We start from the raw sequence: 68645 nt of genomic DNA on the forward strand, positions 1-68645 counted from the left end.
TTACTTGTTTTGTATGTATCTTTTTGAAATATTTCAAATATACAGAAAAGCATGGAGAGCAATATAAGGCACCCCCAGATCTGATCATTAATTCACCATATTTTCTTTAGCTCTGTTTTCTCAAAGAAATACATGGTATCAGAATCAAAGGATACCCACCCTTCTATGCCCCCTCCCACCTCCACCCTGAAGCTGTGGTGGCCCCTTCCCATGTTCCCATGGCCTTTGTCTCAGCCTGGACGTCCCTATCATAATGGGAGTGTCCTGGGTGTGTTTTCTCTGTTACAACTCTGTATCAGGGTATAGTTTACAGCTCTGTATCAGAGTATAATTTACCAACAGGAGAGGGCACCAGCCATGACTGTACAGCCAGGTCCTGAGTGTACAGACATGAGGTCACCATGTCTAATTAGCACACAAAACTTTTCTGTAGGAAGGCTTCTCATCTCCTGCTGCACACCCACCCATCACCTTGGATGACTCCCATCCTGCCTACCCTCACCATTTAGTTAACTTTGGCTGTGAGGGGAACCCAAACCAGGAAGCATGAGGCTGCTGGCATCTGGATGCTCCAGAGCCCATCCACTGACTGCTGACAGTAGCACTAGTGAGTTACTCCTCACTTCGCGCGAATTCCATCCCAAATTCCTCTGATCGAAACCTGCCCCTGCGGGCCGGTATTTGGTGGTTTCACGGGGTGTTTTTACATTTTACAAACTGGCCGGGACTGCTTTGCACTTTTCTCCTCGTGGTTTCGCTGAGATTTATCTGGGCAGCAACCTCGGCCTCGCTCGCAGGCATCTTCTGAAGGTCGCCCCCAGGGGCCAGGCGCCCGGCGCCCTCCCGCCCCGGCGCCAGGCTGCCCGGCAGCTCCGGGGTTAAAGCGCCGGGATCGGCTAGGGGCGTCCGCAGAGAGCCCCCCAGCTTTCCCGAGGGCACCCCACCCCAGGGCTCAGCAGCCGCCGGCCCTTCGGAGAAGCGGGGACGTTTCGAAAGGCCCCGCCGCACCGTGGACCCCTCGGGGGCCCCTCGGAACACGGGAAGTTCGGGGAGGAAGCGCGCGCCGGCGGCCCGCGGGCCGGATGACTAAGTCTGGCCGCGCGCCCCGCCGCCGTTTGCCTTTTATGGCGGACTCGCGGGCAGCGGACGTGGCCGCCGGGGCCCACCGGCCGAGGGGCGGCAGGGGCCTGCGGGCACCCTCCCCCCAGGGCCACCCCGCCTCCCCACCCCCACCCGCAGCTGGCCAGGCCCAGCCTCGGGATTTACAGACGGGGAAACTGAGGCCCGGAGAGGGGCGGAGTCCTGCCAAGGTCACATCGCAGCCGTCGGAGTGGTGCCAGATGACACCCGAAGGCCCGGCTTCCCAACCCAGGGCCTGGACAGAGATGACGCACACTCCCCAGGGCGCGGAGCTGCGTTTATTGAGCACCCACTGTTTGCCTCCTGGCGTCCATGATTTGTCTGCCTCCCAGCAGTCCTTCGAGGGCGGGCTAGGGTCTGTGAACCACAGCCCCATGCGGGTTCCCCGCTTCCCTCTCACCTGGCCCCAGCTAAGTGCTGTACTTCACATTTTCACAAACTCCTGACAGGAAAATCGTCTCCCCACCCCCTGCCCCATTTAACAGAGGGGAAACTGAGGCTGGGAGCAAAAGGAACGTGCGCCCCAGGTCATGGGAGCGAAGTGGAAATGTTGGGGGCCTGTCTGGGACCGGGTACCCCAATCCTAGAGGTATCAAAATGCAGATACCACCGCCCCCCACAACCGCCACTAAATAAGATTCCTATGCATCTATGGGAGGCTGAGTTGCAGTGTGACCCTTGGGGCATGTTTGCGGTTTCCTGACGTTCTTCGGCGCCCCGCCCCCAGCCCTGCCTTGCTTTGAGCCTCAGTTTGTTCAAACGCAAAATGGGGCGAATGCAGGGCGCCTGGGGCTGGGGGTCGGTTCGAAGCAGGGGAACGTGGTCAAGGTGGTGGTCTCGGAGCCGGAAGGGGCGAGGCAGGGATTTAGAAAACCCGGGCACTGGGCTGCTCCCCCTCCCCACCCGGTCGGAGACGGCTCCCTGGGGGAAAGGGCAGGGAGGGGGGCGGCCCAGGCAAACAACATGGCCTGGCCTCTGGGGCCAGCGCCCCCTCCCCGGGCGCTCCCAAATCTCGCCTTTTATGGAGAGGAAGTTGGGCCAAGTGGGCCGGGCCGGCCGGAGGGGCGGGGTGGGGACCGGCCGGGGCCTGCAGGAGCTCCGGCTTGGCTGGGCCCGCGCTGGACACCCACTGGGGGCGCCTGGCTTATCTCCTCAAGGGCTGTGTGTCCCTGGGACGCGGGAGACTCCCAGCCACGTGAGCCGCTCTGGCCTGGGAGAGCCAGATAATGACCACCCCACCCCGCCCCAGCCCCTAGCTTGGGGAGGAGGCGGGGCTGAGCCGGCCCTGGCCCTGGGCTCCAACCGACCTGGGGTAGAAGACCTGCCTGGGGACGGGTCTGACCAGCTCACCTTGGACCCAACTACCTGAGTGTCCAAATGAGCCCTCCACCTTCTGATTTGTCGCAGACACTCCCGGCAACTTACAAGAGTCAGAACCTCTGTCCAGCAGCTCAGTATCTGAGCCCAGACTCCCAGCAGAAAAAGTCCTCCACCTTCAACAGGCACCCCCTCCAGCCCTGGCCACGAAAGCTATACATGCTCACAAGAGGGCCAGGATGCGCTGTGGGATGCTGAGATCAGTCTTCTACAGCATCCTGGTGGTCCAGAGTCCACCTGGGACCCTGGGAGGCTGGTCTGAGGCCACTGGGCTCCATTATACAGATGGGCACACTGAGGCCCAGAGACAGCAGAGCAGATCATGGCTGAAGTAGTGCAAAGGTTCAACTCTTCTGCCATGGGGCCATGTGAACCCCAGCCAGAGAGTTCTGGACATGGAGGATGCTGTCCCAGGTATGCCCAAAGAGAGTCCCCCTGAGTGGCCTATGACAAGGTGTGATTCTCCTGAGTGCCCCTAGAAATTCCCAGGTCTTTTTTTTTTTTTTTAAACATTTTTAAATTCCCAGGTCTTGAAGAGAGCTCGCAGGCCTAAGGAGCTGAGTGGCAGAAGGTGGGGCTGAGGCCAGGCCTGAGGGCTCTGGTCCGGTCCCTCAGCAAACACCCTGTGACACAGCAGTGTTGCTTCCCTCCTCTGGGGGTCAGCAAGACCTGGCCAGGGGTCCGGGCCCCGCTCTTCCTAAATGGGTGTGCTACAGAGTTCTCTTGGCTTGTACCAGATTCCTGCCCCCTGATCCTGGGCCTGGGGTGATGGTTCAGTGGAGGGTGGGGACAGGTGGAGACAGGTGGGGGACTATACTTGCAGATTCCTGAGCTGGAAGGCAGCACCACACCCAGTACAGCCTTGGGGAAAGGTGGCTGTCCTGATTAAGCCTAGATAATCCCTGCAAATGCCCTGGATGACAGGGAGAGGCCAGACTCCAGCCCCTGCACTTTGCCCTTTGCCTTCTGCTCACAGGGACCCTGGGAGTGGGCTAGGGCCAAGACAGAAGGCTTAGCTTATCAGCTGATCCATGAACATCATTATCCTCCCTACACCCTGCCACCCCCTCCCCTCAAACCAACCACAAGCAGGTGCCACTTGTGCACAGAGAGGCCGCTGGCCCCCAGTTCTTCCCTGGAAACAAGAACAGTAGTAACCACAGCCCAGAAGCTCTCTGGGTTTTTGTTTTTGTTTTTTAATTATTTTTCATCAAAGTATAGTTGATTATAGTGTTGTGTTAGTTTCTGGTGTATAGCATGACTCAACTATATATATTTTTTAAATACTCTTTTTCATTATAGGTTATTACAAGACATTGAATATAGATCCTTTTTTTTAAACTGAAGTATAGTCAGTTACAATGTGTTAATTTCTGGTGTACAGCATAATGTCCCAGTCATGCATATGTATACATATATTCATTTTTATATTCTTTTTCATTAAAAATTATTACAAGATACTGAATATAGTTCCCTGTGCTATACATTGGGGGGGTTGTTTTTTGTTTTGTGGGGGAGGTGATTAGGTTTATTTATTTATTTATTATTTTTTATTGAATGGAGGTGACTGGAGTTGAACCCAGGACCTCATGCATGCCACTGAGCTATACCCTCCCCACTAGAAGCTCTGGGTTTTTTGACCCCTCAGCTCAGACTCTGGTTTCATCCTTCCCGCAGCCCCATACAGTTTTCACTCGCATTTTATCGGTGAGAAGACTGAGGCCCTTCCAGGTAAAGGGACTTGCCCAGAGTCACAGAGATGGTGGGCAGCTATGCTCCTGCTGACCATCTTCCCCTAGCTGTGTGTGACCTTGGCCATGTCCCCTCACCCTGCTGAGCCTCACCTGGGTCGGGGAGCCATCAAAGGCCCCTGCCTCACAGAGCTGTTGATGGGGAGTGAGCAGGGCAGGGCTTGGCTTCTAGAGGCCCATGAAGGGCATGTAGGGACCGTTGATTTCAGCTGGGACCTCACTGCCTCACGTTGGACAGGTGAGCACTTCATCCAGGTGAGCGTGGCTCTGTATGAACATGAAGGAGCTGCATGTACCCCAGATCCCCGGCAGGTCCCCAACCTCAACTGTCAGCCTTGGTACTCACAACCCTAAAACAGTATAATGAGAGCTGCCCTTCCTGCCGCTTGGGGTTGCCATGACAAAATCAAATTACAGAACGTCAGAAAAGTGAAAGAGTATCACAAACACACAGGTTATTATTCTCTTAACTATTATGGCGATTATTCACAGAGCTCTAATATTTCTAATACGAACTTCTACATGGCCACAGGCAGAGAGAAATCTGCAATCTGAGGCTACAGAGTTTGTCTTAGAGCCTCCTGTGCCCTTTTATAATACAGAACCATCTGGTAAAACCCTAGACTTGGCCCTGCCCCTCTCCTGCTCCCACACCCTCTATAGCTCCCCAGCACCCCTGCCGACAAGACAAAGTCCCAGTTCCTGAACTTATGCTAGTCCTGAGAACACACCCGCCCCAGGCACCCGGGGTGCCAGCTAATCTCCAGACTTAGGAAGCACTTTCCCACCTCCTGACTGAGTTCCAAGACTACATTCTTGCTGTGTGGCCCTGTAGCCTGCTTTCCTTCTCTGGGCCAGGGCAGAGGCTGATGAGGAGAGGAAGGGGCACCTGACAGCTTTGGTGGAGAGAAGCACAGAGGCCCTGCAGCTGTCACCTGCAGCAGAGTTTCTAGTTCCTGGTTTCCAATAAGATTTTCGGTGGGTATGATGGTACCCTCGGGCTGGACCCCAGAAGCCGGCCCAGTAAACTCAAGTCTGTGGGGTGTCCAGCTTCCAGAAGGGCCTGTCTCTTGCCCTTATGGGCTTCAGAGCCCAAGCTTAACCCAGGTATGTGAGCCTAGCTCTGTGCCTGGCCACCTCAGTCTCCCCATCTGTATACTAGGGCCCAAGTTCAAGGCCCAGCACATTCCTCCCAAGGGTAAAGGACTCACAGCCCCCTCTGAACCATGCTAAGAGGGCTCCCTCCACCCCATGCCCACCCCAACCCCGCTCACCCAGTTGGGCTCTTTATCTGTTGGGGCCTCCATGTACTCTACTGAGGGTTGGCCAGAACAAAAATGGCGTTGAGCCCAGATCTCCGCACTGAGGTTTCTACAGACTCAATTCCCAAAGTGCTCAGCCACATTAGATGTTTGCAGTTCTCTCAGTATACCTTTCTGTCAAGCCCCCTCTAAATTGTCTCCTTTGTGAACTCCTATTCAAACTTCAAAGCCCAGCCAAAAATACCACTCCTATGGAGAGCCTTGCTTGATCCTCAGGCTGGGTTGCTCTCCTTCCAGATCAGCTCCTCACACATTCAGGATATCAGATAGTTGTTTTCCCTAGGGACCTCTGGAGAACAAGGTTGGAGTCTGACCCATGAGTGTTATCTGACATGAGGTGAGTCAGCTGCAGCCCAGAGACCTAAGGACTTCCTGTGATACCCACCCTCTCATACTCTCCTCCCACCAACATCCGCTGGAAGGTGTGAGCACTGAGCTGGCCCAACCTCTTCCTCCCTGGGCTTATTCCTCATCAACTTTGGCAGTCCCGGGACACCATTCCTGCCAAGGCTGTGCCCACACCCTCCTGGGACAGGATACTCACACCCTGAAGAGACAACACATCCATTCCTGTCACCTCTGCCTTTGTCCCTTCCGTAGAGAACTGGATCCATCCATCTTTCCTTTCTTCCTTCCTTCCTCCCTCCCTCCCTTCCTTCCTCTTTTTCCTTCCTTCCTTTTTTTTTCCTTCCTTCCTTCATTCTGCCAAATTGAAGCCAAAAACTTCACTAACTATACACAATGAAATGGGGATCCCACAACAATCAAAATCAATGTGGTCCCCCATGGAGGGTGGAGGGAGAGAGTAAATTTATAATCATGCAGGTACATCCAGTAATCCAGCCATCACGTGATGAGCATGACAAAGAGGTACAGGAGCCACAAAAACCTTGCCCTTGTCTAGAGGTCAGGGAGGGCTTCCTAGAAGAGGTGATGTTTACACAGAGCCCTCAAAGCTAAGCAGAGCTTAGAGAAGCAGAAAAGATGTGTGTGGGAAGAAGGGTTCATTACAGAGAAAACAGCAAGTGCAAAGGCCCTGAGGCAGGTGGGAGTTTGGTGCTCTAAGGACTAGAAGCCAGCGTGTCTGGAGCCAGAGGTGAGGCTGGTGGTGGTGGGGCCATGCTCCCAAACTACTTACCATCTCAGGAAAGTGCGTGCATCATTCGTATGCAGCTACATGAATGGCCACAAATTGAACAATCACAGGAACCCAGTACCCAGATCAGGAGACGTTCCCAGGTCCCAGAAGCCTCCCTCACGCCCTTTCTCGTCAGTACTCCCCCAGGGGCACCACTGTCCTGACCTCCGACGGCAGATTTGCTCCCCCAACCATCAACCCACGAACGCAGGATCGCAGAGAACTTGCTCTGGCCCATGAAGGTGCAGTGGTACCTCAGTGTGGTTCTCATTTGCATTTCCCAGGGGACCCGTGATCTTGAGCCTCTTTTTATCTTTCCTGGCGATGTGCAGATCCGGGTGGCCTCCTGTTTCTAGTGCCCCTTCAGGTCTTCTGCTTATTCCCTTCCCGCTTTTTTCTCTCTCTTTCTGGCTCAGATGCTGTCAGGAGTCGCTGGTGGAAGAACAATCCAGAAGGATGGGAAGGAGAAGGTGGCAGTGGCCAGCTCCCTCCTCCTCACTATCCACCCCTCCTGGGCCCTGCTGTGTTTGATGGGCACAGAGACCAGCAAGAGGCACACTGATGCACACACGGCGCACACTCACACACACGCACAGACACATGTACATGGAGCAGAGGGTCTTTTTTCCTGACACTTCCCTCCTCTGCCTCCTGGAGATGGCCCAGGATGCAGGGGACCAACTGAGAGATGGCTGGAGGGGGGCCAGTGAGCACCATCCCTAGTCCCCCATTGAAGCCCCTCCCTTCCTGCACCCCCACCCCCAGCAAGCCTGGCACAGAGCTGAGCTACCATGGCCTTCATGTCCTAAAGACACAGCGTGCCTGGCCCACATCACCAGCAGTGGCCGCTGCGGACTTGCTCTGGGCAGGCCCAGCTCTCGCGTCTCTCTCCGCTCACCTGTCCCTTCCCTAAGGCACTGCAGTGTAGGTGGGTGAGTTTGCCAAGGCCACCAACACACAACCAGCTCAGCTGTGTTCCCCAGTAGAGGTGACCAAGCTGGACACGTGTAACTTTCCACTCACTTCTGCTGTCCCACTGCCTACATGTCCGGGAACCAAGACGATCCCGCCTGGGCCCTGCCCTCCGGGGTACCCCCTCCCCAGCCTGCAGAGAGGAAGCAGCCAGGCCTTGGGGGCAACTGGGTGCAGACAGGAGGCCCCTGAGCCTGGCCAGTTGAGGGATCCAGAGTCTGTCGGATGGGGGTTGAGGCTGTGCAGGTCCGCAGGGCTGGGTGTGGCCAGACCTGGACCACCAGATGTGAGCTTCCACCCTGAAGGAGCTGTACAGCAGCTCAGCCCTCTTGGTCACATCCTTCCTGGTCTGGGGGAGCGGGCTCCTGCACTCATCCGGGACACACCAGCCTGGCTCGCTCCGCAGAAAATTCAATCTCATCCTTACCATCCTGGCAGCACACAAAATACACACCCCCAGCTCCCCAGGCCTGGGCTCTGGCTTGCCACATGTGCTGTGTGACACTGGGAGAGACTCAGCCCCTCTCTGGGCCTTGGTTCCCCCTTGGGTAAGTAGCAGGTGATGTCCAGCTTCCAGGCTGTGACAATCCCCTGAATGGCCCAGAAGGCCCACCCAGATGACACCATCCATACACCCTCTTGCTGACCGTGGTGGGCTCAGAGATGCCAGGTCACTTTCCAAGGACACACAGGGGTGAGTGATAGAACTGAATCCTACTTAACACAGGTCCTGAGGGTGGATCCCAGAAGGAAAGACCAGAGTCCCCAAAAGATGTGGTGCTGAGCAGACTGTTCTGTGTGACCTTGTGGCCCCAGGGGAGGATGTCACATTCTTTCCCGGGGAGCCCCACCTGCACAGAGGCTCCCTTCGCTCCGGCCTTGCTAAGCAGGCATGGCGCGCCTGGGCCAGGGCACAGCGGGGTTTACTGAGTCCTCCCTGGGTCTGGACTGACACCCCAGCCTCGCCCCTACCTGTCCTAGGTCACAGCTGTGGCCCCATGTGTCCCCAGATGCATCTGTGTGTCCCCATGCCATGGGTCTCAGCAGGCCAGGTGACATAATTAGACAGCCCAATGACTCCCTAGTGGGAGTAACTCTCTCCTGGGAAATGGAGGGAGTGGGGCCCCTCGAGGGAGGGGCAGCCCTGGTCTCTGTCCCCGGCCCCCAACAAAGGCCTGTTCTCCAGGGGAAACCCCTTCCCCACCTGACCTATCAGACCCCAGCCCATGAGTTCGGGGCCTTCTCTGGGCTCACAGAGAACCAAGTTCATCAAATCAGGACTGCGTCCCCAGTGGGCAGTGCAGGTCGGGGTAGGGGGTCCCCAGGTATCCCCAGCAGCTGGCACGGGGCCACATGCTGGGGAGACACAAGGAAGCTCAGGCCACAGGGCGGGCTGAGGTTCTGGGCCAGCCCAGGCCGTGGCTGAGATTTCTGGCCGAGGAGGGCCTGGTTATGCAGCTGCGTGACTGAGTCGATTGGGTTTCCACTTGGATGGGACCCAGGCCCCAGGCCAGAGGAGCCAGCACTGGCTGAGAAGTGCCCCAGGCCCCTGCAGGGAGCCCAACGCACTGGCTACTCTGAGCCTCAGTTTCCCCACCTAGAACATGGGGCTGTAGCAGGCCCTTTGAGGCTTGCAGTGGGCCTTGGCCCCGCACCCGGCCCTTGGACTCCCAGATTCCAGTACATTCTGGTAATAATGTGCTATAAACTGTGAGGCCGATTTGCCTGCTCTTGCTGGTCTCAGTTTGCCTGTCTGAGAAATGGGGGAGATGCCTGCTTGGCCATGGAGGTGCCGTGAGCTCTCTGTGTGGTGATGCAGGCTTGGCTTGGCCCTTCCTCTGGGACTCTGCCTTCCCTGTCCTCTCCTGGACGGGGCGGCCTGGCTGCGTCCCAAGGTGGGTGAGCCTGTGGCTGTGAGTCAGCCTCACCCCGCCCGCCGGCACTTTCCCAACAGCTCCCTTCCCACTTCCCTTCCCCTTTCACTTCCTCAGGCCCCTTCTGGAAGGGCCTCCCCTTGTGCCTCCACTCCCCCAGCTCCAGGGGCATTTCTGGCCCAGGCAGGCAAGTAGCAAGAATGAGGCCACCCATCTAGGAAGGGGTGGAGCCCCCAACACTGGCCGCGGCCCTGGGTGTCCAGCCCTGGGCCTGAGACTTGAGAGCCCTAGTCACTGACTGCTTCTGGCCCCCTGAGTGCCCAATGCCCCTGCCCCTTTCCGCGGCGCAGGGACGGAGGCCTGAGGCTCAAGGTCCCTTGGGCCTCCTGTCTGTGCTGTTCCCGTGTGGGCATTGTTTGCTAACACCCAGGAGCCTCCAGAACCCTGCGTGACCTGAACCTGAAGTTGCTGTGACCCTGCCCCGCTTGGTCCAACCTGTCTGGAGAACCAGAGGAGCCTGGCATCTGAGGGCTACCTTGGCCTCCAGGTGACTCGGAGCAGGTCACCACCCACTCTGGGTGGACTGATTGGACCCAGGTGGGGAGTGGACCTTAGAGACCTCCTGGGACCACAACTCAGGGGTGGTGAGGCTGAGGCCAGGATGCCCCCAGGGTCCCCACATCCCCCAGTCTGCCTGGGACGGCTGTCACCCTCTCAGCACTCAGGGTCTGGCTGGGCCACCTTGGAGTCCCATCCAGAGAAAGGGGGCACTAGCTCTCCCAGTAGAAGGGCTCAGGGTCAGAAGAAAGGGCTCAGCTGGTGTGTGTGCAGTGGGGGAAGCCCAGAAATACATCTATTTCTGAAAAGTGCAATCAAATAAGCGAGGCTGGGAACTTCCCGGGAGGGCCGGGTGTTTCTCTGGGTGCCCTGGGGGACAGAAAGAGTGAGGGTAGTTTTTAAGGATTTTTAAAAACTCTCCCAAGAAGTGTCAGAAGTTCCCAGTTTCTCCGGGGCAGGGATCCCCCTTGGGCTGATGACTCTGTCAGGGAGGAGGGGAGGCCCAGGGCGGGCTGAGGCGCTGGAGGCCGCCCAGTGACAGCCCTGGCAGAGACTCTGGCGAGAGGCTGGGTCAGGGTGGGGACCGAGGCCCTGGCTGGTGCCCAGGAGAGCACACAGGGCCCAGCCCTTCAGCTGGCTGGGCGCCTCCGCAGAGGGCCTTCCCTGACTCCTTCCTTTCCTCTGTTTTCCTTCTCGGACATCAGAACTTGCTCTCTCTTGCTCTCTTGTTGGAGGTCTGTCTCAGGGATCACACCTGCTTTACTCAGGGTATTGCTCAAAACAGTGTCTGATGCTCTTCCTCTCTGGAAGCACGCCTGGCTGGTTAGTGCTGGTGTGTGGGACATAGGAGCAGCATGATCCAGGAAGTTCAGCTCCTGCTGGTGCTCTTGCTGTGTGATCCTGGCTGGGTTGCTTCCCCTCTCTGAGCAGGAAAGCCACTGCTGTTATGGTTGAGAAGGGAGGAAATCATGGTGGGCTTCCTGGAGGGGGGCAGCCCAAAGAGCTGGCCCTGAAGGCTGAGGAAAAATTGGGCAGGTGGCAGAATTCCAGGTCCAGTCCCTCCTAGGACCTTAGGAATCTTGAGGTCCAGAATCTCCTCTTGAGACTATCCTAAGGGCAGGGGAAAAGGGCAGGGGAAAGAGTTGGCTGAGGGAGCAGGCTTGGGGCTCAGGAACTGTTGTTGTGTGACCAGGGCTAGTGGCTGTCCTCTCTGGGCCTCAGGAGATAAATGCTGAGGAGCGAGGTGGGACCCAGAGATTCAGACTTTGCCCCAGTCCCTGGGGACACGCCAGGGGACACTTTACCTGAGGAGGGGCAGTAAAAGGCTGCCAGGGGCCCTGCACCTAGAATCCTTCACACTGGATCCTTTTTCTAGTCCAGCCTCAGTTTCCTCATCTGTAAAAAGGGTATGTTTGCTGGATTGTTTCTCCTCATTCATCAGTTGCCCCTTGCTGGGCACCTACTGTGTGCAGGGTCTCTGTCCTCCTGCAACAGTCCAAACTCCCTTTCTCAGTCCCACCTCAGTTTCTTCTTCTGAAAAATGGGGCTTGGGGTCCCTGCGGGGCAGAGCAGCAGTGAGGCCAGGACACCCAGAGGTAGGAGGCTGGATGGCCAGTTTTGGAAGAAGGCAGGGAGTGGTCCTTTGGTATGGACTGTGAATGTCCCCTGGCCTGGAGGCCTTGCAGGGAGGGGAACCACAAGATTTAAAAAAAAAAAAAAAGCACCAGAAAGGCAAGGGCAGTCCCCATTGGCTGAGAGCTGGCTAAGGGCCCCGGGGGCTGTGTGCCTGCCCGGGTGACAGCTCTGAAAACTCCCTGCAAGGGAAAGAGAGTGGGGGAACCTGTTCACTTCCTCTCCCGCAGGTCTCCTCCCTCTTCCTCCAGCCACTCCACTTCCTCTTTTCCTCCTCCCGCTGGCTTTCTCTCTTCAGCTTCTCCCCTCCCCCCTAGGCTTGTGGCCCAGGCCCCCTCCCACCCTCCATCTTCCCAGGGTCCTTTCTCAGGGCTGAGGACAACCAGGCCACTTGTTCATACAACAGATCAGGGTCCTGGGGAGGGTACAGTGGGAGGAGGTGTATGCTGCAGATGCTAAAGGACTCCCCCCAGGGAGGGGCCTTCTGGGATGTGCCCTAAAGGATGCATAGGAGACCACCAGGCTGCTGCAGAGAGCCAGTGTATCCCAGCCTGAGGTCAGTTGGGCTGGTGCTCCTGCTGGCCCCTGGTTGAGGAGAGGTGAGGTGGCAGCTCAGGTCCTGCTTGGGGATCAGACTTGCTCTCCATCTCATGAAGCTGCCTGGAGTCCCCCATCCATGCCTTGCCCTGCAGCCCTGGTCCCAGTCTGCCCAGCATCCTACCAGTTTCAGTGAACAGCCAGAAGCAGCCCTCATCAACCAGCAGCAAAAAGGGCCACTCCCCCACCCTCACCCCAGTCCTTAATCACAGGGTTGGCAGGCCTCAAGGTGGCTGGCCAGACGCCCGTGACTGAGAGACACAAGGCCAGGGACAGGGCAGTCCAGCCCCCAGGAGGCAGGGAGTGGACAGGGGACTGGGAACATTCTCCCAGGCCTGGGGCGGTGCCGGGGGAGCTGCTGAGAGCATGTGGATCTGGGCGTGTGAGCTCTGCTATGCGCTGGGAGAATGTCACCCTTCCTACCTGGTTGTAGCCTCTGCAACCTTCAAAGTGCCCCGCCACTAGCCTCCTACAGTGGGCTGGACTAAGCTGCCTTGTCCCTGGCCAGATTCCACATCCATATATGGACTACTCCTTTGCTGGTTTCAACACACACTCAGTGAGCACCTACTATGTGTAGCAAAGCCCTGGGCCGACCTGGGGCACTGGAGAGAGACCTGCGGCGACAGGTCAGGGTCCCCACCTAGACCATCCTTCCCGACTTTCCTTTGTGTGAGCATTCAGCTTGTCACCACCTCTGAGAGGGTGTGTGCTCCTCCAGGCTGAGCCAAATGCCCCTCTCGGGTTCCATGGCCCCTGGGCTTCCTTCTGCCACACAGACCACTGTTGGCCACTATCTGGGTGCAGGCTCTACCTGCCAGACTGGAAACCACCCAGAACACTCCAGGGCACCCAGGTCTGGCCCAGTGTTTGATGGAGAGACCCAGGGCAGGAGCGGGTACATGAGAGGGTCTTCTCTGAGGGGAGCTGGGCTTCGGCTACTGTCCCAGCTGCCCCGCCCCCTTCACCCTAACTCCTCTCTGGCACATTGAGTGTCCTTCCTTGGTCCTTGATGGCCTCCAGATGGTCTTGGAGGTCAGTTCAGCTGTGGGGATGACAGACGACGGAGGTGGGCCCTAAGCCCCAGAGCTGTGCTGAGTGGCCCTGCCTGCCTGCGCCCAGCAGTGCTTGGCAGCTGCCTGGGTCACCGGCTAACGGCCCAGGCCAGGCCTTGGCTGGGTGTGACCAGGCAGCCCGACTCCATGGAACAGTTTTTCTGTTCTACAGAGCCCACCTCTCCCCAGGCCTGCAGCAAGGGAGGCTTGGAGCCCTCCTCACAGGGGACTTCCAGCCACTGGTCCCTGGGGCCTGCCCTATCCCTGGGGCCTGTAGTTGGAAGGCCCCTCTGCCTCCCCTACGCCACCCTGTAGCCCTCAGCCCCAGGTCTCTTAGTAGCAATGTGCTCCCTTAGCAGGCGGAGGAGAAGCCCCACTTAGCAAGCTCAAAACCCCGAGTCAGAGGCCCCCAAAGCAGACTTTCTGGGCAGTTGGCAAGGCGTGTGACCCTCTGACCCCTCCTTCCCCCTAACAGCTGCTTCTTAAGCATGCACCCACAGCTACCGGGACCCTGGCATCCGTGCTGACCCTTGCCCAATGGGGCGCTCACTGCACCGGGGCATCCACACCCGGAGGGTCCCGGGGTTGGGGGGACCCGGAGACAGGCAGGCCGGTGCAGGCCTGGTCATGAGGGCCCGTATCGAGCACTGCTCAGCGGGGCAGCAGCGGCGGCGGCAGCGGCGGCGGCGGCCCAAGGCGCGCCCCCCGCCCGCGGGCCCAGCACCCCAGGGCGGCCAACGCCAAAACTCTGTCCCTCCTCCTCTTCCTCAATCTCGCTCTCGCTCTCTTCCAGTCCATCTCCCCCCTCTTTTTTTTTTGTAAAAGGAGGGGAGAGGGGGTAAAAAAATGCTGCACTGTGCGGCGAGGCCGGTGAGTGAGCGGCGCGGGGCCAATCAGCGCTCGCCGTTTCGAAAGTTGCCTTTTATGGCTCGAGCGGCCGCGGCGGCGTCCTATAAAACCCAGCGGAGCGACGCGCAGCCACAGCCGCGACCGCGTCCACTCCGCCAGCACAGGCCTCTCTCCGCTCCGCCTTCGCCGCCGGTCTACACCACCACCAGGTAGGGCCCCGCGCCGGCCGTGCCCTGACCGGCCGCCGGACCCGCGCCTCCTCCGGGCAGGCAGCCCCGGCGCCCCGTGGACAGCCGCCGGGGTGCGGGGAGGGGACTCATGCGCTCCGCGCTCGGGGCCGGGGCTGTCCTCCCAGTGTGTTTCCGTCCGGGCCGGGGAGGCCTCGAATCTTTGTCGGAACGGGCGGGCAGCTCGCTTTGCCCGCGGGACCGCGGGGCAGCGGGGCAGGAGGGTGGGTGGGTGGGCGCGGTGGGGCAACTGAGCCGGGTGGGGGCTGGGGACACCGGGGCGCGTGCTTGTGCGCGTGCGCGCTAAGCCCAGGAGGCGAGGGCGGGGCGGTCGGCCGGAAGGGGTGGGGTCGCCGCGGTGCGAAAGCGCCTGCGCGCACTTCCCGCGCCGCCGGCTCCCGCGGGTGTGGCCGCCGCGCGCCCGCCGGGTGGCGCTTTTTGGGCGGGGCGGGGCCGGCGCCCGGTGGGGAGGGGGCGGAGGCCTGGCTTCCTGCCGCGCGCCGCGGGGCCGCCTCCAGCCAGCGTTTGCCTTTTATGGTAATAACGCGGCCGGCCGGCTTCCTTTGTCCCCAATCTCTGCGCGCGCCGGCGCCCCCTGGCGGCTCGAAGGCGCCGCGCGCCGGAAGTGAGTAGGGCGGGGGCGGCCGCGCCCGACCCCCGGCTCACTGCCCTGCTCTCCGCGCAGTTCGCCATGGATGACGATATTGCTGCGCTCGTGGTCGACAACGGCTCCGGCATGTGCAAGGCCGGCTTCGCAGGCGACGATGCTCCCCGGGCTGTCTTCCCCTCCATCGTGGGTCGCCCCCGGCATCAGGTAGGGCGTCAGCCTCGGGTCGGACTTGGTGGGTGGGGCCTGCTCTCTCGGGAGCAGGCAGACGGGGAGGGGAGGCCTTGGGCTTTCCGGGTGAGGGTCGGTGGGGCTGTGGGGTGATGAAGGCGCCTTGCCCTTCCTTCCGCAGGGCGTCATGGTGGGCATGGGCCAGAAGGACTCCTATGTGGGTGACGAGGCCCAGAGCAAGAGAGGCATCTTGACCCTCAAGTACCCCATTGAGCATGGCATCGTCACCAACTGGGACGACATGGAGAAGATCTGGCACCACACCTTCTACAATGAGCTGCGTGTGGCCCCCGAGGAGCACCCCGTGCTGCTGACTGAGGCCCCCCTGAACCCTAAGGCCAACCGTGAGAAGATGACCCAGGTCAGTGGCCCGCTGGCCTCACCTGGGTGGCCACCCCCTCCTTGTCTCTGCCACACCCTTTCTCACTTGTTCTTTCTTCTGCCGTTTTCCTAGGACTTTCTTCTCTGACCTGAGTCTTCTTTGGAACTCTGCAGGTTCTATTTGCTTTTCCACAGATGGAATCTTTTTTTCGTGTTTGCCTTTCTGACTAGGTTTAAAGCATAAAGTGCTGTGGGTGTAGGTACTAACACTGGCTTGTGTGACAAAGCCAACGAGGCTGCCATAAAGCGGTCTCAGTGTGTATTCAGTAGGTGCACAATACGTCTGGAGTGAATCCCTGTCCCGGGATCCCCAGCACACTTAGCCGTGTTCCTTGCACTCTCTGCATGTCCCCAGTCTGGCCTGAGTGCTCCTCCTGGCCTCTTTGAGTGTGACCTGGCCCATCTCCCTCCAGATCATGTTCGAGACCTTCAACACCCCAGCCATGTACGTGGCCATCCAGGCCGTGCTGTCCCTGTACGCCTCTGGCCGCACCACTGGCATCGTGATGGACTCCGGTGATGGGGTCACTCACACTGTGCCCATCTACGAGGGGTACGCCCTCCCCCACGCCATCCTGCGTCTGGACCTGGCTGGCCGGGACCTGACGGACTACCTCATGAAGATCCTCACGGAGCGTGGCTACAGCTTCACCACCACGGCCGAGCGGGAAATTGTGCGTGACATCAAGGAGAAGCTCTGCTACGTCGCCCTGGACTTCGAGCAGGAGATGGCCACTGCCGCCTCCAGCTCCTCCCTGGAGAAGAGCTACGAGCTGCCTGACGGTCAGGTCATCACCATCGGCAATGAGCGCTTCCGCTGCCCCGAGGCTCTCTTCCAGCCCTCCTTCCTGGGTGAGTGAGGAGGCCTCATGCCCGCCCCCCAGCGAGGGTCACCCTGTGGTCACGCTGGATGCTAAGTCTGATTTCTGTCTCCCCCCAGGCATGGAATCCTGTGGCATCCACGAGACTACCTTCAACTCCATCATGAAGTGTGACGTCGACATTCGCAAGGACCTCTACGCTAACACGGTGCTGTCCGGTGGGACCACCATGTACCCCGGCATCGCCGACAGGATGCAGAAGGAGATCACTGCCCTGGCCCCCAGCACGATGAAGATCAAGGTGAGTTCCAGCCTGAGCTGGCCTGGTCATGTGGCGGGTGAGATCCTACCTGGGTGCAGATGGACATTGAGGCAACCATGTTGGCGTGGGTCCCTCAGGTCCAGGGCTGTGACACCCGGAACCCTCACGCCAACTGTCCTCTTCTCTTCCCAGATCATCGCGCCCCCCGAGCGCAAGTACTCCGTGTGGATTGGCGGCTCCATCCTGGCCTCGCTGTCCACCTTCCAGCAGATGTGGATCAGCAAGCAGGAGTACGACGAGTCCGGCCCCTCCATCGTCCACCGCAAATGCTTCTAGGCGGACTTAGTTACGTTCCACCCTTTTCTTGACAAAACCTAACTTGCGCAGAAAACGAGATGAGATTGGCATGGCTTTATTTGGTGTTTTTTTTTTTTTTTGAATTTTTTTTGTTTTTGGCGCTTGACTCAGGATTTAAAAACTGGAACGGTGAAGGTGACAGCAGTCGGTTGGATCGAGCATCCCCAAAGTTCTACAATGTGGCCGAGGACTTTGATTGTACATTGTTTTTTTTTTTTTTTTAAGTCATTCCAAATATCGTGAGATGCATTGTTACAGGAAGTCCCTTGCCTTCCCAAAAGCAGCCCCGCTTCTCTAAGGAGAAGGGCCAGTCCTCGCCCGAGTCCACACGGGAGGGTGATAGCATTGCTTTTGTGTAAATTATGTACTCCAAATTTTTTTTTAATCTTCGCTTTAATACTTGTTTTTGTTTGTTTTCTTTTGAATGGTCAGCCATCACGACCCCTCTTTTTTGTCCCCCAACTTGAGATGTATGAAGGCTTTTGGTCCCCCTGAGAGCGGGTTGAGGCGCAGAGGCAGCCAGGGCTTACCTGTACACTGACTTGAGACCAGTTCAATAAAGTGCACACCTTAAAGAAACACATGGCTTCGTGGCTGGTGGTGTTGGGAAGAGGCTGGGGCAGTGGGGGTGCTTTGGGGCACTTTTGACCTTAAAGGATCTTGCAGACGTGAGGGTTATGTAGGCAGATTCTGGCCTCTTGTTTCTAAATGAATTCCTTGGCTTGGCCCTTACACATCTTATTTCTCAGTGGGTTCTGAGATCAGATGCTTGAAAGGTGGGGAGCCAGAGTTGTACCCACATGTCAGCTGTTTTGCGTGCTGCTCCCTAATTTTCTGAGCTTGGTGTCCTTTGGGGTTGGGGCTTCCCTGGCCCTCTTTATCTCTCCTGTGCCTGCCCTGTTGAGGGCCAGGGAAGATGAATAAGGCATCAGCACTTAATCTGCCCATTCACTGGAGTGATACCTAGGAACTGCCCTGGGGTGTCTGCAGGGCCACCCCTATCCCCTCATCCTGGGCTTGTGGGCAGGGGGATGTTGGGTTGGCAGAGATGGTTGTGGTTGCCTCTGGGAGTACTTGGCCAAGATCTGGATTCTACCTTGTGAGCAGTCAGGGCCCAGTTTGAAGTGTAGATCTGGCCTAGTTATCCGAAGACCCCTGTGTGGGAGGCAGCCTGGCATTGCAGGTCAGCTAAGGGGAGGAGAGACCAAGCCTGGTACCCCTGCTGCTAGTTGCTGCAACTGACACTGGCAGAGGCTGGGGGGGAGGGGGAGAGGCACCCCACTGGGGAGGCCCCTCCTTGCCCCGCCCACCCTATTATCTCCAGAGGGGGAGAGGCACAGAAACCAACCTCCAAATTAATCTCAAAAGCCCCCAAATCAAGCCTCTCCCCTCCAAGAACCCCTGCTCCCCCAGGCTCCATTGCACCTCAGTGGGGGCTGTGACGACCAACTGCTGCCCATCTCAGGAAGGGGTGCAGACCCTCAGAAAGGCACCCTTAGCCCAGCATCTCATGGGGCTTGTGGTCAACTCTAGGCCTGGAGGAACGTGAGAAATGTTACTGTTAGTACAAGGTGATTAACTTTGTTGTGGGAAGGAGACTACTTGACCTTGTGATGGCTTCCAAAACCAAACAGGAGCCTGCGGTCCCCCGGCTCACCCAGGCAGGTTTTCCTAGGTTAGTACGTGAAACAGCACTGCAGGTGCAGCGCGTGCCCTCCAGAAGTGGTCCTGTTTCGAGAGAGACCCAGGCTGCCTGCCGCTCTACCTGTGCACGGCAGCAGCACCAAGGATGCTTCGGTGGCTCCGTCCCCTGACCCTGTGCAGCCTTAGAGGTCCAGGAACCAGGGTCTGGGAAGGGGAGTCCCTCCGGGACAGTTCCAGCTCTTTTGGTTTAATTCAGGGGTGGTGGTGAGCCCTGGGTTCTGGGAGCTGCAAGTAAGTTTCCACCTTGGGCTGCTTGCTTATTCATTACAGATTAATAGTTGAGTGCCTACTGTATACTGATGTCTCGGACACAGACCCTGCCCTGGAGGAGCTGTCATTCTGGAATCTCCCTCCCTCCCTCCCTCCCACCGTTTGTGTTAGGCATTGCGCCAGGGAATGGGACTCAGTGGAGAAGAAACCAGGTGTGTTTCCTGCCCTCATGAGGCACTCAGCTTATTGGGAAGACAGAATAAAAATGTGGGCAAACAAATGTACCATACCGATTGTGACAATGAGAAGAAAGAGCGGAGGTCGCGTGTGATACAGGACACGGGGAGTTGGAGAAGTTCATCACGTTGATGTGTCTTGGGTGTAGATACATCACAACTCATCAATGAACCTGAAAAATACTTAAGAAGTACGGATTTAAAAAAAAGCAATCATCATTTTGCCTCTTTCAAAAAGCAAATAAGGTAATAAAGGACCGTAACCTCGGCTGACGGTGGAGGGGGACAGCCATTTACTCTTGAGCAAGAGGCTTCTCCAGACGGCTTCCCGTGGGAGGGGTGCTTGAGCTGGTGCAGAGTCACCTGGCCAGGTGCAGGTGTAGGCGTGTGTGTCTCAGGCAGAGACCTTGACTGACTGAGGACAGAGGCCCAGTGGGAGGGTGTTTGGGGCCATATGTCTTGTCTATGTGGCCCTAAGAAGTCACATTCCTGTCCACGTGCTCATCTGAGAAATGGGAACATTAGTAAAACTTACAGGGCTCGCTGAGCACTTGTAAGAGCACTGGTGAGCAGGAGCTCCATCAATCTTTTCCTTTGAGAGGCTCTGGAGGTGCAGCTGAGGCACATGATTGACTCTTTGGGTCCTGTTCCTCCCCTCCCGGGGCTGCAGCTGAGCTGGTCATCTTAGCCAAGCCAGGCTAAGCCAGAGGATGCTTCATTGCCTCCCAGCTTCCTCTCAGCACCCATTTTACACATTAGGAAACTGAGGCTTGGGGAGGACAGGTGCGCTGGCCCCAGGTTATCCACCTTATAAGTGAGGAAGCTGGAATTTGACCCTAATTCTTGGGAAGCCTGACAGATCCACGAGCCAGATATGTCAAGATTCAGACCAACACGATATCTTCTTGTTTTACAGACATTTGGCATCTCTGCTTTGACCCTCCAGCCACCTCTGCAGTGTGCCCTGCCCTGCCCTGGGACGGGAAGCTCCCTGCTTCCTCAGGTGGCTGGCTCCCCCGTGAGGCTGTCCTGACCACCTGAGGTTCATCCTCTTAATGGTCTGAAATCTTCTCTCACCAGAATGTTCCTCCTCTGCAAAGCTCTCCCTGCCTGATGGAACTGCACTCCAACAGGCGCCCAAAGAGGGGGAGGGTCTTGGTCACAGCAGGGGCTCGGAGCCCGGGGCTGTCCCCTTCCTCCCGACACGTCTTCCTGGAGCTCAGTGGGAAGGACACAGGGAGGCGGCTCGTGGTCACACTGTTGCAGGATAGTCCTCTTCCTTGTGCGGAAACTGAGGCTCTGAGGCAGTTTGGAGTGGGCAGTGGCAGGATTTGAACCCACGCTCTGCCCAGGAATCACCCAAGGGACACGGGCTGGGAAATTCAGAGACCCTTGCCACTGATTGGTGACTTCACTCCGCGTATTCGTCATTCAGCTTACATTTCAGGCAGCCATTCAGTACTAGGGGGAAGGGGGCTCAGACATTGTCCCTGCCCTCAAGAGTTTACATCCTTGCTGTGCTGTCCCCTAGGGGGCCATGAGCCACACGTGGCTATTTAAATTGAAGTGAATTACAATTAAGAATCCAGTTCCTCAGCGGCACAAGTCACATTTAAAGGGCCTGGTAGCCACCTGTGGCTAGCGCTTATCCCAGTAAACACAGGTATGGAACATACCATCACTGTGGAAAGTTCTAGGGGGTGGCACTGGCCTGGTGGGACGACAGACGTGAACCCCAAACTCACACTGATGGTTCTTGAATTCTCCACTATGATGAACACCTTTAAGGAAAACTTGGAGGGATGGTGCCAGGGGATAACGGAACTGTGACCTGGTCTGGGGGAAGGGAAGGCTTTCTGGGGAAGGGACTTTGGGAGGGTGAGGAGCAACGAGCTGGAGGTGGGGTGAGAGCCCTCCGACAGAGGGAGCAGAACATGCAGAGGCAGAGGGAGCACCTTCAGGAGTGAGCAGCTCAGACATACATATTTAAAAAATGATAGACTTTAGGGGAGGGTATAGCTTGGTGGTAGAGCGCCTGCTTAGCATGCATGAGGTCCTGGGTTCAATCCCCAGTACCTCCAATTAAAATATATATAAATAAGTAAAAAAATTTTTTTAAGTAATAGACTTTAATTTTTAGAGCAGTTTTAGGTTCATAGCAAAGTTGAGAGGAAGGCACTGAGATTTCCCAAATACCTGCTGCCTTCACACTTGTGTAACCTCCATCCTCAGCGTCCCCACTAGAGTGGTACACGTGTCAGCACTGATGAACCTACATTGATAGGTCGCATCACCCAAAGTCCATCATTTACATTAGGCTTCATTCTTGGTGTTCATGTTGTATGGGTTTGGAAAAGCATCCGCCTTTACAGTATCATACAGAGTCGTTTCCCTGCCCTAAAAAGCATCTGTGCTCTGCCTAGTCAGCCCTCCCCGGCACCCCCAACCCCTGGCAACCACTGATTTTTTTTTTTTTTAGTATTTTCTTTTCACTCTAAAAATATTTTTTGTCTTTGTTTTTGTTTTGGAGGAGGTCATTAGGCTTATTTTTTTGATGGAGGTACTGGGGATTGAACTCAGGACCTCATGCATCCTAAGCACGCACTGTAACACTGAGCTATAGCCTGCCTCTGATCTTTTTTTTTTTAAATGAAGTATGGTTGATTTACATTGTTTCAGGTGTACAGCAAAGTGATTCAGTTGTACGTATGTATGTATCCATTTTTTTTCAGATTGTTTTTCTTGCAGGTTATTATAAGATATTGAATACAGTTCCGTGTGCTGCACAGTAGGTCCTTGCTGTTTATCTCTTTTATATATAGTAATGTGTATCTGTTAATCCCAAACTCCTAATTTATCCCTCCCCTCCTCCTTTCTCCTTTGGTAACCATAAGTTTGTTTTCTATGTCTGTGAGATCACTGATCTTTTTCTAGTCTCCATAATTTTGCCTTTTCCAGAATGTTATATAGTTGGAATCACACAGCATGTGCCTTATCAATTTGGCTTCTTTCACTTACTGATATGCATTTAAGGTTCCTCCATGTCTTTTCATGACTTGGTAGCTCATTTCTTTTTATTGCCGAGTAATATTCCGTTGTCTGAATGGACCATGGACCACAGTTTATTTTTCCATTCATTTTCTGAAGGACATCTTGGTGGCTTCCAAGTTTTGGCCATTATGAAAAAAGCTGATGTAGACATCTGTGTGCAGGTTATTTTTCTGTGGGAGGAAGTTTTCACCTCTAGATGGGCAGTTTCATGAGGTCACTTTGGATGGGCTGGCTGCAGTAGGAGGAGCTTAGGCAAGGTATGGTTCCTTCAAAAATGCTTCTGGTGGGATGCAGCCCTAGAAGGGGGACAGGGGTACCTTGATGGTGGCCTGAGCATGGAGGCTCTCCTGGTGGGCTTCATCCAAGGCCTTCTCCCTGTCTTGACCACCTTCACCAGGCTCCAATCCACCCCTCACTGCAGCCTCTTGATGCCTGGAGGTCTTTTTCCCTCAATACAGTTAAGGAGGCAGAATTGGAGGCCTCTGGGTTCTGGCATGGAGACAACATGGATTTGGTGGGGGGAGGGTGTATCTCAAATGGTAAAGTGTGCGCTTAGCATTCATGAGGTCTGGGGTTCAATCCCCAGTACCTCCACTTAAAAATATGAATAAACAGATCTAATTACCTCCCCCTACACCTGCAAAAAAAAAGAAAAGAGAAGAGACAATGTGGACTCAAGCCCCAACTTTGCCACTCACGGGGACCTGTGTCTTCTTCTGCAAGATTGGGTGATAATAGGGTCTACCTCCACCAGGGTTGGGTGACATTTCCAATGGAGACCCAAGTGGAAAATGTTAGTTACACAAGCAGTGACTTGAGCACGGCAGCCATCATGATTTCTATTAGGAAAGAGCTGCTTTTCTCCAGACCCCACTGTTAGGTGGATCGGAGTGGGTAGGGGATAACAGAGACTACTCGTCTTCGCCTGCATCATATCCAGATTCTACCCCAGGCTCTTGGTGAACCCACAGGGTCCAGCGCTCAGACCTGGCTCTGGTCAGCCAGGTGCTGCAGGGTCGGGCTCTCAGAGCACAAGCCATTGGGGATGCTGTGACGAAGTGTCACCCAAACCTGGGAAGGCCTGTGACAGGGTGAGAGCAGTTAGGCATTGGAGCTGACTCCTCACTCCAGTCTCCTTGAGCCCCAACATTTAGTGATTTCCAGCTCCAATGTTCCTTGGAATTGGGGAGACCCAAGAAACACAGGACTCCTTCCTCCTTAGAACGAGTAATAATAGTTGTGGTTCCAGCTTCTGTGTATTGCATGGCTCCTCTGTGCTGGACACATACGTGTATCATCTCATTTCATCAATCATTTATTTCACAAATGTTTATCGAGGGACTGCTGCTGCTGGGCCCTGTTCTAGCAAGGGAGAGAGAGTAAACACGGCTGTCAGAGGAGAAACATACCTGATTATGGATTACAGAGGAAGAGGAGGATGGGGCAGGGAGTCAGGAGGGCTGGAGGAGGGACCTGGGCCAATGTGCAACTCCCTCAAGTGCCTGCCTGAATCAGAGTTGGGCTCCAGGGTTGGGGCTTCAAGAATAAACCACAGGAACCCCACGAACACGTGTGTCTTGTGCCTGAAGTTGTACCTAACTGTTGACTAAACCATAAGCTCTTTGAGGCAAGGGCTGTGCCTGGCTGCACGGTGGTCCCCCCACAGTAGGAGCTGTCAGAGGCCTCTTGATACCAACTGGCTCAACCAGATGAGGTGGGAGGGGAATGAGGCCCAAGGAGGGTTTGATATGAAGCTGCATATTATAGGTTGAATAGTGTCCCCCAAAGACTCATGTTTACCTGGAATCTCAGAATGTGACCTTATGTGGAAACAAAGTCTTTGCAGATGTCATTAGTTAAGATGAGGTCATGTTGGCCTCAGATGGATCTTAAATCCAACATGACTGGTTTCTTTATACGAAGAGGGGAGGGTACACATACGCATGCGCGCGCGGACACACACACACACACACACACACACACACACACACACACTTGCACACATGCATGCAAAGAGGGAAGATGGCCCCGGAGCCAGAACTTGGAGTATGCAACTATAAGCCAAGGAACTCCAAATCCAAGGATTGCTGGCAACCACCAAAGGCTAGAAAGACACAACGAAGGATTCTTTCCTTGAGCCTTTGGAGGGAGCACTGCGCAGTCAACATCTTCATTTCTGACTTCTAGCCTCCAGAATTGTGAAAGAATGAATTTCCAGTGTTTAAGCTACCCAGTTAGCAGTACTTTACCACTCCTGAGAAACACACTTGCTTAGGGGTCACCCAGGAGGGAGTAATCACCAACACTCAAATCCAGTTCTTCCTTTCCCCACGAATTTTTATTAGTAAATTAATTGCAAATGCAGAAGGTTACGGGTGAGATCATATCATCCATACATTAATGAATCCAGAAAATATTCATTCAGTGTTCATGTCAGGGAGTGTCCTAGGTACAGGGACATACAGTTTATTGGGGAAGGCCAGGAAAAAAAAAAAAAGACAGTAGATCGGATGGTGCTAAGAGCTATGGAGAAAAATAACACAGGATAAGGGCAAGTGTAGGTATGTACAAGTGAGGACGGGGAGGAGGTCATGCTATCGTCTGCAGGGTGCGCAGGGACCAGCTCTCTGACAGGTGGTTTCTGAACACTGCAGGCAGTGCGACGGCACATGCAAAGGCCTGTAGGAGGCGAGTGCTGCGCCAGCAGGAGGAGGCCCGCGTGGCCGGAAAGGGGCGTGCAGAGGGCAGAGAAGCGGGACATGAGGGCAGAGAGCAAGCAGGGGCCACTCCCGGACCTCCCAGGCTCACCCCACGCCCTAGTGGGGCTTGGCAGCGCGCCGCACTCAACATGGCGGCCGCAGGGACCCGCCCGCGGACGAGCGGAAGTGCGTGTCGGCGAGCGCCGGAAGTGGCGGGCGGCCCCGCCTTCTGCCCGGGTCTGTGTGGAGCTGAGGGCCCGCCGGCTTTGAGCATCCCTGGCCCGCCAGGCGGGAGGTCCCGAAGCTGTGGCACCGGAGGCCGAGACTCGGCGCGCTCCCGACATGGCCAGCTCAGGAGAGGTACGGCCGGCACATGTCTCCCCTCTCCTCCCTGTCTGGCTGCCTCGGCCGGAATCGGTCGTCCCCACCTCGATCCCGGTCCCCCTGCGTCCTTCCGTCCCGCCCCCTGCCCCGGTCCATCCTTCCCGTCCGGACTTCGGCCTGGCTCTGTTCTTCCCACCTTGACCTCTTTCCTGCCGCCGCTCGGTCCTTCCTACTGCGACCCTGGCGTCGGCCTGGTTTGGTCCTTCATGCCCCAACCCCGGCCTCGGCTTTGGCCGGTCCTTCCCATCCCAAACCTGGCCTTGTCCCCTGCCCCATCCTTACCCCATCCTGCGCCTCAGGACCTGACCTAGTATCTGAAGGCACAAGCTCTCTCAGCCTTCCGTTTTCCAGACATTCCCCAGTTCCGAATTCCTGATCATCAGACTTCTCCCCACTCCCCCCCTTCCCCGGAGTTTCCAGGCTGCTGTGGGCCACTCAGGCCCTTTCCCCATACCCCTGTGCTCAGCCCTTGGAGCTCTGAGACGTTCTTCCTCCCTGCCGGCTTCACACTGCATCCTCCTTCTCTGAATGTTCAGTGTCAGTCCAGCCCACTTTTCTCTGAGCCTGCTTGTGTAACTTGAGGGAGTAGTGGAGGAAAAGCCATTTCAGCTGGAGGACTTATGACTTACCCTGAATTTCTCCCCCAATGCTCTACAAATGTGGTCCGGTGGAGAATCCGACTGGGTTCCTGTAATGTGGTGCAAGGTATATTCTCTGCAGACCAGGGAGTGGGGGATCTGGACTCTTGACTGGGGCCTTTCCTTTTTGTTGCTTCCCACCTACCTCTTTGTGTACCTGTGTGCACTTGTGTTTATGTCTATCATTTGAGACTCAGACCGTTGAGTGTACTTCCTAAGTCTTAGGGGCCTGCCTGCCTGTGCTCTAGGGAATAGGGGTGAAGGGGGTATGGCTATGTGGAAGGTGGCTGGGGTTGCTGACAGATCTTCTTTATTTGAAGGAGATTCGGCCCCTTGATTGAGGGGGAGGGTAAGGGGTCCACCCGCATGCTGGTGGTAGGATCGAAGGGTCAGAGTATCAGCTCCCTGAGGAAGAGTCCTGGTGGGTAGCCTCCCTGTGTTAGCAGATTCTGTTCCGTTGCATGTGCTTGAGGGGAGGGCGTGCTGACTGGTACCTTGGTCTTATGGGGTCCTGGCGCCAGGCCCCTCTGTTCCTAGAAGCACATATTGGGGACCTGGCCAGTGAGGCCTCTTGTTGCATCGTGAGTGTCTGTCTCTTGGCTTGAGAGGAGAGAGGGGAGTCTTGTTCAATCCTGGATGTGGAGATCAAAGTCCCTTTTTCTGGGATAATCTAATTATGGCTTGACTGAGGTATAGTTTGCATACCATAAAGTTTGCACTTTCATGGTGTATAATGCAGTGGTTTAAAAAAATATATTTGCAACCATTTCCACTTCCAGAATGGGGTGGACTGATTTTAAAAGTCCTTGCTGGCTTTAAAGTTCAGGTGCCCAGAACAACTCCCTGAGTCTGAGGAGCTGGGCTCTGTGTTTTTAATAGCACTCTAAATGATTCTTAAGCAGTGCTTCATTGACCCCTAGTTCAATGCCTCTTGGGCATTAAAAGGTGATCTCTGTTCTGGCGCCCTTCCTGGCCTGGTGAGGAGATAAGCAAGCAACAGACCAGTACAATTCACCTGGTGAGGCGGGGGCGTGGGCAGGAGGGTACCTGGGGCAGTACCAGGGGGAGGGGAAGGGGAGGAGGAGGAGGAGGAGGGGTTGAGTGTGGCTGGGGGATGCTGTAAGGGCTTTGCCAGGGAGGGAGCGTTTGAACTGAAGTTCTGAGAGCAGCAGTTGGCCTTGTGTGGTGGCATGTCTGCTGGTGGGAACAGCTTGAGCCGAGTCTTGGAGGTCTGAGTGCTGTGTACCAGGGGACATTCTGGAAGATGCCAACTCGAGTAGCAAAGACTTAAGGGGACAATATGAGAAGCGTCCTTCAGGTCGCTCCTGTGACTAAAAAAATTACAACGTAAAATTCCACATACTTGCCAAAGAGTGGTGTGATGAACCTCTGTGTACCCATTGCCCAGTTTTAATAGTTAACAGGTGATCAATCTTGGATCACTTGTGACCTTCCCACCTCCCCCCACCCCCTGGATTATTTAGAGCACATCCCAGACACCTCGTCAGTTGATATGTGAATCCTGTGATTTCTTTTGGTGCCTGACCGGTAAACAGTTAGTTGGTAAACACCTGGGAGGTTTTTTGGGGGGGGGGAGTACCTAGGTTTCCATATTTAATTTTGCTTAACTTTTAAAAAAAAATTGTGAAATGTTACACAGCCTAAAAAAGTATGTAAAACACAGTTGATCGAATAACTAAACGCTTTGAACCCCTACTCTTCAGGCCTTTTTCAACTGTCATCCTGTTCTAGCCAGATTGTTCCCCTCTGGGCCGATAAATATCACCTGGCCCTGAAGTGGAATTTCCGAAGACTCCAGGAAGTGCTTGGCTGGGCCTTGCAGGAAGCCCCAGCGGCCCTTTCCTGGTGGTGGTGGGAAGGGCACGCTCAGGCTCAGCTGTTCAGGCTGTGCCTTGAGTGATGCTTGCTCTCTGACCTCGGGCTGCTTACCTCATTGTTTTAAAGATGGAGAGTGAGTCTGCTTTGGTTTCCCTGGTAGCTGAGAACACGTCACCTGAGAGACAGAGGGAAGCAGTGACAGGTGTGTTTAGGTGCATGTGGAGGTGGGCGTTGGCTGGACCACATTTTTGTTTCACTGATGAAGAAGCTCTGAGGCCTCTCCCCTCCTTCCTGGTGGGGGCTCCTGGTTTGCTGTTGCCTCTCCAGAGCCTGCTGCCTTTCCTGGGGGGAAGGTGCACTGTCTCAGATGAAGCCTCGGTTTCAGTGGAAAGACTCAACTGTCGCAAACCCAGCATCCTGGGTCCTCCTGGGATCTGCGGTCGGGAGACCAGGGGAACCAGAATCACCTGCCGCCTGGGCAACTGTTCCTCTCCCAGGCCCGCGACCCTGGAGTGCCTATCCCAGCCAGGGGGTGTCTGGCCGCAGGACAGCACTGGGGCACAGCATGTGGGAAGAAATGATTTGGTGGGAGGTGCTGAGACTGGACAGAAGGAGCTGGAACACAACTTTTTTTTTTTTTAATTCTTGTAATTTCTAGATGGTTTTAAGAGAAATTCAGTATTCCACAGTGTACCTGTGGAAATTCTGTGATGCTGGAATTTCTTGGAGTGTTTTGTCCTGTGTTCTCTTTGTTCTGCAGTGGCATTCTTATTGGGGTCAGAAGAAGGTAAGCCTCAAGCTGCTCAGTGGAATTCAGGCCCAGCCACTCCCTCTTGTCACCAGGAGCTGTGTACACCAAGCTGGCCTGATAAGGGTCTCCCCTGGTTCCAGTTTCTCTCTCTCTCTCTCTGGAGTCCCTTGGGTTAGGGTGGGGTCTGGGAATCTGATTTTTAACAGGTGCCTGGGGGTGATGCAGATGGTTGGGTCTGGGTAATTTCTCAGGAAAGTCACTTATGGTTGGAAACACTAGATGCAGAATCCAGTGGCCCAGGGGCAGCTGTGGACTTGGGTCTGATGACTGACTTCTGCCCCCATAAAGGTGGGAGGAGGGAGATAGGGTCGAGGGCACATCAGATGGAAGGGGAGAAGGGAAATCACGCTGCCTGCTGCGTCTTTGGAAGAAGGGAGAGTAGGGAGGGTTGGTGCTGTTGAAGAGGTGGGCGGTATTCATGGACACCTTTTCCTGGCCTGGCGAGGGTTTGGCTGGATGCAGAGCCTGCAGGGTTGTCACAGTCAGAGTTCCCGGGAAACCCCTGGTGCCTGAGTGGGGTGTGCAGACAGGCCCTTCCTCCCCAGACATCACTGTTGTCATGGAAGCAGCAGGGCTCTCCAAGCCTCCACACTTCCATCCCTGCAAATATGTACGAAAGAAGAGGCAGAAAAGGGCTTATGGACATAGTTATTGGAAAAGGCAGTAGAAAGGGTTCTGGGCGGGTAACTGAGTTCAGGCTCGTACTGCTCACCCCATGACAGGCCAGTTAATCGAGGAACAAGTATTTGGTGCAAGGAATAGTGACTTTATTCGGAAAACCAGCGGACTGAGAGGATGGTGGACAGTGTCCCCCCAAAACCATCTTGCATGAGGTAGAATTCAGACTTCTTTTATACTAAAATGGGTGGGAATAAAGTCAAACATTTCCTGTTTCTGGTAAGCCTCCCAGAGAGGATGTTAATTTCATCCTTCCTGCAGCCTTTCCCAAGTGGTCCTGGTCAGGATGTTTCCTATGCGCTAAACAAAGGTACTTTAGCTTAATGCTCATGTTCTGGGAGGCAGGGTTCCCAGAGATGAGCCATTATGTATAATTTGTGCTTATAGGGAGCAAGATTAATTCGTAGCAAAAGCAATAGAATACAACATCAAAGTGAAAGAAACAGCTCCAATATGGAGTCAGAGTTGTTTTTCCCTATTACAGGCACGCTTCTTGGAGTGTCAGAGAGGCACCCCTTCAGTGAGGACACCTTAGAGGCAGGAGAATCCCTTTCGTGGGGTATTGGGAAGATACAGGGCTTCCTCCCTCCATGGGCTCTTCCTAGGGTATCCCAGTGCCTTTGGCCTTGGCTTGGGGATTTCCTGTCACACTGACATAGGTCAAGCCCCCCTCTCTCTTGGTTGTACAAGCCACTGACCCATAGATTTCTGCCCACATTAGGGCAGAAAACCTTCTGCAAAAGCAAAATGAAACAATAAGATGCATGGACGTCTTCTTGGAAATATCAGCACAAGTTTCTAATCAGAAAGTGGTAGGTGGAGATCAGTTGTGCCATCTCTATTGTTTGTTACTAATCTTAAGACTGAAAAATGTCATTGGTCCTGTGCATGCTGCTGCTTGTTTCTAAGGACTTGATAGTTTCACATTCTGTGATGGTTCCTCTCATTGCTAATGACAGGGCTGAAAAGAGCTACTGTTCTGAGGACCTGATACACAGTAACTCATTATTCATCACAGTAGCCCTGGGAGGTGAAGACACTGCTACTATTGGTAAAGACCCTTTATCATTGTTTCTTCTTGGAATTCACCTACCTAAGGGTTTGAAACAGCAAACAGCCTGACATTTGGGGCAGAGTTCGTGGATAGCAGCTTCCAGAGACTGACAGCCTTGGCTAGTGGTCATAAGTTGTTGGAAACCTGCCAGACTTGAGACCTGCAGTAGGAAAAATCCCTTTTAAATTTCAAAAATTTTTTTGAGATTTCATTTCAGATCTCTTACGTTTGAAGAGAGCTCCTGGTGTGCAGATGGAAAAGGGGCTTTTGAAGAATGTGCTGGGTTCTTGGCCTGCAGCTACGAATTTTGGTGAAAGCCCCGTCTTTCCCACAGGCTGCAGGGAGGGCTTCTCTTGGCTGCGAGCTGCCCTTGGGGATCCCGTGGGAACTCGGTGTCCCTTGTTTGCAGGACGTGTCCAACGATGGCGATGTGCCCCCTGCTGCAGCCTCAGTGGCGGACGACGCCCACCTGCTGGGCTTCTCGGATGAGATCCTCCTGCACATCCTGAGCCACATCCCCAGCACAGACTTGGTTCTGAACGTCCGGCGCACCTGCCGGAAGCTAGCTGCACTGTGCCTGGACAAGAGCCTCACCCACACGGTGCTGCTGCAGAAGGACTACGAGGTGAGCTGGCGCGGGCGCAGGCAGTGGGGAAAGAGCATAAATTTTTAATTTTGGTGAAGCCCAATTTATTGAATTTTTGAGTGCATGCTTTTTGTATTCTGTTGAAGAAATCATGAAACCTGGAATCATGATTTTCTCCTTTGTTGTCCTCTTCTTTTTTCTTTTTAAATAACATTATCTTAGTTTCAGGTGTACAACATAATGGTTTCATGTCTGTATACACTGCAAAATGATCTCCACGTCAGTCAACATCTGTCACCTTATATAGTTACAACATTTTTCTTCTTGTGATGAGAACTTTTAAGAGCTTCTCTTACAACTTTCAAACATGCAATATGGTCACGAGGCCCTACATTACATCCTCAGGACTTACTTATTTTATAACTGGTATTTTGTACTTTTTGACCTCCCCTCCCCCCATTAGTTCTCTAGATCTATGAGCTCAATTTAAAAATTTTTTCTTTTTTATTGAAGTATAGTTGACTTACACTATTATTATTAGTTTCAGGTATACAATGTAGTGATTTGATATTTTTGTTGGTAACACACCATCGAAAGTTCTCTATTTCCTGGCAACGCTTGTTATCTCTTGTCATCTTTTTTTTTTTTTTTAATGGAGGTACTGGGGATTGAACCCAGGACCTCATGCATGCTAAGCAGGCGCTCTACCCCTGAGCTGTACCCTCCCCTCCCCCGCCCGGTCTTCTTGAAGATGGCCGTCCTGACAGGTGTGAGGTGATATCTCATTGTGGTTTTGATTTGCATCTCCCTGAGTCATCAGTGATGTTGAGCATCTTCTCATGTGCCTGTTGTCCATATGGATGTTTCTTTGGAAAAATATCTGTCAAATCCTCTACCCACTTTTTAATTGGATTGCTTTTTGCTGTTGAGTTGTGTGAGTTCTTTATGTCTTTTAGATATTAGCGCTTTATCAGATATGTCTTCTTCCGTTTGGTAGGCTGCCTTTCACTTCACTGATGATTTCCTCTGCTCGGCAGAAGCTCTTTAGTTGGATGTAGTTACACTTGTTTCTTTGTGCTTTTGTTGTTTTTGGTGTCAGATTTTAAAAAATTATCACCAAGACCGAGGTCAAAGAGCTTACTGCTTATGTTTTCTTCTAGGAGTCTTGTCTTTAATCCATTTTGGGTGAATTCTTGTGTGTGGTGTAAGATAGGGGGCCAGTTTCATTCTTTTGCATGTGGCTGTCCAGTTTTTCCAGCACCCTCCTATGTTGAGTTATGGAAGTGTATAGTTTTAGGTCTTACAGTCAGTCTGTGATCCTTTTGTGTTCCTCTCCGTGTGTGCTGTGGGGTCAGGGTGAGGCTCACTTTTTTGCACATTTGCTTGTCACTCCTAGCACCATTTACTAAAAAGATGATCCTGTCATTGAATTTTCTGAAGCCTTGGTTGAAAAGTCAATTGAGGACATATCTTTAAAGATAAACAGAGACCTGGGCAGAAACTCATATTTTAGGAGACTGGTTCCCACTGTTGTTTCTGGTTGTGAAGCGGTGCCTTTGACAGGCAGCACAAGGCCCCTGGGGGCTGTGGCTCTTTCTGCAAGAGCGTTGTGCTCCTTCCTCACAGGGGGGCTGTGCTCGCCCCCTAAAGCGCCGAGGTCAGGCTTCCTGCCCACAGGGATTCTTTCCTGGAGAGGAAGGGGCAGGTACCAGAGCAGTCTGTCTGGAGCTTCAGAACATGTGTGCCTCGCCTGCACCGTTCCCGTGCGTGTTGGCCGTAGAGAAGGGGTCAGATGCACGAATCTCGCCGGTGTCTATGGATGCTTGATGCTGTGTTGTCTGTGGGTCGTGCCGCCAGGCCCCTGACTGGCCGTGCGTGGCCCCTCGGCAGTCCAGGCCAGGTTTTTGAGGCACATCTGATGATGTAAAAGTGCATGTGATGTGAAGGAAAACAACAACCAAAAAGCAAGCTTCCAGGGTGTGATTCCACTGGGTGATGTTAAAAAACCCTGCGTGACATGAAACTTACCATCTCAACCGCTTTTAAGAATACAGTTCCGTAGCCTGAAGGACATTCACAGTGGTACACAACTGTCACCGCTATTTCTGAAACTTTTTTTTAAATCACGCTAAATAGAGACTCTGGAACTGTTAAGCAGCAAGTCCTATTCCCCTTTCCCCAGCCTCTGGGAGCCTCTGTTCTCCTTTCTGGTTCTGATTTGGCCTATTCTGGATATTTCATATATGTGGAATCATGCAATATGTAATCTTTTAATTTTGTTTTTTTTGGCGGGGGAGGTAATTAGGTTTACTTCTTTATTTTTAGGGGAGGTACTGGGTATTGAACTCAGGACCTTGTGTATGCTAAGCACGCGCTCTACCACTGAGCTGCACCCTCCGCCCTACAGTACGTGATCTCTGTGAGTGACTTCTCTGAGGGAGCATCATGCCTTCAGGGCTCATCCCCGTCGTAGCCGTGCCAGGACTTAGTCCCCTTCCTTGCTGAGGAGAGTCTCCCTGTGCGGGTGGGCCCCATTTCCTTTATCTGTTCATCTGCTGATGGACTGCTGGGCTGTTTCCACCTTTCGGTTACTGTGAACAGTGCTGCCGAGAACACGGGGTACAGGTGTCTGTCTGAGTCCCTGCCATCAGTTCCCTTGGGTACGCACCTGGCTGTGGAATTGCTAGGTCACATGGTGACTCCACGTTTAGCTTTTCAAGGAAGCATCAGACTTTTCCACTGGGTCCATCTTCCATTCCCTCTTGGCCGGGGCTCTTGACTGTCTGCTGAAGGTAAGCACGTGGCGGGGGACAGAGGCGCCAGCTCTGCCCTCCAGTGTCCCTCCTCAGCTGGGCCCCTCGCGACTCCCTGCCCATGGTGGGGGAGGGTGCGACCTGAGGGGGTGAGATGGAGAAGACACCAGTGCCTTCAGCCTGCCTCCCCGTCCCCATCCTGCAGGCCAGTGAGGACAAGGTCAAGCAGCTGGTGAAGGAGATCGGCCGGGAGATCCAGCAGCTCAGCTTGGCTGGCTGCTACTGGCTGTCAGGCTCCACCGTCGAGCATGTGGCCCGCTGCCGTGGCCTGGTGAAGGTGAACCTCTCGGGCTGCCACCTGACCTCCCTGCGCCTCTCCAAGGTGCTCTCGGCCCTGCAGCACCTGCGCTCTCTGGCCATTGATGTGAGCCCCGGCTTTGACGCCGGCCAGCTGAGTGGCGAGTGCAAGGCCACTCTGAGCCGTGTGCGGGAGCTCAAGCAGACGCTGTACACGCCCTCGTACGGTGTGGTCCCCTGCTGCACCAGCCTCGAGAAGCTGCTGCTCTACTTTGAAATCCTGGACCGCACGCGTGAGGGCGCCGTGCTCTCGGGCCAGCTGATGGTGGGCCAGAGCAATGTGCCGCACTACCAGAACCTGCGGGTCTTCTACGCCCGCCTGGCCCCCGGCTACATCAACCAGGAGGTGGTGCGCCTGTACCTGGCCGTGCTCAGCGACCGCACGCCCGAGAACCTCCATGCCTTCCTCATCTCCGTGCCCGGCAGCTTCGCTGAGAGCGGGGCCACCAAGAACCTCCTGGACTCCATGGCCCGCAATGTGGCGCTGGACGCCCTGCAGCTGCCCAAGTCCTGGCTCAACGGCTCGTCCCTCCTGCAGCACATGAAGTTTAGCAACCCTTTCTACTTCAGCTTCAGCCGCTGCGCCCTGTCTGGCGGCCACCTGATCCAGCGCGTCATCAACGGCGGGAAGGACCTGCAGAGCCTGGCCAGCCTAAACCTCAGCGGCTGCGTGCACTGCCTGGCCCCCGACTCCCTGCTCCGCAAGGCGGAGGACGACATTGACAGCGGCATCCTGGAGACGTTGGTGGTGTCCTGCTGCAACCTGCGCCACCTCAACCTCTCGGCCGCGCACCACCACAGTGCCGAGGGCGCCGGCAGGCACCTGTGCCAGCTGCTGGCCCGGCTGCGCCACCTGCGCTCCCTGTCCCTACCTGTCTGCTCCGTCGCCGACTCAGCGCCGCGGGCTGACCGCGCGCCCGTCCAGCCCGCCATGCACGCTGTGCCCCGTGGCTTTGGCAAGAAGGTCCGCATCGGCGTGCAGTCCTGTCCCCACCCCTTCTCCGGGCAGGCGGGCCCGCAGCCGTCCTCCGTGTTCTGGTCGCTGCTGAAGGACGTGCCCTTCCTGGAGCGCCTGGAGCTGATCGGGTCCAACTTCTCCTCCGCCATGCCGCGCAACGAGCCCGCCATCCGCAACTCCCTGCCACCCTGCAGCCGGGCGCAGAGCGTTGGGGACTCGGAGGTGGCCGCCATTGGCCAGCTGGCCTTCCTGCGGCACCTGACGCTGGCCCAGCTGCCCAGCATTCTGACGGGCTCCGGGCTGGTGAGCATCGGCCTGCAGTGCCAGCAGCTCCAGTCCCTCTCGCTCGCCAACCTGGGCATGATGGGGAAAGTGGTCTACATGTCTGCCCTCTCGGACATGCTGAAGCATTGCAGGCGGCTGAAGGACCTCAGGTAAGGGGGCCTGGCAGCTCCTCTGTGGCCTCTACTGGCCCACTGGGGGCCCTAGGGGCAGCGGGGGCTGGGAGGAGTGAGTGAGGGGCATGGCCTTTCGTTCAGCAAGCATTTGCTTACCTGCTGTGCACCTGCCGAGACTAACGGGGTCCTGAGTCTCAGGAGTGGGGGGCCTGACAGGAGACCGTGCAGTAGCAGGGCACAGGGGGGCAGAGGGCTTGGGGGCAGTGGTTGGTGGAGCCTGGGCAGGGTGTGCAGAAGGCGGTGCTGTGTGCCGTGGCTGTCTGAGTGCTTGCGCTGGGCAATGCTGCCGGGTCTATAATCTTGTTTAGTCCTTGTGACCATCCCACGGGGTCAACTTGCTCTTACATAGAGCAGAGTTGGTGAGTGCGGGAGCCAGGAGTGGAAACCAGGGCTTCTACCCAACTTGGCGCCTCTTGAAGGTTGGGCCGGAGTCATCCAGGAGATGGGGGCCCAAGGCTTTCTGGGAAAGTAGGCAGCCTGTGCAGAAGCCCCAGAGGCTCACAGATACGCCATGTACTCAAAACCCACGTGGTTCTGAGGGGAGAGGGGGCGCATCAGGTGAGGTGGAGGTGGTGAGGGACTTCAGCCCGCAGAGGGAGGGGCTGAGTTCCAGTTTGGAAAAGTCCCTCTGGGGTCCCAGCTGGGCTGGAGGGGCCAGGATGGAGGAGGTGGAGGGATGGGCTCAGAACACGGGCTGTTGCCTGTTGAGATGGGACAGTGGCTGGAGCAGGATGGCCGGGCTGACCTGAGTCTGGGGCAGGGGAAGCTGTAGACCTTGGGCAGCTCCCCTGCCAGGCCGCTGTCCGGGGGCCACTGGCAGGGTCCAGAGCCCAGATATGAAGATGCTCCAGCAGGACTGTGCCGTGGAGTGAGGGCCCAGCATCTAAAGGGTGAGCCTTCATTAACTGAAGACTTGATAATCTTGGCAGATCTGATCTTAAAAAACTGCATTGTTGCCCAGAAACTCTGCAAAATGTTGTGGGGGCCTTGGACCTCAGCTGTACGAGGGCTTCAGGTAGGGGAGGAAGTGGCGGCTGGGCTTCGATCAATTAGCTGGTCTCGTAGGCTGGAGCTAGTGGGACAGGTGGGTGGGGGAGGCATTGGGGCCCAGGACATGTGTGCGTCCTTGTTCTCGCGTCGGTCAGCTCTCACTCTGTCTTTGGCCCAGGGCTTTCAGGCCCTGTCTGGTTTGACCTGCACACCAGCCAGGAGGCCGGCCCCTTCATGCACCTGCTTCCCAGGGAGGCAGGGGACGCTTGAGAGAGGGGCTGAGATCCCCCCAGGCTGTCTGAGTCCAGAGCTTGCTCTTGGCCCTCTAGCCACACACAGTGGAGATGAGTGCTTCCTTTTCAGACCTCCACTCTCTCCCTCAGAAGGTGTCATGTGACAGGAAATGAACCAGCCAGCAGCGTGCTTCCCTGCTCCAGCCTGGAACCTCTCCAAGCCCTGCTGCACCTGGCACAGCACACACGCTGCTTCCCAAGTTCCTTCTGGTCTTAGGGCGAGGGCCCGGGACCCAGCCCCAGCCTTCCACCTGGCCTGGGCCCTCTCCTGCCACATGGAGTCGGGGAGTCACTTACCCGCTTGGAGCAGGGAGGGGCTCTCACTGCAGCCCCTTCACCACACTTTGCAGGATGGGCCCAGGCCTCCCATTTTGGAAGATGCTGTCCTCCTCCTTGTCCTTCTCTCAGTGCCCTCTTTTTGCTGATTTACTTCTACCCAGAGCTTCCTCCCACCTTGTCCCTCCTGTGCCTTCACTGTCACATCAGTGGCCTTTCTGGAGGGAAGGGTGATAAGTATGTGGTTGGTGGGCCGTGCCTAACTTGAAGCTGCAGGTGGATCACAAAGTACATTCAGCAAACAAAAAACTACTAGGTCTGCTATCCTGTTACCTTGTTGGAGTCTCTCGATCAGGAATTGTATGTTCCTTAGTTTGGGGAGCTGAGTGAGTGTTTCAGTTAGAATTTAACTAAATTCAGAGCCAGGGTTTCTGGATCTGTCATGTTTGGCCTCCGTTTTTTAGCTTTCTTGCCAACCCATTAGACCTTGGACCTTGTCTAACCAGACTGTGGTCAAACCACTTGGTCATCATTGAGGAGTGTTTGATAAAAAGCAATCAGTAACGGTAAAATAACGTAATACATTCACGTAAACAGTTGGAGTGCTCAAAGGCAGATAATGAAAACTGGCCTCTCTCCCAGCATCCTCTCTGCCTCATGTCCACAGTCTCATATTAAGTGTCTGCTGCCTGCAGAGCCACCTGGAGACTCACCTGGGCTGCTGGGTTCGTTGCACTGGGCCCGTACTCGTTCCCTTCAGGACTGTTCTGCCCGTAGAGAGGGAAGTGGGTGTGGCGCACGAGCTGGTTCGTGTCGCTGCATCTCATCCTCCTGCAGAAGGTGGGCCCTAACTGCCCCTGCCTCTGGGGTGGAGGGCGGTCCCATGGGGCAGGACCCACAGCAGGGGCCCTGGAGTCAGAAGGCCTGGGTGGACCTTGGGCTGTATGTGCCCAGGCCCTTTATCTGTGAAGTATGGTTGTTGAGACCAAAAGGACTCGTTCTTACGAGGCGCTGAGAGCACCTGTAACACACGTCGTAGTTCTTTTTCCAGTCACCAAATACCTGAGCACCTCTTAGGCCAGGCTCTGTTCTGGGCACCCAGGACACGGGACAGAGCAGAGACCCTTGTCCTTGGGGAGCTTGCATCCTAGTGGGGAGAAGTGATCGACAGTGAACGTAGAAAGTGAAGTGTGTGGTATGTCAGAGGTAAGAAATGCTGGGGAGGAAAAGCAGAGCAGGGCGTGAGGGACGCCTAGCGCGGGGGCAGCTGGGGTACGTTTTGTGAAGAAGCTGAGTTCTTTGAGCAAAGAATTCAAGGAGCCAAGTTAGAAAGCAGAACCTGGGGGAAGAATGTTCCAGGCCAGACGAATGGAGCCGGTCAGCCAGTGCAGTGTCCATGAGACATGGGGGCGACTTACATTTAAATGAATTACCATGAGATGAAACCAAGCATCCAGTTCCGCAGTGGCATCAGCCACCTGTCAGGTGCTCAGTGACTGCACGTGCTGAGGCCGCTTCCCTGGACAGAGATATATGGAGCACTCCTGTCTGCACGGGAGGTTCTGTTGGACAGAGCTGAATAGCGCCAAGGCCCTGAGATGAGTGTGCTGGGGTCTCTCAGGAGCAGCCAGGGGCCTGGGCAGCTGAAATGGCACTTCTGAGAAAAGGGAGGCAGGTCGCGCTGCTGTGTTGAAAACAGGCGTGGGCAGGGCAGCCCAGGCCTGTGTCAGACATTCAGTGAGTGACCTGGTGACAGCGGGCTTTGTGGTGTAGCCAGAAATGCCAGACTTTGGCTTCACGGAGAGTTTGCTGATTGATCGGGTGCATGGGGTGGGCAGACAGGCAAGGTGGGTCCTGGTGGTGCTGAGGCTTCTGGCCCAAGCAGTTGAACTGACGTGCTGCCATCAGCCGAGAGAGGACCACAGGGGTGAGGCTGCGCACGTGCACGTTGGAGGAGCCTGCACCCCGTGCACAGACTGGAGAGACCCCCCCAGCAGGAGCTGGTCAGGACGGGGACGAATCAGCAGAGGAGACTGAGAGGAGCTCTCAGGGAGGGAACAGGGGATGGACCTGTTCTGGAAGCTACAGGAAGAGACGCAGTGGCTGCCGCTCTTGGCTTGTGTCTGCACGCGTGACGGCTGCCAGGTGCTCTACCCTGCTTATAGGTGTTTGCCCTTTTAACGCCCCCGAGAGTGTAGTTATTGTCCCACTTTGCAGAGAGGAAGGTGGGGCCCAGAGGATTAATGAACTTGCTCAGGTGACACAGCTGGTCTTCAGGTAGCTGGGAGTGCATCCTGCCTCACGGGTCTGTTGGATGGTGAATGGGGTAACCTGGCAGCACTGAGTGGTCGCCGAGTGGCATCTGGGTCTGGGATGTGGTCCTTGTGGCCCAGGCCTTCCCTGGGAGCAGGGCCGGGCAAGCAGCGTGAGTTTTGAGGCCTACAGCGCCTGGAGGGCTCAGGAGGAATGGGTTTTGTGGGCCAGGCTGAGAATCTGACCGCCCGCCACACATAATGGCCCCTCTGTGCACGCTGGCTGCTGAGACCACGTCTGATCAGAGCCGGGTACTGCCTGTCCAGAACAAACACCAGTTTCTAGAACTTGGCCAAATGGCCCCGTTCTTCTGGATTCCTGCCTTCTGGGGCAAGCGGAGCCTGGGAGGAGGCTGGAGTGAAAGGAGCAGGTGGTGCCATCCGCCGGGGGCAGGCACTTGGGAGAGGCTGGCACACCGCTGCCAGGGCTTGCCTCCCTGGGCAGCACCTGTGCTTCCCCGCGGGGTGTTCCTGAGCTGGCGGCCCTCAGGAACCCAGGTTGGCCGGCCACTGCCCCTGCTGTCCCCGTCAGTGAGGTCGGTGAATCAAGTTCTGTGTCAGCCGGGGCTCCTGGTGGGCGCTGCCTCCGCACAGTCAGGGCAGCCCCCGCAGGAGGCGGAGTCGGGACACATCATCCTGCTGGGGCCTCGCCAGGCTCTGGATTCTGGCCACACCTCGACAGGGAGAGTATTTCAAGTCGGACAGAGAAGGGCACCTTCTTTCCCAAGACTGAAGGGAGGGGGAACGTTGCCCTGAGTCACCCTGGGCCTCCCCTGACCTCAGAACCAGGGCAGCATCCAGGCGGAAGCGAGAGGCCTTCTTGGAGCCGGGCCCTGGAGGCTGTCCCAGGGCTGCCCCCAAGGCCTGGGTGCTGCTCAGAGCGGGGTCTGCCAGGTGGGCAGGCAGATGAGCAGGGCGGCCCTGAGCACCTGCCTGTGCCCACAGAGCTGTGGGGAGACCAAGTCGTCTCGGGGTGTGGGCTTTGGAGGCCAGGTCCTTCCTGGTTGGGCTAGAGGCCCCCCCAGGACAAAGCCAGTCCTGGTGGACGCCTCTTTGTCCCCCTCTGCCCTAAACGCGACACTGCTGGTCACTTGCGTCAGATCAGCTCTGCCAGCCCACCACGTGGAGCAGGGGAAGGTGTGGACGTGCCAGCCTTGCCCCCCTCTCCACAGCTGGTGGAATGGACAGGATACCCCCCCAGGACTGCCCCACCCTGAATGCCTGTGACGGGGGTTCCTTAGAGGACAAGAATCTGGAGGTGCCTGACAAGTCGAAAGAAATGTTTAAAAGCAGCTCCCCAGCTCTCCCCCGGCTCTCTGCCTACTTGGGTAGCAGGATTCTCCAGCAGGTCGCACAGACCCCTGTCGCCCCCTGGTGACCAAGGTGCTGCAGGGCTGTTTCTTCCACCGGCCCGCGCCAGTGCTGCCTCCTCGCTGCTCTGGGTCCGACTGGTGGGGACTGGGCAGCTCGGCAGCCCCGGGTGAGGGCTCTTTGCCCCCCTCCGGTTTTCCCACTTTCAGGTCTACAAAGGGATGCTCACTTGAGGATTTAAAAAAAATACAGAACTGAATAATGTGTTCGAACATTTTCTCAAGAAATGTGCTTCTCTGGACATTTGGGCTCAAGTGGCTCAAGGCCTCCTTGTCCATGGCTGCGGTGAATCGGGCCCCCCACACGGGCCCTCAGCCTGATGGGCCCCACTCTCGGATCTCTTACCTTCCTGGTTTGTTCAGGGATCAGATTCACTGAGTGGCACCCGGGGGTGAGGCATCTCTGACCACCACGGCTGCTCCAGGGCCCTTGCCCTGGTGTCTGTGCCCGAGAAGCCCAGCCAGGGGGCTTCCTTCCTGCCACCCCTGGAACTCTTGTGGGGAGAGAACGTGAGGCTTTTCAAAATCCCACCCCAGGAGGACCTGGTCCCTCTATGATTATCATTAGGAGCTTCCCAGAACTTCTGCTTCACACAGTTAAATTAAGCAGCCTCACTGCCGCATCTGCGTGACTGGGGGCTCCCGTCCAGGAGGCGCAGAATAGACATCTGTCATCATAGACCTGGTTTTAAGCCCCTTCCCCCTGTGCTGTGACTTGTTGGTGTCCCTGGGGGTCAGGGCGATGCAGGCTGGAGCGCAAGGCCCAGGGCTCTCGCTTGGACCTGTGGACGGCCCCTCCCCTGCTCCAGGTCGCCCTCTCCCAGAGTATTGCTGCGCTCAGAGCACTTGGCTGTTCTTTCACCCAGGGGATGACTCTGTCCCCAGCGCAGGCCTGCTGCCTTTCCGGGGTGGGTGTGGGCCTTTTCTTGCTCACTCTGGAAGCTTCTCTCCTTTTATGACGAGAGCCCAGAGCTTCAGACCACCTTCTCAGGTGCGTCCCAGGAAGTTACCAAGCTGGTGTCATCAGTTTACGGTGGGAAACAGGACTCATGGGGTTCCCTGTGGGTCTTGCACATAGAGGGAGGTCTTGCCGGCTGCCCTGTGCACCCAGAGGGTATGTGTCTGTCCCGTGGGCAGGACCAAGGCTCAGAGAGACCCATGGTCTCAGGTCTGACACCAGGTGTGTACCAGGAGTGACTTGTGCAGTGCCTGGGCCTTGGGTGGTGGCCAGGCTCAGAGGAGACTCAGAATGTCAAGGGAAGAGGACAGTGTCACCCTGGCATGTGGCAGTGTCCCCACAGTGCAGGCCACAGCCAGGCCGAGCACTGTCCTGCGCTTGGCTTCCAGGGTCTGGTTGCTTGTGAGGAAGGCACGAAGTCCTTCAGTGTTCTTGGTGGCTCATTGAGAGAGAACCTTACCTGGTGCCCGGTGGCCGCCCTTTAAAGTGGCCGCATTTTCAGGCGTCAGGCTCAGGCGCTGCTCCCTGCAGTGCAGTGTGCCGCCGGCTTTGAAGCTGCTCTGGCCAGGTGACCGGGGACTCCCCACAGCAGTCAGACCGGGTGTTTGAGGGCGTCAGGTGATGCACGTGCGTGACTGAGAGGGGCTGAAGGACGCGAGGGCTGTGAAACAGACACGCCTCCCGGTCTGGTTCTGACCTCCGGGGGTAGCCCCCGTCTTCCTGTGCTTCCTTCTGGGAAGATTCTGGGCGGACAGGCTACGCGTTGGTCTCTGTCTGTAAGACCGTCTTGAGCTTTCTGCGTAACTTACGTGGAACCGTGCTCTGCCAGTGCCTCAGCTCCCATCCCTGGCTCTGTTAGAGTCCTGGGGCGTCCCTGACGAACGACCACAGCCTGGGTGACTGAAAACAACAGAGTCATCCTCTTATAGTTAGGCCAGATGTCCAAGGTCAAGTGTCAGCCAGGTTCGTTCCTTCTGGAAACTCTGGGTGGGAGCCTGTTCCAGGCCTGTCCCCCCGCTTCTGGCAGCTGCTGGCAGTGCTGCGTGTTCCTTGTCTTGTGGCCATGTCACTCCAGTCTGCCTCTTGTCACATGGAGAGCTCCCCGTGTGTCCCTGCATTGCTGTGCCTTCACATGGCCTTCTAAGGACCCCGGTCACTGGACTGGATCCCACCCCAATCCTGCCTGACCTCGTCTTAACTCGAGTGCATCTGCAAAGACTGCTTCCAAATGAGGCCGCGTGTACAGGTACCGAGGGTTAGGACTGCAGCAGACCTTTTGGAAGACACAGTTCAACTCCCTGGCTCCCCTCCCCGTCCTGGCTCTTAGGCATCCTGAGCAGGCGAATGCAGTGGGCTCTGGGTTCCAAGCAGCGACTTGGCTGGCTCTGTGGGTAGCTGGGTGCACAGGCCTGCAGGCCTCCCCACAAATCGGGGTCACTGGGGAGACCCGGGGGTCTGAGTCCTCACCCAGCACGCCCTGGGCCTGTGGAGACGAGCGGCGTGGGGACAGCTGGTCTGGGCCCTCTTGAGCATCCAGAGACGTGCTTGGGGGCCCGGACCAGGAGCCCACGGACCTCATGCCCCTGTCCTCTCTCCCCACAGGCTGGAGCAGCCCTACTTCAGTGCCAATGCCCAGTTCTTCCAGGCGCTGAGCCAGTGCTCTGCGCTGCAGCGCCTGTGTCTGGTGTCCCGCAGCGGCACCCTGCAGCCTGAGGCCGTGCTGGCCTTCATGGCCCGCTGCCTGCACGTCGTCGTGTGCCACCTGTTCACCGGGGAGTCCCTCAGCACCTGCCGGAGCCTGCAGCAGTCCCTCCTGCGCAGGTGAGTGGGCATCACCGTCCCCACGGCCTGTCCCTGAAGGGGTCTGGGTCGCAGATCCCCCCTCGGCTTCCCTTCGGGCCCGACAGTCATTTCTCAGCATTAAGAAGTGCTGGGCAGGGCTGGGGTGAGGACAGGGCTGGCCTCTCTTCATGGCAGAGCTGCCTCTCCCCAGACCCTCTCTCTGCCCCGTGGGCAACTTTCTGTGTAGTTGGAGCTGCCCTTCGGGTGTGGTGGGACCCAGTTCATCATCCAGCCTCTGGTCGTGTAACCTCCCGTGTCCCGTGGGGCAGTCGTCACAGCTGGGGTGAGCGTGGTGCTGCCGGTCCGCCTGCAGCCCTTAGCATCCCGTCCGTCTCCCCATCATGTCCTCCTCCGGTTCAGGATTCACTTCAGAGCCTTCGTCATGCCTGGCTGTCGGTCTCTCTAGCCCTCTAGGCCGTGCCGGTCTCAGGCTTTCCTTGGCTTCCATGACCTCGGCACTCCTGGAAAGCGCTGACCAGGTGCCTGGTAGAATGTCTCTCCATTGGCGTTTCTGTTAAAAACAGCGAGTTTGTCCTGTCGCCTCTGATTCCAGCCCTGCGTCCCAGGATCATCGCACCCTGCCCCTGTCTGTCCTGCAGTCTGTCCCTCCAGCAGCAAATAACCTGCTCTCATCACCCATGGTGTGTGTGCTGACGTGTCCTCTGAGTGGCCAGCCGCCGCCCTGGGAGGCAGGTCTGCTGCCTGAGGTGACACCTGCGCCTGCTCCCTGGTTTTCGCCTTGTGGGCTCTGGTCAGAGCACTGCCCTCGGGGCTCCTCAGGCCGGGAGTCTCTGCCTCCCCCAGCGTGGTTGGGCTCCTCGTTCACTACTGCCTCACCTCCATTTTGTGTCCACACCGTGGCCTGCTTTTCTTTTCTCTTTGGTATTTGCAGCCCCACTGAAGTTGTGAGGGTCAAAGCCATATAAGGGGGTGATGCTTGGACCTGCGCTGCCCCTCAGCCCTCCTGCCTGCCCCCCGCCACGTCCCCCTCCTTCCACATCGTTCCGCCCAGAGACAAGCGGTCCCAGCTCTGGTTCGCCTCCTGAGCAGATGCGTGAACGTTTTCTCCTGTCCCCGCTGTCTTAGACTTGGTTTGTTTTTTTACTTCACTTACTTCATACAGTTCTTCCTCATTCTTTTTATAGCTCTGTATGGCTTGTGTATGTGTGTGTGTGTGTGTGTGGTAAAATACACATAACAAAATTTACCGTTTTAACTGGTTTTTTTTTTTAAATTTGAAGTGTTCTCATCATTCCGAGCTGAGACTCTGTCCCCAGCCCCGTCCCCCTGCCACCATCCACCCTTCCGCCTTCTGTCTCTACGCCAGGGGCCTCCTGCGAGTACAGCCACATAGTATTTGTCCTTTGGGTCTGGCTTTTTCTGCATTCCTTTCGACGTTTAAGGGACTTAAAAAACAGAAACAAAGGATCATCACATATGGCTTGAAATAAAGCCCCTTTGACTCCCTGAACCTCCCAGTGTGGGGTTACTTTCTAAATTTGGAACATCCATCCCCGTACCCACGAGAAGCACAGCATTTTGCGCCGTGTGCTCACAGCCTCCGTGAGTGTGTGGTGTTGCGGCGGGGAGCGGCCCTGGGGCACATCCCGCATCGTTTTGAGGCCTGTGGTTTGTGGCTCGTGTGCAGCTGGTGCGTCCCTGTGAAGCGCCGTGCGGGGACAGATCCCTTCTGCTGTGTGTGTTCTGTTGATGAGATCCTGGTTATTCCCCTATTTCTCTAGCCCAGTGGGCATCCCTGTGCGTGCTTCCTGGGGTGCAGCGTGCAGGTTCCTGGAAGCGGCAGAGCAGGGTGTGTTTGATAGATGCCCAGTTGCTTGCTCTCCAGGGTGGTTCTTGCCGGCCCAGCCTCCACCAGCGGGTGCAAGAGTTCTTGGCCCACGTCCTTGCCTGTCCGGGACACTGCCAGGCTTTCCCGGGTCTCCTGGGGGAGCAGGTCCTGCCATCTGAGCCTGCGTCTTGTCTGTTCCCAGGGGCATCATTACTCAGTCATGACTCCTTGTCTGTGATCATCCCTTCAGCTCCCTCGGGGCTCGGCTGTGGGGTTGCTTTCGGGAGGGGCCAGGGAGCTTGTCTGCGAGAGGCTGCACTGGCGTCCCATCGCCAGGTCCACGTCCTCAGGTCCTGGCCTTCCCTGCCCACCTGTGTCCACTGCTGACTCATGCTACAGCTGTGGATTTAGTGACACCCCCAAATGGCCAGATCTTCCTCTTAAGTCGGCTGCTTGTCCTGTAGCCTGGTCTGAGAACCCAGGTAGCAAAGCCTCTTGGTTTGTGAGAAAGATACAGCTGACTGGCCTTTGAGTGACAGCCACAGGGAATCTTCCTGTGACTGCCGGGTATGAGCTTGGCTGCTGCCGGTGCCGGAGGTTCAGAGACTTCCTGCAAATGCAGATCCCGCTGACTGTTTGTTAACTGAGCCTGTTGCCAGCTACCTTTGGTCAAGTGCATATCCACTGTCCGCCAGCAGGGAGTGGTGAACTTGGTTCGTAGGGAAGCAGGTAAACGAAGTGATGTCCATAGGGTCTGCTTCAGCAGAAAGTCGAAATTCGATGACTTCTCTCCCCGGTGTGCCTCTGTAGTTCCTGCAGATGGTCCCCTGGTCCGGGGGGGTCTATGTGAGGGCCGCTCACGTCAGTGTAAAGACCCTTGGGATTTCTCAGCCTTCCAGCTCACACTGGAGAAATCAGGGAGGGGTGGAATTTAAGTCTCAAAGTACTTGACTGCAGTTAGCTAATAATAGGTTACTCATCCTCTGTCTTAAGTTGTCCTAAAATGACTCATGTGAAGTCAGCCGTTACGAGGGCCGAAGGGTGTGCACCAGAGGGTGTCTCTACTGAGGTCCTGTGCGATGCAAAGGTCTTTTTTCTTTTCTTAAATAAGAGAAGATGGTATTTTTAAAGATACACATAACTTCAAGTTTCTTCTTTTAACCATTTTGAGGCGTGCCATTCAGTGGCACCGAGTCCGCTGACAGCGTCGTCCGGCTGCCGCCCCACCCGTCTCTGAACTTGTTCATCTTCCCAAACTGAGGCTCTGCCCCCACTAAGCATGAGCTCCCCATCCAGTACCCCCGGCCCCTGGGGGCCTCATTCCACTGCTGTTTCCATGAACTGATGCAGAGGACTTGTAAGTCTAAGTTTTCCATGTCTCTGCTCTTTGTTTGGGTTTATCTAGAAGCAGCGGTTGCTTGGGGGGCTGTGGGGAGAGGCGAGGATTTGGAGCAATCCTCCCTCCTCGTGGGGCTGCAGGTCCCCTGTGTTAGGGGCCTTTGTACAAGGTGTGCGACCTCTTGTCTGCTGTACCCTGCAGACCGGGCCCATCTTCCCCTAGTGAGTCCTGGCGCTTGACAGCTGGTCCAGCTCCACTTAGATGGAGCCCAGGGTTGGAGCGGGTCTGGAGCAGCGCTCAGGGAGTGAGGACTTGGTGCCTCTCTTCAGCGCTGCCCCCGGCAGAGGCCTGAGTGTGGCCTGGAGGGTGGCAGCTTTTCTCATCCAGCTTTTCTTTTTTAAAAAAAATTTTTTTTCATTGAAGTACAGTCAATTACAGTGTGTCAACTGGTGTACAGCACAATGTCCCAGTCATCCATGTACATACATATATTCGTTTTCGTATTCGCCCAGCATTTCTTGTCCCGTGGGCAGGGGAACGTGACAGGGAGGAATTACAGAAGCACCATCAGCCAGGAGGTCCCCAGAGTCACAGGCTCCAGCCGTCCTGCCGGACGGGCATCATGGTGGGCACTTGTCTTCTCAGGAGAAGTCCTGGCTAGAGGTTCCCCTCCCTGGTGCTCATAGTGTTTCTTAAAATTTAGAATAGGCATCAAACTATTTTTCTTTAATTTTATTTCTTATTGAAGTGTGGTTGATTTTGCGTCAAAGTGTTTTTGAATGAAAGCTCCCTGTGGTCCCAGCAGCCGGCACGGCCGGCAGACCAGGGATGGAGGCGTTGTGTGTTCTGCGTTCTGGTTTCTTGACTTAATGCTACGTTGTCGGTGTCTTTGTCATTCTGTAAAGCTGCAGACAGTTGTGTTTAATGCCGTCTGGGCCCCGTCATCAGGGCCTTGTGGTGGCTCTGGTCTGGCCCACATAACTAACTCTGTGTGTCCTTGACTGTCCCTCACTTAGGCCTTGTTTTTTTCCAGCTGCGGAGCCTGGGGAGCGGCCGGGTGTGGGCGACGGCCAGCACTTGGCGCACTGTTTTCCACTCACCGTCTGTCTCCACCCCTCGGCATCCGCGTTCTGCACGATGGAGCTGATGCTGACGGCTGGGCTGAAGGGGGTTCAGGCCGGATGGCACCCAGGCATGGGGGCTTTGGGGTGGACGGTAGCTGTTGGGGAACCAGGATGCTGGACAGGTGGTGCGGCCGCTCCGCCCATTGCTCTCCCTCCTCCCACTCTCTGCCCACTGGTCTGGCGGCAGGTGGAGGAGGAGGAGGAGGCTGCTCCTCTCGGGTGCGGGGATGAAGACGTGGCTGTGCCCGGCTCTGCCCTCACAGATACCCCTCACCCTCCCCACTCACAGTGGATCCTATTGGTGGGGCGCCGACACCTCCCTCCCTGGTGGACAGGTTCTGCCGGAGGGGCTCAGACTGGCCTGTCAGCCCCCTCCTGTGTCCGAGCCAGGAGCTCCGGGATCCGTGTGGGTTTCTAACACTTCTCAGCCCTGGGGGGCGCTCCTGCCATGGGGGAACCGGCTCTGGGCATTGCTGGTTCTCCCACCGTGTGTCCCCATGGGAGCCTCTCCCGGAGGAGAGCGTGTGTGAGGGCACCAAGCAGTTCAGAGAGCTGTGCTTGTGGCGGAGAGGGCTGGGGCACTTCTCACAGCATCGTTAGCAGGTGAAGCTGCTTTGTCCTTCCGATCCTCAGAATCCTTCTCGACACAGTGCTCTGGGCCAGTCGGTCGGTTTGGCACTGGGTGCTGCTCCCTGCCCTGAGCTGCTCGTTTTCAGTCGGTTCTGTTCACCAGGTCCCTGTCTGGCCCACCCCTCGCCTGTCCTCGTGGCCAGGCCTCACGGCCTGCTCGGGTGCGGCCTCCCGCGGGGCTGTGGGCTCGCCCCTCTGGCCTCCCGGACCGCACGCTGCCTGCCCCTTTCCTGGGGAGTGCAGTGCCTTCCCCCGAGTATCGTTACGTTCTTTGCAGCTCCTTTAGCTCCTGAGTTTTTGAGGGCCAGCGCACGACAGTTCTTCCTTACTTTTGGGGACTTGGTGTATGGTGTTCGAGACCAGTCCTGAGGTCGGCATGCGTTACATGGGCTTCCTGGGCAGAAACTGCACGGCCCCCCGACCTCCGTGTCCCAGCATGCGGCACAGGCCTGGGTCATGACAGGGACCCGCTAAGCGCGTGGTGCCGGCCGAGGGGTGCTGAGAGCCCTGTGCATGTTCAGGTGTGGCTCCCCTTTCTGGGTTCCTCCAGCAAACATGCTTCATGGCCCTGCTCTGAGCCCTGGCGTTGGATGCTGGGGGAGCCACCCTCCCTTGGTTCTGGTGCCGGCTACTGCCTCTGCTGTTCACACCTCCCAGAAGCCCTCTGAAGTAGTGTACAGATGAGGAGACCAAGGCTCGGGGGCTGGGTGAATGGTGCGGCAGGACCCCTGCACTGAAGGACAAGCCTTGGTGTCCCCCTAGGCCTCAGGCTGCCGCCCAGTGGGGTCCCTGCTGCTTTTCCGCTGGGTGCCCAGCAGATGGTGCCGTGGTTCACGGTAATCAGCCGCCTGTCTGCGCGTGCGTGCCCCCCCCCCCCTGCGTTCCACCGGGGCTGTGTGCAAGGGCAGAGGCTGGTGCTGTCATTCTTCCTGATTTCTGTGTTCTCGCCCTTTTCCCTGCCTCTAGGTTAGAGAATTATTGAAGCGCATACCTGCTTACCTGTGTGGTGTTGAGGTCTTTGCCTCTTTTCTGTGACTCAGCCAGCGGGAGCCCGGGCCGCATCTGTGGTCCTGTCCCTGGGAAGGTGTCGCCTCTGCCCGGGTCAGCACCTTCCTGCCGGTTTGCACGTCTGCCCACATGGGAGCACGTCTCAGCCGGTGGCCTTTGGCAGTTGTTTTCTTGCTGTGGTCGTGCCCTCCGTGAGACCTGCGGCTCTGGTCCTGCTGGGGCCTGGGTTCGGGTCCCAGCCCCACCTCTCGGGCAGCGGCTGGTCTCAGGTGGGCTGCCTCGGGTTCCTCTCTTGACGGGAGGCGGCCGTCACTGTGGGAGGTGGTGCGTGCACAGCGGCATCCTGACAATGTTCGTTCTCTTTCAGATCTTGATTTTGCTCTTCCAAGTTTGAAACGTAAGCCTCTGGACCTTTCTCTTAGGTCGTGTGGCAGTCGGCCACTAGGTTTTGGAGCTGCTTTCTTCTGCATCTTCCTCACTGGACCCTTCTGGTGGCCCCAGCACCCAGTAGGACTTAAGAGTTTGGGACAGGGCTGCAGAGGCAGCGCCTCTTTGTGGCCGCTTCGGGAAGCGCACCTGCCTCCCTCCCTCCCTCTTCTGTCCTGGGAACACCCCTAGTTCATCGGCGTGGGGTGTTTGCTCCCACTGACCTCGGGACACCCTGCCCAGTGACCAGAGCCAGCCTCTGTCTGTTTCACTTCCCATCTCTTCAAAAGTCCTGAGTCCTCCTGTCCTGGCCGTGTTAATGCTGCTGACGCGCTGAGGGGGCTGTCGGGCCTGGTCAGCCTGCACCACGGGCAGTGTCACAAGCCAGAGCTGGGCTGTGAGGCCCCGGTCCCAGCACTGCCCTTGGCGTCTCCCTCTCCGTGCTGTGCGCCCAGCCATGCCTCTGTGGTCCACTTTCTCCCAGACGTTGCAGCACGCGGGAGGCCCTTCCCAGGGGATTTCCTATTTCCTATTTTTCCTATTTCCTTTGATTCTCACGTTCCTGAAAGCTCCCTGTGGCCTCTGGGGGTGGGGCGAGGGTGGGTCTGCCCTCAGTTCTCTTTTGGTTTCCTATATGGCATCTGTGGAGGCTGAACCCTCGTGCCCTCTGACCCCATGACCCAGCTCACGTCCTGGCCTCTTCCCTCCCCAGCTCTGTGACTTTGAGACTGTCACTTCCCTCTCTAAGCCTAGTTTCCCATCTGTAAAATAGCCATTGTCCCTGCCTCCCTCCCCACGCTGCTGTCACCGTCTGGTGGTGGCTCACCAGCAACTCTGCCCTCCCTGGTGACGTTACGTGGGCCCCCGACAGTCACCTGGACAGGAAAGGCTCTTGCCCCGCTGCCTCCCTGTCCGGGCCGTCCCAGGTGAGGACGTGCTATTTCTGAAGCTTGGCCAAGTGCTCTCCACATGGCGAGGCCATGCGTGTTGACCTGTCGCTGACCACGTGGGTTCGTCAGCCTGAGGGTCCCCCAGTCAGAGCAGCGCAGCCCCCTTTCTCTGGGACAGCAGGACCCCACCCCTGAGGCGGGAGCAGGTCTGGTCCTCCGGCCCCACTGGGGCCAACATTCCACTAGATGGGGTCACGCCTTCGCCTCTGAGGCCCATGTGGAAATTCCTTCCCCCAGGCTGTCGTGAACTGTGTTTCTCAGGAGGGTCATGCCGGCGAGGAATGTGGGCCCGCGAGGCCGGCAGGCAGCGGCACAGGCCGGGCGGGAGGAAACGCGGGCGCCTGGGCCCCAGGCCTCCTGCTCAGATGCAGCTCTTAATGCCCCTTCTGAGATTGTGTTCTGTAAACCTGTGTGGAAGGAGGGGTGTTTACAGATGGTGCGATACGTTGTTTAAGTCTGGGACACACCGGGAGCTTCAGAATTGAAAGTGAATTTTAAAATACAGAGTTGGCGCTGTTTGGCCACCATAATTGTGTTAAAGGGGCAGTGCGACTCCATCGCGTGCCATCAGCGCCCCCCTGCGTGGTGGGGGCGGGTCTCTGGGGTCCATTTGTCCTTCCAACCTGGCTTTGTGCTCGGAGGGTGTCACCCGAAAGACCAGGCCAGCAGGGCTTCGCTGCTGCAGGTTCACCTGGGAGAATCCTTGGCCTTGACTCAGAGTGCAGTGGCCGGCCAGTTCTGGCTCTGTGCTCAGGATGCCCACGGGGCTGGGGCTGGGAGCTGGCAGGCCTCAGGCCGCACGCCGTGGGCCCCGCTGCACCAGCCAGCGGGTGGGGACGAGGAGGAACGTCAGCAGCCTGGCTCTTGCTGAGCGTGGGAGACAGTCACTGCTGGGCGTCTCCTGCAGTCATGGCCGTCCAGGCCGCCCGGGGGGTGTCCAGGGCCGTGGCTGCACCCTCTGCCGGGCAGGAGGCCTCCTCCCACCACCAGGTGGTCCTCCTTGGCCATCTGGACGGAGATGCAGGTGGTGCCCAGGAGCTCTTCCATCTCTGATGCAGCCATGTCCAGCGCTCACATCCTTGAGCTGACTGAGCTCCCGCCTCCGGGCTTCGGTCCTGCAGACGGGTTTGTCTGCATGGTTTGCTCAGAGCTCTTCAGGGTAGTGCTGTTCATTTTAGCAAGAGACTGAAAACAACCCAGGTGCCCATCAGTAGGAGACTGGAATCGTGATGCATCCAGTCAATAAAACGAAACGTAACTGATAGAAGACTGAGGAGGCGCTTGATGTCACCAAAGGGACTGTCTTTCAGGGTGTGTTTCAAACAAAAGCAGGGGTGTAGTCTGTTTCTCTGCTTATATGTGCACAAACAGTTCTGGAAGGATACGAGAAATCTGTGTCGTGGTCCCCGGGGAGAGGCCCTGGGGTGTCTTGGCGGGTGTGGGGAAGGGGAGAAGCCCCAGGGACGCCCCAGACCCACCCCTGTGTGTTCTGGTTTGTCCTGGCCTCCCTTGTTTCAGCCTCTCTGGTGACAGCCTCATACTCGTTGCCCGGCTCCTGTGGTCCAGGCCTGTGGGTTTACAGCCCCTCCGTCCATGTGGGACCTGGGGGCTGCATCGGACGATGACAGCTGACGCTGAGTGTCTTTCCTGCCACTCCCCCTGTGGGAGGGCGGATGCCAGGCTGCTCTCCTGGTCGACCCACGGCTAGTGGGGAGCTCCTCGCGCAGCATCTGAGCTCTGTGGACCTGTGATAGGTGTTTTACTCTTGCCGCCATCCGTCTTTGTGCTTCTGGAAGATAGCTGTTACAGCGCGAATGGCTTTTATAAAATACCGTATGGCTTTGGCCTCTATAAGACCTTTATTTTGGGAGGAAAAGACTGTTGACTTTAATTTTTTTTCTAGTCTCTCAGGCAAAGAAACAAACCCAGCAGGTGCTTCTGAGATGACTGAGCCAGCCCCTCCGGGAGTCCTTTCTAGCTCTGCGGCACCAGCAGGGCCAGGCGCAGAGAAAGACCCAAGGTCCCTGCTGTCCCATCTCATGTATGCGGTGGGCGTCAGGCTCAGAGCCGGTTCCAGTGTGATGGCTGCACAGGACACAGCTTTCTGGAGCCCCTGTGTCCCCTGTGTGCCCCATGTCCTTCGTGCAGGCACCAGGTCTGAGGTCCTCGGGGGCTGTTGGCCACCGTGTCATCTGCTTGTGTTGGGGACAAGCTTGGAGCCTAGCCCCCTGACCAGGCCTGTTCTCTCTGCTCCCCTGGGATGGCCTCAGGCAGCCTGGAAGCGGGGAGTCCCACCCTGGCCTCCTTTCTCGTCACTCTGGAGCAGTGTTCTCTTGGCCCCGCTGGGTCAGGAGACTCAGCTGGCTTCTCACTGGCCCTAAGTGGTGCCCAAGTCCTTTGTAGGCCTCTGTCTTGAAGTGTAAAAACATTGGTTTGACCCAATGACCCTATTTCTGCAATTTATTCTGAGGAAACAGTTGAGAACACACATATAATTGTACTGTATTTAATGATGTTTATCAATATCATAGTAAAAGGAGTCCCTAAATTATGCCCTAGGGGAATGGCCAGGCAGAGGGGGGGCCCTGCTGGCTGGGGCGAGAGCCACGGGAAGGGGTGTCGCAGGCCTGGGCGTGGGGTGTCTTGCTGCTTTGGGGGCAGCGTGTTGGGCACAACAGGACGGGGAGGCCAGGCTGGGCCTGTGGGGGAGGGGTGTGTTAGAGCCCATTTTCTCTACAGTGTTTTCTGTCTAAACAAAGCAATGGTTTTGAAACAAACAGAAAACCTTGTCTGCTCCCTGGAGCTCTTAGAGAAGGCATTTGGGCAGCTGAGTTTTGCAGCTAGCCCCAAGCCCCATTTTGTGTCCCCCTGGTGTGTTTTTAACAGCCTCAGGTAGAAATTACCTTCAGCGTGGTACCTCCCTTCCAGCTGTTACAAATGGCAGAGAGTAAGTACGGTTTCTCTTTTCTTAACCTCTGTGTTTTTAAAAGTCCAGAGTGAGTGCCCTCAGACCCTCTGAGAGGTGGCCCTTGCTCGTGGTGTCTCCAGTCACCACGTTTTGGGCATTTTGGGCCCCTTGCGGGAGCCAGGCGGCTGAGCTGGCAGGTGCCGAGTGTCTGAGCGAGTGTGCAGCCCCCATCCTGGGCTCAGCGCGTGGTCTCTGTAAGTCTGCCTCTTTTGCCCCCAGGTGACTTGCCAGGGAGGAGAGACCCCCTGGTCTGCCTGACGTAGGTCCCGGGCCAGTGTTGCCCAGGATGGAGTGGGGGTAGCCGAGGGCAGAGCCAGGCCTGGTTGGGCACGTGTGCTTGGGGAGGGTACGTGCTGAGGCCTGCAGGTGAACCCATCCACCTGACCGCACAGGCCTGGCTTTTGTCCTTGTGACTCCAGGCCACAGGCTGCCGCCTTGGCCCTTTAGTGATTGATTAGTCCTGGTCAGGGGAGAGGTCCCGAGAGGTGACCTGTCCTGCCGGCAGTCATCAGCCCAGCCCGGCTTCTGAACGTGGGTAGCTGGAAGGAGTTTTGCTTTCTTTCCTTGTATCTTTTACTTAAACCTCAAACTATATTTGAACCATACGAATGAACATTGTGACATTAACATGTATGAGAGTGACAGAGCAGAAACCCCGGCTCCTGTGCCCCTCCCCCCACGAGCCCCAGCCAAGACCTCGCCTCCACCCTTGGGGAGCCCCAACCCTGCACTTGGAAGTGAGTGATTTCTTTCTCTGCGTTTGCCCCTTTTCCCCGTTTTCGTCACCGACTCCAGGCTTCAGTCTGAGTGAGGTCACCTCGCCGGTGGGGACAGTGAGGCTCTGGTTGGGAGAGTGTGCAGGCTTCCCAGGCCAGGGAGAGACTTCACAGAGAGAGGAGTGCGTGTGAGCCCTCCACAGCTCTGTCTGAGTTGGAGCTGGTCTGGGGGTCAAACCGCAGAGAAACCTTGAGAGGGAAGTCGGTTTGACTCTGGAGCGGTGCCTCCACCCATCACCCTGGGACTCCGTGTGCGCGTCCCTGGTCACCTGGATGGCTGCAGCCGCCCAGAGCTGCCCAGGGCTGCATGGAAGGGGCAGAGCGCGCCATGCTCCTGGCTTTTGGTGAGAAATGAATCCCGCTTCAGCGTCTTGACAGTAGCTCATTAAGAGCCTAGGCGGCGAAGCGGGCAGGAGTGTTGCATGCACACCCCACATCCCATAATATTTTGTTTCAAGTTGAGCAGATCGCACAGTGGGTTTGCAGGTGAAGACTTGCCCGCGAGGTTCACGGTCACAGGCGCCGCTGCCGGGAGCAGAAGGCCACGCACAGAACCGGGAGGCACTTCCTCGGCACTTTATTGCCAAACATCAAGTTTTACGAGTGCCTTTCTGGCGCTCACTTTACATATGTCATAAATGCAATGCAGTGTCGCTGGGGGCCCAGGGAGGAGGCCTGGACCGCGATTTCCTCACTCCTTAAAGCAGGCGCGGGGCTGGGGCCTGGCTTTGGTTTTGGCCGATCACGTGGGTACCTTCCTGCCTCTCGCCCTCCGAGACCCACCTAATGGAAGTGTCTCTTGTGACCAGAGTCACTCCGGAGCCTGAGTGTCTTCTGTCCCCTGTGTCCCCGTTCGCTGCGCGCTCCCCTTGGGCCTGTTCTTGTGTTTCCCCTTGGCTGCTGCCCAGGGTGGGCGGGTGAGTGGGGACTTGCGGTCACCGAAGGGAGGGGCCCACGCTGCTGCTGGCTGGCTAAGGGACTGTGGCCAAAGTGTCACCCTCTTGAGCCTGCTTCCCCGATGGGAAGGGGGATGGTTACCTTGCTGGCCGGCCACCTGGGGTTGTGGGGAGGGTGACATGAGGTGATGTCTGTTGGCTCCTAGTGCAGTGCCGGCCTGGCCGATGCTCCCTGGAAGGGGTCATCTGCCCCACAGAGTGGAGCCTGTCACCTGTGGGCGCAGCAGGCAGGAGGGGAGTCTGACAGCCGTCTGTCTCACGTTCAGGTGGAGGCTCGTGGCTGCTAGTGGCCACCTTGGTTTGCTCTCCTGGCAGAGTTGCTGCATCACCTGACTTGGGGGTTTTTGTCCCTCTGGGGTGGCCTGTGGCGTGCGGGTTTGGCCCCGTCCCCTCCACTCCCCTGCGGGTGGTCAGAGGCACGAGTTCTGGTTCTGCAGCCCCTCGGGTGGCTGCCTTCAGGGACCCCGGCCCGGCTGCCCAGGCACGCAGGGGCCAGCCCTGGCACCTCCTGTCCTGCTCTCTCCCTGGGTGCGGGAGCTCCTGCCCTGGAGAGGCTGGCCTCCCTGGGCCTCGACTCTTCTGTCTGCTGTGCTGAGTGGGCGCCTCACGCGGCTGGACAGAAACAGGGCACCCTGCGCCCCCAGGCGAGGCTCCTCTGCTTGTCCCGCCCCAGCCACTCCTCGACCTGTGTGAGGGGCCCCGGAGGCACCTTTCTGTCCCAGCGATGCTCTGGGACACACCCTGTGCCATGTGTGAGGGAGAGCGGGGCTGGCTCACCCCGTGGCCTCCCTCGTGGTCCTGCTAACCGCCTGCCTCTGGTTTAGTTTCCAGGCTGAGCGGCCCGCGCTGAACGTCGTCGTCTTCCCTCTGCTCCACGAGGGCCTGACCGATGTCATCCGGGACGTCCCCATGGTGCACCTGGATGAGGTCACCTTATTTAAAAGCAGAGTGGCCGAGGAGCCGCCAAACCTGTGGTGGTGACAGGAACGGGCCCACCTGCTCGTCACCGCCCATGGTCTCTGAGTCTCCGTGGCCGAGGAAGCAGGACCGCCTGGACTGCGTGTGGCCTCCGGCCTCTGCCACGGCTGCTGCTGCTGCCCCACCCACCCCGGGCCCCCCAAGATCCCCCGTAGGTCACGGGAGGAGGGAGGCCTCTTCCCCGGCCATCCCCCGGGGCTTCCTCTCGTGAGGACCCCATGCTCCGTGACATTCGGGCTGAGCTGAGGGAGGAGGATGAGGTGGGAAGGGCTGGCTACGGGGTGTTCTTGAACTAAGACACGCGTTGCCAGGGCGCTGACCCGTCCGGGGCCAGGTCCCCAGAGCCCTTGGTGGCCCCAGTGCTGTCCCCTCCCTCCAGCCCCCAAGAATGTCCCTTTGCTCTTGCATTCCTGGTCACCTGCCGTTGGGCTCAGCAGAGGGGGCAGCCGGGGCCCCGGTGCAGGGGGTGCCGTGCTTGTGTGGGTGGACACGCTCCCTGTGTGATGACCTGAGGCCCCTCCCTCGGCACCCGTGTGCCTGAGGTGGCGAGGGGCCTGCGCACACTGTGGCTGCAGATTTGGGGCTCTCCTTTCTTTTGACCCAGTTTGTCTCCGGTGTTTCCAGCCAGATGACGGCAGGTGGGGCGGTTCAGCCGCCCACCAGTCCCGACTTCCGGCTTCAGCCGCCGCAGGCCCCTATGAAGACCCGTGTTTCTAGGGGCACATGGATAGACTCACCTCAGTAGGAGAACTTGACATTAAAACCCGGAAAGGATGTGTCAGGCCGGAGTAGTGATCACGTTACCCATTTCAGATAGCTTTATCTAGCACTTTAAAAAGACTCAACACAGCTATTCCAAAAACGAGAGTCTGCTCCCTGTGTCCAGGGCCTAATTCCCCGTGCCAAGCCCAGTGTGTCTGCCGTCTCAACTGGGAGACTCCCCAGAGCTGTCGTCCCCTTGCTGGTGGGCTTCTGAGGGGCCGGTTGGGTTCCCTCCATCCAGAGTCTTGCCTGGACGCTCCTGGTGATGCTTCTGGAGACTTCCAGGGACTTGGCACCGTCAGGCCACCTCCAGCCAGAGGCACCTGGGTCTCCACTGAGCCTGCCTCCCCGGCCCCCGGGTCAGGCTCTGTCCCGCCCCTGGCCTCCCCTTGCGCCGGGCCGGGGGCGCAGAGTCCGCCCGGCCCTCCTTACAGGGCTGATGCCCCGTCTTGGCTGCCGCCTGCTCTGTGGCCCGCAGGCCTGCTGTCTTCCTGCTCTGTTCCGTGTGGTGTCACCCCCATTCTGTGTCCTACCGTTTGCCTATTATAGGGCCTGGTCCCTGGTTCCTGGGCGTTCATTCACTTGCCCTTCCCTGGGGTCTCACGGGACAAGCAGTTCAGCAGCCCCTACCCCGTCAGGCTGAGGGGGTCCAGGAGGCCTGCTGTGGCAGCTGCGGGAGCCAAGTACTCCTAGGGTCGGGATCCCAGGACACACACACGCCCGAGCCTCTGGTCGGTTCTTCCATAAGCAGTCTGTCTGCGGCCTCCACCCGTACCAGGGTGGCCCTGCTCTCACCTCCCTTTGCCAGGCGGAAGGTGTGTTTGCACCGGTGGAGCTGGGCCCCTCCCCCTGCACCAGTGTTTTCTTGCCATGGGTGCATTTGTTTCCTGTCAGGAGCATAGGGTGCCCTGCGCCCTCCCCAGGCTACAGTTGGCTCCTTGCCTTTTGGCTAGAGGGACGGGTCTGCCGGCTGCATCCAGGTTAATGTCCTGCAGCGGGCCCTCCCCCAAGCCCACAGCCCTCCCCTGTGCAGTCCTGACCTGGCCTGAGAGCTGCAACCCAGGCCCGATCTCCTGGCCTTACAAGTCGCAGCCCCAGAGAGAGAGGGCCAAGGCCCCCGGTGGATCCACACAGCTGTAGCTGAGGGTCACAGAGGTGGTGGGACATCCCACCCCACCAACTTTTGGGGTTTTTTTTTCAGATGACGCCTTGAGACCACCAGAAAGACCGGCGGTGTAGGGACTGATTGCTTCTTGTCCTCAATGCAAGGGGGTGGCCAGCCACAGCCCGACCAGCAGGGGGACATGGCCCAGGATGGGGGCAAGTGGCCTGGCTGACTCCGGGACCCCTGTGGCCCTGGGTACATGTCTCCTTTTGTCCAGAGCGCCCCGGGCTCAGGCCGGAGAATGATCTTTCCACTAGGAGTTTATCCACAGGCTGCAGCTGTCCTCGCACTCTGGCCTGTGTGGCCTGTTCTCCTGAGCCAGCAGTTTTAGCCAACAGCATCATTTATGCCAGCAAACAGGGTGGGGCCCAAGCTGCCTTGGAAAGCAGCCCCCAAACAGTAGGCTTTGTATTTTTAGTGTCCCCCCAACCCATCCTTCACTTAGAGCAAGAATTTCCGCTGCTTCTACACCCAAGACAGGATTCACCAGATGTTAATAATGTGCTTATTCTCGCTAAGTGCTATTTTGGCACCGGTGTTAATTGCAATTTATATTCTGCAGCATTTTATGCTGGGAAAAGAACCCACCCTAATGGTCCCCAATTGGCAGAACTGGGCTGTTAAGAGGCGGACCATATGCTGCCTGTGGAGAGGGGCCCGGTCAGCACTGGCGCCTGCGTGTGTGTGCGTGTGTGTGCATGGTGCGTGCCTACACACGAGTGTAGTCTGCTGTGTGTGTGTTCTGTTCAGAGTGTGCACATGCGTGTGTGGGTGTGTGCATGAGACAGAGACACTGAGGGAGGTAGGGACGCGGGAGGGGGCGACTGGGCATTTATCTCTGTTAAAGAGAAACCCCTAACCTCCCCAGGCCACACCTCCTGCCTGGGCCCCCCCGACCCGGACCCTGCGACTCACTGCTCTCGCGCCCTCCCTGGCCCTGGACCTGCGGCCCCGGCTTCGCAGGGCTGAAGGTGCCCCCAGGAGAGGAGCACAGAGACCCGCAGCCCCTTCCCTGCTGTCAGTCAGCGGCTTTTCTCATTTGCACATGTGAGTGTTTTTATTTCCAAGCTGGGGACAGATTTTGTCCCTGCCTGTCAGCTGCCCTCCTGAGGAACCCAGGAGACAGGTCTGAGAGGGCCTCTCTGCTCGGGTCTGGGACGGCGCCAGCTCCTCAGACATCGGAAATGGCCCCGGGATGGACGCCCCCTCCTTGGGCAGCTCTGCAGGGCTGGGGCTGGGGAGTGACTCTCCCGTCATCACCACCACGCTGGGACCAGAGCCGCAGGCCACTTGGCCTGGGCGCAGGAGCTTGGCAGAGGCCTGGGCTGGGAAAGCCAGGCCATGGGAGCTGAGGGACCTGGGGCTCTGTTGGCCAGAGGGTCAGAAACCAGCAATCACAGCATCCATCTTGCCAGTGGCCTCCCCAGAAGTGGACCTGCCTGAGGGGCCCGCCCTCTGGCCCCCCAAGTGGCTCCGGGCAGTGGGCAGCCTGCTTCCTCTGGCCCTGCTCATTTGTTCCTTTAGAATTTGAAAGTTATTGAGACCTTGCAAGAAAAAAATAACGAGAAATTAGTGGGTGAGGATGATGGAGTGTGGCCTTGGGCAGCAGGCTGCAGCAGCTTCAGCCGTAAAACCCAAGGTGAGGGGGACGTGGACGCCGACACCCGTGGTTCCTGGGGCGTCAGCCCTGGGCTACCCTCCCCTTCTGACAAGAGAGGGCCGGGGCTGTGCAGGGGGGTTTTGGGTGCCCGGGGGTAGGGTGCAGTGTTCTAATCAGAAGTGTCTCAGGTCGACTGGGCAAGATGAGCAAAGAATAGCCACAGAAATTTTTAAAAACTGCTGGTCTGACGCTGGCTATCCAGTGTCATCTAAATTACTTTCTAAAGCTCTTTCAGGAAACAAGTGTATGAGGTTTTGCATCAGTATCATAGGGTCAGGGCGCCCACTACACTCTACTCCAGGCCAGCCAGACCTGGAGATGGAGGGAGACCCGGGGCCACTCGGCCCAGAAGCCCAGGTCTGAGTCAGAAGCTGCTGTCGTGCTGGACCTGCCACGGGAGAGACTTCGCTTCACGTCCCAGCGGGTCTGAGCTGGAGGCCTCCCCGCTCTGCTCACCGTGCGGCAGGCAGCGGGGCGTGCAAGGTGATGGTGGCACACGGGCGTGGGCACATGACTCCCCATGCGGTCAGGGGCATCTCCGGCCCCGCCACTGGCTGCCCCTCTGACCACTGCCATCCTCCTCGTTGCAGCTCTGACCGGACACGGTTGTGCTTGGCATGTTAACCATCTTACGGGGGTCGGGGTGAGTTGCCAGGGTGTCTCATGGCATGTGTGTGACCAGGTGCTCCGTGACCGAATGCGTGTCACCTGCCTTTTGATGACAGACCTCCCTGTCCTCTGGCGATGCTGCTCCTGAGTTTTGTGTTCCAACCACATCCTGAATGGATATTTTCATGTAAATTTGTGGCATGTGAAAAGTTTAAAATAAAGTGGACTTGGTTTAGAAAACCAGGCAGCTGTGTTGTCCTTCCAGCAAGGACACCCCTGACCTTGGTCCTGCGGCCCTGTCTGCAGCCCCTGAGGAGGGGCCGGGGCGGTGGGGCCCTGGTCACCCACAGCTGTTCAGGTGTTGAGGACAGACTCCGTGCTTGGCTGGTTGGGGGTCTCTGAATGGAGACCTGAGACGCAAAGTAGGGACCAGGTGCTATCTGGGGCCATCAGGAGGCGACTGCTGAGTTCGCCTTTGCAGGCTGGGGAGGCAGAGGCCGTGAGGAGGCGGGCAGGGGTGCAGGGACGCCGGGGTGGCCGGGAGCTGCTCTCTGTACCAGGGCTCCGTGTGGCCGGTAGGGGCCGAGGCGGCGCAGGCATTCTCTGGGGGCCGTGGGGGCCAAGTCAGTTTTATTTGTATTTAATACTCATATTTGTATTTTTCAATTGTGGCAAAATATACATCACATAAAATTTACTCTCTCAACCGTTTCTCTGTGTACAGTTCAGCAGCATTAAGTACGTTCACACTGTCGTGTAACTATCCCCACCATCCTTTTCCAGAACTCATCATCCTCCCCTACGAGAATTCTGCCCCACTGACCACCAACTCCCATCCCCCTGCCCCGGCCCCTGGCCCCCACCCTCTGCTTTCTGTCTCTATGAACCTGACTCCTCCCGGGACCTCACATAAGTGGAATCATTAAGTATTTGTCCTTCTGTGATTGGCTTATTTGCAGTATCAGCTTTAGGCGGAAACTTCCTTCACCAGACCTGGGCGTTGGGACGGGGCTCTGCCCGCAGCCAGAGCAGGTGGGAGGTGGAAACCGAGGCAGGGACATCAGGGGCAGGTGCGCAGACATCTGGGGAGGGAGGGGCTGTGGACAGAGGTGGGCCCAGGGATGCTGAGGACAGAGTGACAAGGGCAGGGGACCATCAGGTGGGCTGAGGAGGGCTCAGTGATGCCTCTTGAGCCCCCGGCTTGGTCCTTAAGCTGCGGTGGTGATGGGGGCAGGCGGGCAGGGGGGCGTGATGAGGGCGGGAGCCTCCGTCCTTTCTGATGCTGCCAGAGCCGGTCACCCAAGCATGGTGTGCACCCACAGATCTCCCCGTGACGGTTCACTTCTGGCTGGGAGCCGGGGACGAAACTGAGGGGACAGTCCTCAAGGAGTCAGCAGTGACCTTCCCAAGAGGGGCCGGATTGACCTCTGCCCTGCTGAGTCCAAAGGCAGCAGCAGGGGAGATGAGGCGGGAGCACAGGTGCGAGAAATCCCAGCAGCTCTGCTTCCGACACATGTGAGCCGTGATCAGCAGGGTGACAGGTTGGTGGGAGTTGGTGGGAGGAGGGGGAGCAAAACAAAACATATTTGGATTAGTCTATTAAAACAAAGTGTATACGGTCAAAAAAAAAAGAAAGAAAACCACACAACAAACTACCTCCAACTTGAGGACGGAAGGAGCCTTTTGGGGGTGCTCGTGCTTCCCTGTTGGGGGAAGAAAGATGTCCCGTGGAGAGAGGGAGACCAGGGGCAGGGCTGGCCCTTCCCTGGTCCCAGATGCCTGCCCGAGCCGAGCTCCTGGCCGAGGTAAGTGCCCCCCAGGAGGGGATGGCAGAGAAGGGGCCCAGTCTGGGCTGGGGGTCAGGGAGCCTCGGAGAGGTTGGGAGTCTTCCCTCAGACCAGGCCTTTCTCTTAAAAATGGCCCAGTCCCCCTTGTTTGGAATTTCTGCTTTGCCCTCCCATGGGACAGGCATCTTCCGGGTGCCAGGCCGGGACGCTGATGCACTGACTGGGCCCTGCCCTGGGGTCTCCTCTGTGAGGCTCAGCGTCACAGCTGTCGGCTGTCGGCTGTCGGCTGTCGCAGGGCTGCTGGCTTTTCTGTGAAGCTGAAGCCCTGGCTCCTGGACTCCTCGGCAGGAGGAGAGTTGAGTGTGGAAGGTCTAGGAGTGGGGCGGCCACTCTGGGTCCTCACCAGGCACCCCATCTCTGCTGGGGGCAGAATGGTTGTACGGATGTGAAGGCACAGCCCATGCAGACTGGCTGCTGGGGCTGGACTGCCCATTAGTGGCTGGCGAGGCCATGGGGGGCTCTGCAGCCCCTCGCACAGCATGTGTGGAGCCGAGCAGGGGCTGGGGGAGGTGGGCAGCCTGCCAGGGCATCGCAGCTGGGAGCCCAGTTCCAGGGCTGGAGGGGCCACCTGGGTGGGCAGTGGGCCAGGTTCACAGGGACTCTGCTCCCCAGCATGGCGGGGCTGCCCCGCCAGGAACACGCCCACCCCTGCACACACTCACGTCCACTCACAACTGCACACGCACACAGATTAACAAACACGCACGCTCATGGCCTTACGCTCAGGCGCACACCTGACATGACACCCTCACACCCTCACAGGCAGGTTCAAACACCCCACATCTGTATTCATGTCACACAAGGCTCACCAGCACATGTGTGGATTCACACTTGCAGTCACAGACACACATGCAATTCACACTTGCACAGTCACACAAGATGCCCCCATCCATTCTGGTTTTTTTAATTTATTTTTTATTCCCTGCCCCCCATCCATTCTGACTCACACTTGCCTACACCCTCACACAGCTGTATTCACATGAGCACGTACACAGATTCACATGTACACATATTCACGTGTTTGCTCACATACCCACACGGATGCCCTCACACATTCTTATCTGTGTGGACACACCTGGACTCACTCTTCACACGTGCACACGTGGTCACTGATGTACATTTCCACACACACCCACCCCCGAGATCCATAGCATTCGTACTCACACCTGCCCACCCAGTCACACTCTCACACACAACATTCAGACACACTCCAATCCCCCATCACGTGCACTCACACTCACACACATTCACACCCGGCACCAAGGGACTGGATTAATTTTGCACACCGATCAGTTAACACAACCAATTCAATTAAAGGTAAAGTTTCCAATTACGTTCATCCCAGGGAGCCTGAAACATTCAAAGGGAGAACAAAAGTGGAAGAGAAGTCACCCCGCGCTCTTCCGGCCAGAAAGCATCTCTGTCGATGTTTTGGTTAATGTCCTTCGGAGCCTTTGTTCCTCGCTTTTAAAAACCATCTGTAGCTGTGATCATCTGATTTAGGGGCCTGCCTTCGCGCACCGCGATGAAAGCATCCCGCGCGCGCTCCCAGGCTCGTCGTTTTAACGACGTGGCTTGGCTCTCACGTGCCTGCTGGCCCCCCGCTGTCGGACAATTAGGTTGTCTCTAATTAGTCCCTCTTCCAAGGAAAGCGGCTCCGAGTGTCTGGTGCTGGAGTGCTTTCCTATATTTAGAATTATTTCCTTAGGAGAGACTCTCGTTAGTGACATTTCTGGGTCTGAGGAGGAAGGTTTTGAGGCCGGGAAGAGGCTTCCGGGAAGCTGGAGAAGCAGGGCGCTGTCCGGGGAGCGGGCTCAGCACCTTCCCGCAGGGCGGCCGGACTCAGTCTCAGCCCCTGGCTTCGGAACGTGGAGGGCGTCTCCCCGCGGCTCCCTCCTTGGGTATTTTTATTTGCTAAGTTCCCTGATTTCAGATGTGCTAATTCCCCAGGATGTCAGCGATCATTAAGGCATACAAATGAGCAGTGCAGAGAAAAACTAAAATTAATAACTGTAAGACGACATAAACCCTATCAAATGGTGATTCTCCATTTGCCTTTGCATCCAGGGAGGGTAGGGACCTCCAGCTGGGTGTTCCGTGCTGCAGGAGAGTGGTCTCAGCCAGAGCTTGGCTCCCCTGCCCCGACTCACCTCCAGCTCAGGCCCCAGTCCTGGCCTGGCAGCAGCATCGCACCAGGCCATTAGCGCAGGTAGAATATGGCCCCCAAGACGTCCATGCCCTAATCCCCAGATCCTGTGACTATGCTGGTTCCTGACAAAGTGACATTCCGTGGGCTCATAAGGAGGACTGGAGATGGGGAGGTTATCCTGCCGGGCCCAAAGGAATCACAACTGCCCTTGAAAGTAGAGGCGGGGAAACAGGAGACCCAGAGACGGCAGCCTGAGCAGGACTCTGCCCAACGTGGCTGGAGGAGGGGCCCCGAGCCCCGGGATGCAGGCAGCCTTCAGAAGCTGGGAAAAGCAAGGAAATGGGCTTTCCCTCAGAGCCACCAGAAGGAACACAGCCCCCGGTAACACCTTGATTTTAGCCCAGTGAACCCTGTGTCAGAGTCCTGACCTCCAGGACTGTACGAAAACTGACTTGTGTTGTTTTAAGGCACTAAGTTTGTGATAATTAACACGATACCAGCCACAGGAGTTGAATCCTCCATCAGAGGCTTTTCCTGTTCCGTCTCCCATCCTTCTGCGCTCAGAACCCACCAGCAAAGTGAGGGAGGAAAGCAGGTGAGTGAAAGAGTGACAGGAAGAAAGTGTGGGCTCGTTTTCTCTGAGTGGAAGGGCTTCTCTGTGTGTGACTTAATTCTCTTCTTTTTCCGGACTTCCTACAGGGGGCATGGGTGAAATTAATTCTGAGATGTACATGAAACACACACACACATAAAAACCAAGTGAATAAAATCATTTCATGAACAACGTATCCCAGGACAAAGCTCCCAGCAAGGACAGATCATCTCTAGATCTAATAACACGAAACACTGTTCACGGTCTGTTAATCCCAAAGGCAAGTTGCAAGATGCTGTATAAGGTATGATGACCTATTTTGGTTAGAAAAAAAGTCCTTACCAGGATAAATTTGTGCAGAGCAAAATCTGGACCAACACAAGTGTCCACCAGCCATGAGTGGAGGGAGAGTCTTGGGGGGAGCAGCTCCCCACAATGAGGCTGGGTCCCATGAGAAGCGTGGCTGGGGTGGTTCAGACCCTCCCTGGGGGTGGAGACTGGCCCTCCTTAAATTCAGATGGGATGAGGTAAGCCTGGAACCTTCCCTGGGCGGGGGTCCAGGTGCCCCTCCCTGGGGATGGGGGAGGGGAGCATTTCACAAAGCCTCGGTGGTCTTTGAGGAAATTCTTCAAAGACATAGCCTGGTTTTCAGCACAGAGAAGCCATGAGCTTTGTGCATGGTTACCTCATTTTCCAGAACAAACCAGGTAAGCTCCCTTCCAACAGCGCTGCCCGCCGGCCATCAGCCCTGGGCCCCATGCCAGGGGACACTCCGCAGTTCCAGGCCACAGAGCATCACCCTTCTGCTCGGCAGGGAGGGTATGGAAGGCCTGCGTTCCTTTTAATCTTTTCTTTAAAAAAAAAAAAAGCAGTACCGGAGATCACAGAAAGCAGCTTGATGAGTTATCACAGAGTCTCAAGAAGCAGAGATTTGCTCCTCGGCTACAACCACTGCCCGAAATAGCCACTGTCCCTCCTGCCCCAGCGGGCACTGCCCCGTGCTGCTGCACTGCCGTCCCCTGTGGCACTGCGCCCCGCCTCACCCAGTTTTTGTTTCCGGTATCTCAGAGTCGTGTCCGGAGGTGCCCATCCATCCCTTTCTTTCCTGAACAATTTGTTTTGGAGAGCCTGCGCCAGCTGACCTGGAGAACGTCCCAGCGCCTGGATTTGGCCGGCTGCATCCCATGGTGTCGTTCAGTGTGTTCTATTTCATGCAAACTGGCAGCTGGATCCAGAGGTTTGATCAGACCCGGGGTCGACTCTTCATTGTTCAAAGTTATTCTCTTTTCGCTGATTTTTTTATGTTTTTTAATTTTTAAAAATTTTTATACAAATTTTAAAGGTTTCTATTTATAGTTACTACGAGACATTGGCTCTATTCCCCGTTTTGTACGATACGCCCCTGTACCCTCTCACAGCCAGCGGTCGGTGCCTCCCCCAGCCCCACCCCGTGGGCCCTACCCTACGCTGGTAACCACTGCTTTGTTCTCTGTACCTCTGGGTCTGCTGCTTTTTTGCTATATTCACTAGTGTGTTGTATTTTATAGATTCCACGTATAAGCAATATCATACAGTATTTGTCTTTCTCTGTCTTACTTACTTCACTCAGCGTAATGCCCTCCAAATCCATCCATGTTGCTGCAAATGGCCAAATTTTGTTCTTTTTTATGGCTGTAACTATTCCATTGTGTATAATATCTACATATACACAATACGTGTGTGTGTATAAATATACACATCTTTATGCATTCACCTGTCCACGGACACTTAGGCTGCTTCCGTGTCTTGGTGGTTGTAAATAATGCTGCCGTGAACATTGGGGTGCAGGTGTCTTTTCGAATTAGTGGGGGGGGATTTGGATATATATCCAGGAGTGGAATTGCTGGGTCACATGGTAGCTCTATTTTTAGTTTTTTGAGGAACCTCCGCACTGTCTTCCACAGTGGCTGCACCAGTTTACATTCCCACCAGTAGAGCAGGAGGCTCCCCTTTTCTCCACATCCTCTCCACCATTTGCTATGTGTGTTCTTTCTGATTTGATTTTGTAAATGTAGTTTTTGGAAAAGGAATATATTCATGTGATTCAACAGTGAATAAATATCAGAAGATTCCGGGTAAGCAGTCCCTTTCTTACTTCTGTCCCTCAGCCACTCACTTCACCACCTCTTCCTCTCTTGTCCCCAGGGAACCACTGCTTCAGTTTTTTATGTATCTTTCTAGAGTTTCTTTATATACAAGCAAATATGAATATATATTCCATCTGCCTCCCCCCTTTTTAAGCCACTGTAAGCATTCTTAAGTGTGCAGTTCAGTGGCATCAAACACATTCACACTGTTGTGCAGCCATCACCACCGTCCATCTTGGAGCTCTTTTCATCGTACCAGACTGAAGTTCCATGCCTCCTCCCGCAGCCCCTGGCAACCACCATTCTGCTTTCTTTCTCTACTCTCGATAGTTCCTTTAAGTGGAATCACACAGTGTATGGTTTGAATGTTTGTGTCCCCCCAGATTTATATGTTGGAATCCTAGCCCCCAAGGGGATGGTATTAGGAGGTGGGGGCCCTGGGGAGGTGATTAGGTCACGATGGCAGAGCCCTCACAAATGAGATTAGTGCCTTAGGAGGGACCACAAGGAGCTCCCTTGCCCACCAAGGACGTACTTTCCAAATATGTCAGAGCTTTTCAAAGCCCTCCTTTGGACATCTCATTCCTCAGCTATTTGGTTAGCCCATTATCTATGTATTATTTATTTATCTATTATTTTGGTTAGTCTGTTACTTTTTCCAACTGTTATTCATTGTCTCAGGCAGCTGCAGCATTAAAACACTTACTTGTAATTGTTTTAGACAAATGCCCCGTGGTGAAAGGCTTTTTAGCACTGAGTGAGTTCTGAGGTAGGTTAAGTAAAGATAATTTTTTCCAGTGGGATCTTCCAGGGATCCACTGGACATGTCCAGTAGCGCAAGTTCTTTGGGAATAAGGCTTTGGAAGAGCCTCAGTGCCATTCTGCTCCTTCTGAGACTGGGAATGTGGGCTGTTAATTTTCAAAGCTGACACTGAGCTAGAGAAACGGACATGAGACAGGACAAGTTAAAAATCCACAAAGTGGAGGGAGGGCATATCTCAAGTGGTGGAACACATGCTTAGCACGCACAAGGTCCTGGGTTCATTCCCCAGTACCTCCATTAAAAAATAAATAAATAAACCTAGTCACCTCCCCCCAAAAAATCCACAAAGCTTGCAACTGAGATTCAGTCAGTTTTCTTGAATAAACGCTTCCCAGGTTGCTGCAAGCCCCTGCTTAATTT

The 68645-nt window shown here is 56.4% G+C and overlaps 2 protein-coding genes across 5 annotated transcripts; both read left to right on the top strand.

Moving 5' to 3' along the window:
* The first annotated feature begins 14356 nt into the window (after window positions 1-14356).
* On the top strand, window positions 14357-17730 carry ACTB (actin beta). Of its 2 annotated transcripts, XM_031676709.2 has the most exons (6): window positions 14357-14474; window positions 15178-15306; window positions 15452-15691; window positions 16125-16563; window positions 16652-16833; window positions 16987-17730. In XM_031676709.2, exons 2-6 carry the CDS (start codon window positions 15184-15186, stop codon window positions 17128-17130), a joined length of 1128 nt encoding a protein of 375 aa, XP_031532569.1. In that variant the 5' UTR covers window positions 14357-14474; window positions 15178-15183; the 3' UTR covers window positions 17131-17730. The 2 variants fall into 2 exon arrangements, with proteins under 2 accessions (XP_031532569.1, XP_072799464.1); XM_072943363.1 differs by lacking the exon at window positions 14357-14474 and having other exon boundaries at window positions 15176-15306.
* A 7540-nt stretch (window positions 17731-25270) lies between these two features.
* On the top strand, window positions 25271-57333 carry FBXL18 (F-box and leucine rich repeat protein 18). Of its 3 annotated transcripts, XM_072943364.1 has the most exons (5): window positions 25271-25411; window positions 30865-31080; window positions 34000-35543; window positions 43369-43587; window positions 56399-57333. In XM_072943364.1, the coding sequence occupies exons 1-5, from the start codon at window positions 25394-25396 to the stop codon at window positions 56553-56555; spliced, it is 2154 nt and encodes a 717-aa protein (XP_072799465.1). In that variant the 5' UTR covers window positions 25271-25393; the 3' UTR covers window positions 56556-57333. The 3 variants fall into 3 exon arrangements, with proteins under 3 accessions (XP_072799465.1, XP_072799467.1, XP_072799466.1); XM_072943366.1 differs by lacking the exon at window positions 25271-25411 and having other exon boundaries at window positions 30945-31080; window positions 33753-35543; XM_072943365.1 differs by lacking the exon at window positions 25271-25411 and having other exon boundaries at window positions 30977-31080; window positions 33367-35543.
* Window positions 57334-68645: the final 11312 nt, after the last annotated feature.

Source organism: Vicugna pacos, chromosome 18, assembly GCF_048564905.1.
Source record: "Vicugna pacos chromosome 18, VicPac4, whole genome shotgun sequence".
In the NCBI taxonomy this organism is placed as follows: Eukaryota; Metazoa; Chordata; class Mammalia; order Artiodactyla; family Camelidae; genus Vicugna; species Vicugna pacos.

Excerpts from the sequence above, each read along its gene's own strand:
- ACTB (XM_031676709.2), top strand. The coding sequence starts at position 15,184 with ATGGATGACGATATTGCTGCGCTCGTGGTCGACAACGGCTCCGGCATG. Across the intron at positions 16,564-16,651 it reads CTTCCAGCCCTCCTTCCTGG|GCATGGAATCCTGTGGCATC; the intron begins GTGAGTGAGGAG and ends GTCTCCCCCCAG. Across the intron at positions 16,834-16,986 it reads CCAGCACGATGAAGATCAAG|ATCATCGCGCCCCCCGAGCG; the intron begins GTGAGTTCCAGC and ends TTCTCTTCCCAG.
- FBXL18 (XM_072943364.1), top strand. Across the intron at positions 31,081-33,999 it reads TGCTGCAGAAGGACTACGAG|GCCAGTGAGGACAAGGTCAA; the intron begins GTGAGCTGGCGC and ends CCCATCCTGCAG. Across the intron at positions 35,544-43,368 it reads AGGCGGCTGAAGGACCTCAG|GCTGGAGCAGCCCTACTTCA; the intron begins GTAAGGGGGCCT and ends CTCTCCCCACAG.